General features: G+C 30.2%; 5 protein-coding genes across 5 annotated transcripts in view; all 5 read left to right on the top strand.

Moving 5' to 3' along the window:
• Nucleotides 1-6,439: 6,439 nt before the first annotated feature.
• LOC117175351 (glycine-rich protein 1-like) lies at nucleotides 6,440-8,265 on the top strand. Its single transcript, XM_033365058.1, has 2 exons — nucleotides 6,440-6,488; nucleotides 6,626-8,265. The coding sequence occupies exons 1-2, from the start codon at nucleotides 6,440-6,442 to the stop codon at nucleotides 8,263-8,265; spliced, it is 1,689 nt and encodes a 562-aa protein (XP_033220949.1).
• A 15,363-nt stretch (nucleotides 8,266-23,628) lies between these two features.
• On the top strand, nucleotides 23,629-38,684 carry LOC117175350 (axoneme-associated protein mst101(2)-like). The gene is made up of 7 exons (XM_033365057.1): nucleotides 23,629-24,091; nucleotides 24,244-24,393; nucleotides 28,584-28,653; nucleotides 28,871-30,628; nucleotides 34,391-35,673; nucleotides 35,735-35,759; nucleotides 38,482-38,684. The coding sequence occupies exons 1-7, from the start codon at nucleotides 23,711-23,713 to the stop codon at nucleotides 38,682-38,684; spliced, it is 3,870 nt and encodes a 1,289-aa protein (XP_033220948.1). The 5' UTR covers nucleotides 23,629-23,710.
• A 1,585-nt stretch (nucleotides 38,685-40,269) lies between these two features.
• LOC117175349 (caldesmon-like) lies at nucleotides 40,270-41,539 on the top strand. Its single transcript, XM_033365056.1, has 2 exons — nucleotides 40,270-40,318; nucleotides 40,707-41,539. Exons 1-2 carry the CDS (start codon nucleotides 40,270-40,272, stop codon nucleotides 41,537-41,539), a joined length of 882 nt encoding a protein of 293 aa, XP_033220947.1.
• Nucleotides 41,540-50,336: 8,797 nt separating this feature from the next.
• LOC117175348 (protein MNN4-like) lies at nucleotides 50,337-53,076 on the top strand. Its single transcript, XM_033365055.1, has 2 exons — nucleotides 50,337-52,050; nucleotides 52,480-53,076. The coding sequence occupies exons 1-2, from the start codon at nucleotides 51,721-51,723 to the stop codon at nucleotides 53,074-53,076; spliced, it is 927 nt and encodes a 308-aa protein (XP_033220946.1). The 5' UTR covers nucleotides 50,337-51,720.
• Nucleotides 53,077-56,135: 3,059 nt separating this feature from the next.
• Nucleotides 56,136-63,584, top strand: part of LOC117175347 (reticulocyte-binding protein 2 homolog a-like) — a gene marked incomplete at its 3' end in the record, with an annotated part of 21,624 nt that continues 14,175 nt past the window's right edge. The window contains exons 1-3 of the mRNA XM_033365054.1: nucleotides 56,136-56,184; nucleotides 61,088-61,365; nucleotides 61,680-62,111. Coding sequence (XP_033220945.1) covers nucleotides 56,136-56,184; nucleotides 61,088-61,365; nucleotides 61,680-62,111 — 759 coding nt within the window. The remainder of the gene's footprint in view (nucleotides 56,185-61,087; nucleotides 61,366-61,679; nucleotides 62,112-63,584) is intronic.

Raw genomic sequence — 63,584 nt, 5'->3', positions numbered from 1 at the left:
AGGGGATATATTTGTCAAGTATATTAATAAATTTAGTAAATGTTAAAAAAATAGTTTAAGCAAATTTAGAGATACATTGCATTTTCAACGAAATATTTGAATTTACATCATACAAAGTTGCTTTTTCAATCAAATATTTTAAATCAAAGTAGATAAATTTTTAAAAGGAAAAAATAATTTTTAGTCAAGAAAGTTAAATTTGTAAGAAAATAGTTAAATTCTCTATAAGAAAGTTGAATTTATGACTAAAAAGATTATTGTTCCATTGAATAAGTCGAAATTTTAACTTATGTAGCAAACAGGATAAAGTTTCAAACAGACAAGAAATAGTTAATTTTTCAAATTAACAACACTTTTTTTGTTATAAAATTAATTTTTAAAAAAGATATTAAATTTTCCACAAAAAAGAGACGTTTTCTACCATAAAAATTGATGTTCTACTAAAAAAGACGAATTTTGAACAAAATAAATGAATTTTCAACCAAATTATTTAATTTTCAAGTCAAAAAGAGGAATTCTCTAGAAGAAAGTTGAATTTCCAACTCAAAAGTATGATTTTTCTATCAAATTGGCAAATTTTCTACCAAGAAAGACTACTTAAAAAACAATTGTCATCAACATTTTTTCATTTTCAACCAAAAATATGAATTTTCGACCAAGAAGATTAATATTCTATTAAAAAATAGGAATTTCCAACTTATCCAATATACAGAATAAAGTTTTAACCAAACATGAAATAGTTAATTTTTCAAATAAAAAAGAATTTTAACAGAAAAAAAAATTTTCCAAGAATTTTTGAAATTTTTAAGCTAAAAGATAAATTTTCGAACAAAAAAATTAATATTTTACTGAAAAACCCAAAAGTATGATTTCTCTAATTGTCGAATTATCAACCAAGAAAGATGAATTTCCTACAAGCAGTAGAATTTTAAACATAAAAGTTAATTTAAAATCAAAAATATGGATTTTTAACTATAAATATGAATCCTCAATAAAAAATTAATTTTCGTATAAATTCGTATAATTTTAAGTTAAATAGTCAAATTTTTAACCAAAATGATTCAATGATGAAGATTAAATTTGTAACAAGAAAAACAAAATTTCAATAAAATACATGAATTTTTAACTAAAAAGCTGAAATTAAAAAAAAAAAAAGTAATTTCTCAACCAAGTAGCTAAATTTTTACCAGATGAACATAAATTTCTCAGATTTTAAGGAATTTTTAATACTTCTAAGGTATTTTCATGAGCTTTCAATTTTTAATCTTGTAGGAAATTTTTAACGAATTTCAGGACTTTTTAAACATAATTTCACTTTGAAGGGATTTCAAAACGTTTGAAATATTTTAGGATAGAGAATTTTTTAGACTTTAAAAAGAACTGAAAGAACTTAATTCAATGTATTGTAATTTATTTTGTTAAAGTTTTGATTGAGTTGATCTTAAGGATCAATTCATAAAATGATCAAAGTATTTAAAACATTTTAAAGTATTTTCACAAATTTCTCAGCATTTTTCAGAGTATTAAAAAATTTGAAAACATTTCAAAGGATTTAAAATATTTGAGGTTATTTTAAAAGTTTACAAAAAATGAAAAGATTCTCTGAAATTTTGAATAGTTCTAAGAAGTTTTGAGGGAATTTACAGATTTCAAATGAACTTGAAATATTTTAGGAAATTTTAAACGATTCGCAAATTTTTCTTTTTCGTTACAATAGTTTGAAAGGATTGAAAGGGTACTTTAAAAGATTAAATGGGATTTTTAAGAGATTCAAAGACTTTTAAGCGTTTTTCAAGGGTCTTGATAATCTTAAGGGATTTTAATATTTTTATGGATTTTAAAGAATGTAGTCAAAAGAGGTGAAAAATTTCGTAGGATTCCAAATATTTTTTGCAATTTATTTGGAATTCCCCTCAAATTCTTATTGATTTTTCCTAAATTCTTTCTAAATTTTTTGAATTTTTCTAGATTCACTCAATTTTATGCAATTCAAAGAATTTTTTCATATTTTTGACTTGTTTTCAATTCACTTGATTCATTTTTTTTAATTTAGTTTAATTTTATATGAATTTCATCTAATTCTTTTAATTTTTCTAAAGTTTGTTTTAATTGACTTAAGTTTTTATTTTAAACAATGGAATTTCTTTGATTAATAAAAAAAATTTCGATTCATTTGAATGCTTTTGAATTTCAGTATACTTTTTTTTCTCATTATTAGTGCCTTCTTTGGTTAAAAATTAATAGAGCTGCCAAGATTCGAGGAGGTTTGACAAATTTTTGTTTGTTACCCTAAATTTTAAAAAATTTTCGAAATTCTCTCGATTTTTTTCTTTATTCGGCTTCTAAATTCACTCAATTTTATTCAATTTAATGGATTTGGATTTTTTTTAAGTTTTCATTTAATTGATCATAAATTCATTCAATCTCGCCTCGACTTTTGGTTATTTCGTCAAATTATTCGAAACTCCCTTGAATTTTTTCAACTCATTTCAAATTTACTAATTTCAATCAAGTTTTTTTATATTTTTCAATTTTTTCAATATAATTGCATTTTTTTGTAATTTACATTGATTTTTTAAATATCATTGGATTCTTCTTGGTTGTCTTAAATTCCTCTAAATGCATTCTAATTTCACGGAAATCCATGGAATTTTCTTGATTTTAAAATTATTTCTAATTTATTTAAATTCTTTTGAATTTAACTTGAATTGTTTTAAAGTCGTATGAATTTATCCTGAACTTGTTACCCTTTGATTCAATTTGAAAATTTAAAAAACCAAAATGTTTGAAAGGTTTTAAATTTGAATGACGACTTAAACATATACTAATTTGGGTAAAATATTTATTAAACAATGCTACGGGCATTTTCAATCCTAATTCTAAAGGTTTCGACATAAATGAATTATGAAATAATAGATCAATAAGTCTGTAAATAATTGTAGTTTCTCAATTGGTATGCAATAAATTATTATAGGTTTTTTTTCACGGGGGTGACGTAGTTTATTTACAAAAATCTTATTGACTTAATAAATATCGCGTTCACGATAATCTCGAAAGCACTCTTGTCGCTTTTCCTCAATGCCGATTGAGTAATTTGAAAAGCTCGGAGGAAAAAATATTGCCATATTCACACACATAATCAGGAATTAACTTTGAGTTGAAGGACAGTGTAAAATAATGTCAAATTTCGAAATTAATTTACCTATAATCTTTAATCTAAACCTCATTTTTTTAGTTAAAATAAATAATTTTCAAACAGAAAAAGAAAATTCGCGAAAAAATAACGAACTTTTTAACCATGTTGATGAATTGTTTATGATAATATTAATTTTCAACAAAAATTACATTATTTAATATTTCCACTAAAAACTGCAATAATGTTCAATAATAGACTGATTAGTTAAACCAAAAAATACGAATTTTTACCAAAGACTTGAATTTCTAATTAAGCAAGATTTTTCAATCACTAAAGAAAAAAGTCTTTTTCAAAATGTTGAGTTTTTAAATCAAAAGACGAATTTTTAAGACGAAGTGTTTGATTTACATTTTAAAAATATTAATTTTTACTGAAATATTTGAATTTTCGATTAAAAAATAGGTGTTTCGACAAAATAAGTGAATTGTGAACGAAAAAGGATCAATTTTTTAGGAAAAATGAAAGAGCTTCTTTTCCATTAAAAAAAACTAATCATCAATCAAATTCGTTGAATTTTCAACGAAATGAATAAATTTTAACAAAAATTGAGCATACTGAAAATCAAAACTTTACATTTTTAACCCAAGTATTGAATTTTTAACTCAGAAGACAAATTTCCTACAAAAAATAAGACAAATTTTCAACTATGAAATATAATTCTTCAACAAAAAATTGAATAGCTTGATTTGTGTTAGAAAAATAATTTTGTAATAAGATAAAATAAATTTTCACGGAAATAGTTGAATTTTTAATCAAACAAGTGATCAACCAAAAAAACTAAATTGACCGAGAAAATTTTTCGACAAAAAATCAACTAGTTAAAGTTTTGGTTAAAAAATTAATTTTTAATTCCTAAAAATAAAAATTTTAATTTTCTATCAAAACAGAATAATTTTTAATAAATAACATGAATTTTAAACCAATTATTTAAATTTTCAATAGAAGTTCCACAAGAAGATTGATTTGCTACAAAAAACACAAATTTTCTACAAATTAGGTGAATTTTTACATAGAAGAAAAATTTAAACAAAAAAGAGAATAGCTTCATTTTCAGTTAAAGAAACATGTTTTTAATCAAACTAAATGCATTTTGTACTAAAGAGATCAAAGTTCTGCAAAAAAATGAGAATAATTTGGAACAAAGTACATTCATTTTGAACCAAATATTTTAACATTTAATGCAATTTTTAACCCAATCGTTAAATTTTTAACCAAAAAGGTAAATTAGACAACAAGAAGGTTCTCATGTCACCAGAAAAGATATTTCAACAATTTATAGAAATTTTAAAACAAACAGTTGAATTTTATAGCAAAGAAGATTGATTTTAAAACAAACAGAATTTAAATAAATTTCCAGTTAAAAAATATATTTTCAGAAACTAATTTTGCAGCTAATGAAATTAATTTTAAACCAAAAAGTTTAATTTTCGAGATAAATTTTCAATGAAAAAAGTAATTAATCACCAAGAAGATCAATTTTTTTTCACAAAAGAGAAGCGAAATTTTCAACCAAAATTTTAATATTTTAGTGAAGAAGATCAAAGCATTTTTGCGTTAAAAAAATGTTTTCAAACAAAAAACGAATTGTAAATCAGATTTGGATAACTTTTAAACACAGAATTAAAATGCAAACTAAAATGATGTTTTCCAAAAAAGACAAAAATTTAAACAAAACAGATTAATTTTGAAATGAAAAGAAATTATTTTTAATGAAACCTAGAATGGTTTTATTTTCATTGAGAGGTATAGGATTCTTTTAAAATAAAATACGTTTTAAACGAAATAGTTCAATTTTAAAGCAAAGAAATGAATTTTCAAACCAAAAAATTATTTTTCTACGAAAGAATAATAATTTTTAACAAAGAGCATACATTTCGAAACAAATATCTTCATGTTTATTAGAATTTGTAACACAATAGTTAAATTTTAAAACCATAAAAGTTCATTTTTCACACAAAAAATACCATTTTTAAATCAAATAAGCAATTTCTGAACTAAAGAAGATAAATTTTTGAGACCAACAAATAAAATCCTTCAACTTTCAGTTAGAGGAATAATTTTGCAATAAAAGAAATTAAATGTTGAAAGTAATAATTTAATTTTCAAAATCAAAAAAATGACTATGTAACCAATTTTGGATATTTTGTAACCAACAAATTAAAATTTTAACTGTAATGATACATGAAATGATCAATAGAAAAACATGCCAACTAAATAATCAGTTTTCCCCAAGAAGGTGAATTTTCTAGCAAAAAAAGTAAATATTCCAACAAAATAGATGACATTTCAACTGAAAAGGATCAATTTTTAAACAAAAAATACAATTATTTGATTTTAACTTAAAATAAATAAGTTTCTAATGAAATGAAATGTATTTTTAAACAAAAAGATTAATTTTCTACCAAAGAAGAGTAATTTTAACACAATTTACGAATTTTTAAATAAATATTCTTACTTCGATTAGAACTATCAGTCACTAAACAACAAATTTTTAACATTTTTATGGAATTTAAGCAAATAAAATAAATTTTTAAATAAATAGATTTACAAAGAAACGAAAAAATGAATTCCTAGCTAAATTTGCATAATTTCTAACGAAAGAATTTAAGTTTAAAATAAAATGATACATTTTCATTAAAAAGAAGTTAACTTAATAGTTCAATTTTCCACGCAGATGATGAATTTTCAACAAAAAAAATAATAAAATTTTCCAAAAAAATAGATGAATTTTCAAGTTGAAAAGATAATTTTCTGACAAAAGGTATAATATTTTAATTTCAAATTAGAGAAACAAGTTTACGAATTTACAATTTTTTAACTAAATAGTCAAATTTTCAACGACAAAATTAATTTATACCAATGAGAGATTGATTTCTTGCCAGAAAAAGCTTAAACTTTTACTTTTTGAAAGTAGACTTTTACTAGCAATAAGGGAAATTCCAAATAATTTAGATTTGGGCAGATATGCCTGTAATAATGATCATTATGCGATACACTTATTGATGAGGCAATAAGTTATGGTTGCACGTGTTCTTTTTAAAATCCATGATTAAGTGACTTTCACCTTGATCTTGTGTGTTTGCATATATTTAAATGACATAACATCTCACATCTGCGTGTACTGCTTCCCTATTCTTTTTCTAATGGATATTGGGTGGTATATATATTGGCTGGATTTTTTCTAAAAAATCATCAGTTCCAACCCGAGCTTAGGCGAATCGGTATCTTGCATACAACAAGAAAATGAAGTTCATTTTTGCGGCTCTGCTTGCAACCTCTGCAGTCTCAATTCGTAAGTATAATAATATTAACGAGAATAATAATATTATTAGTATTTTTTTCTGTTAATTGAACAAAACAAGGGGTCAATCCTTTTATTATTAATTTCTATCCTTCAAAGTTTATTAAATTTCTATTTGTTTGTTACAGAATTATGTTCTGCCTTTCCGGCTTCCGGTTCACCACCATGTGCAGATGGACAGAAAAATGTACAAGCTCAAGCTAATGCTCAAGCTGAAGCTCAAGCTCAAGCTCAAGCTCAAGCTCAAGCTCAAGCTCAAGGCCAAGATCAAGCTCAAGCTTATGCTCAAGCTGAAGCTCAAGCTCAAGCTGACGCCCAAGCGCAGTCTCTAGGCGCATCTTATTCATCGTCAGTTGGACAGAGTCAATCTGCATCTCAGGAAGTAAATGCTCTATTTTCTCAGGGACGCTATCAAGGAGCGGAAGGAGGAGATTCCAAACAGAAAGGAAAGGCGGAGAAAGGAGCTGCAAAATCAACTCAGGCTAAAGCTCAGCCGCAAGCCGGAGGTAATGCATCACTAGTTGGACAGAATTCTGAAGATGCTGCAGCAGGAGGTGATAAGAGCGATGCAGGAAATGCTCAATCATCTAAATCTGAATATTCTCAAGGAGTAGATGCTGAAGTAGCACAAGGAGGAAATGCTCAACAAAAAGGAAAGGAGCAGAAAGGAGCAGTAAAATCATCTCAGGCTCAAGCTCAGCCTCAAGCTGGAGCTAATGGATCATCAGCTGGACAGAATCAAGCTAAAGATGCTGCAGCAGGAGGTGATACAAAAGATGCAGGAAATTCTCAAACATCTAAATCTGACTCTTCTCAGGGAGTAGATGTTGAAGTATCACAAGGAGGAAACGCTCAACAGAAAGGAAAAGAGCAGAAAGGAGCTGCAAAATCATCTCAGGCTCAAGCTCAGCCGCAAGCCGGAGGTAATGCATCACCAGTTGGACAGAATCAAGCTAAAGATGCTGCAGCAGGGGGTGCTAAACAAGATGCAGGAAATTCCCAAACATTCGAGTCTGACTCTTCTCAGGGAGTAGATGTTGAAGTATCACAAGGAGTAAATGTCCAACAGAAAGGAAAGAAGCAGAAAGGAGCTGCAAAATCATCTCAGGCTCAAGCTCAGCCTCAAGCTGGAGCTAATGGATCATCAGCTGGACAGAATCAAGCTAAAGATGCTGCAGCAGGAGGTGATAAACAAGATGCAGGAAATTCCCAAACATCCGAGTCTGACTCTTCTCAGGGAGTAGATGCTGAAGTATCACAAGAAGTAAATGTCCAACAGAAAGGAAAGAAGCAGAAAGGAGCTGCAAAGTCATCTCAGGCTCAAGTTGATTCTCAAGCTGTAGCTAATGCGTCGGCAGTTGGACAGACTCAAAATAAGGACGCTGGAGCAGGAGTTGATAACAAAGTTGGAGGAAATACTCAAACATCTCAGGAAGTTTCTCAGGAAACAGCGGAAGGAGCAGATGCTCAATCATATCAGGAAAATGCGCGAGGAGATGTATCAAATGCTCAAGCTGCAGAGTGTGAAAAGCATGCAAAATGTAAAATTGCTAAAAAATTGAAACATGATAAAAAAATCCAGGAGGCTAAACAAAAGAAAGCTGAAAAACAGAAAAGAAAGATTGAGCAAGACAAACAGAAGGAAGAGGAAAAGGAGAAGAAAAAAGCCGCGCATGACAAGAAAAAGAACGCCGAACAAGAGAAAAAAATGGAAGCCGAACAGAAAAAGAAAGAAAAGAATGCCAAAAAAAATGAAAAGTGCGAATAAGCTTATCAATTTGGACATGCTCGACTATCTGCAAAAAAACACCTTTAAAACCATGACAATTTGAAAAGTCTGGCATACACCAATGTAAAGAACGTTTTGAATTCAGTTTTTCACTATAAATTTTGATCTTGTTTCCTATTTGAATCTGTTAAACATGTAATATTGCGAAAATAAAAACATTATTTACAGATAATTTCTAATGGATTTTCTTATCTGAAAACATCGTCCTTTCACCTATGAAATATTTTTTTGAATAATTGTTAAAATATTATAATACACCATCAGAAAATCTATTCGCTGCAAATTAATGTACAAAGAATCGACAACCTTAATTTAGAGATTGTGAATTCTCTTTGGATAAAGCTTCTTCTTTTTCGTCCTTCTTATTCTTATCATGCTCGGCTTTTTTCTTCTTCTTTTCCTATTTTTCCTTTTTATCATCAAAAGATTGTTCTTTTTGCGTTTTTCCCTGCTGAACTTTTGCATCATCTTCCGATTTTTTATCCGCTTTAGACTTTTTATTTTTCCCACATTTGACAGCTTAAATAGATGAATGAAATGTATTTATGTAGCCCAATCTGGGACTGATCATTCAGATTTTGCAAAATAAAGTACAAATCGAATTTTTTAAATTAATTTAATTGTTGTTCCTTATTATGCATTAATTTTTACTGTCAGGTATCCTAAAAAATGTAAAATTTAGCAAATGTATATTATTTCAATACATCACATGTACTGAAAATATGTACTACTTATATGCTTTGTTTTTATAATTTAACAGAATGCAGATGAGATAAAAATAACATTCTGATATTAGAGATTTTATTGCATCTTGTTTCGTTCTTCTATAAGCTTAATTAGTTAATTTTCCATATTGTTCCTTAAGATGGGAACAAAAAATACGCCTCCTATAAAAAAAATTTTTAAAAATTTTGTCGTAATTTTTTTTTCTATTCAAGAAACAATGATGTATCCTATCAAGAAATAATGAATTGCAGATTTTTGAACATTTTTTCTATATTCAACTGTTGTTCGTTAATTTTTTTCGTATCTTGTGTCGTTTCTCAAAAATATAATTTTTAGATTTTTAATTGGATTTTTTCCCACTAGAGCAAAAACGACGTTTGTTAAACAAAATTATGTATAAAAAATACTTAGGTCTTTTTAGGGTCAACAGTTATTGTTATTATTTAGGTACACGTACACTTTCGTTAAGTGGTGTAATACAAAATAATGTGTGAGTCATTCTTCGTCTCGAAAATTCAATTGTATTGAATTGGAATGAATTGGATTCGAATAAATTAAATTGGAGTGGATCAGAATGGAATGGATTGAATTGGATTGGGATAAATCAGATTGGATTGGAATGAATTGGATTAGAGTGGATGGAAACGGAGTAAAGTGGATTTAATTGGATTGGATTGAAATAGATTGGATTGGATTGAAATGGATTGGATTGTATTGGATTGGAATGAATTGGATTATAGATTTGAATAAAATATATTGGAGTAGATTGGAGTGGATTGGGGATTATTGGATTGGATTGGAATAGTATGGATTAGATTGGATGTAAGTGGTTCGAAATGGAGTGAGTTGAATTGGAATGAATTTTATTGAATTGAAATGAAGTGGATTGGATTGCATGCGATTGGAATGAATTCGATTGGACTTGAGTGAATTGGAATGGATTGAATTTAATTGAATTTTATTGTTTTGAAGGTAATTGGAGTGAAATAAATTGTAATGGATTGGATTGACTTAGAATGGATTGGAATGGATTGTAATGCATTGAAATACATTTTTAATGAATTATATAGAATCTAATTAAACTTCATTGTTTTGTAGTGGATTGGAGTGAATTTTAATGGATATAAGTGAATTTTAATTAATTGGTTTGGAATGAATTGGAATGAATTTGAATTGATTGAAATGGATTGGAATGGATTGTAGTGGATTGTAATGGATTGGATTGACTGTATGTATTGGATGGATTGAACGGACTTTAATGGATTTGCGTGGATTCAATTGGATTGGAATGGGTTGTAATGCATTCGATTGGATTTAAGTGAATTAAACTGCAGTGAAGTTGATTGTATTAGAATAATACTTTCTAATTATAATGAGAGTAATACAAACAAAAAATTATAAAATTACGAAATTCCGGAGAAAGGCCCATTGAAGCACTAAATATTACTATTTAAGTCTGGTGACATGTTCAATTGTTCACATGGCAAATGTGAAATATAATATTCAAAACACCATATTTGAAAAAAGAACATGAGCAGAGTTTTTTTTTATAAACTGCTTGCAACATCGTTTATTTATCTTTTTTACCTTTTTTGCCAGTTTGTATCATCAGCTACTAATTTTCTTGTTCGATATATGGCACATTAAAAATTTTACTTTCACACTGAAGAATTAACATAGCAGGCAAAGAAAGGAAATAAAATTTTTTAATTAATTTCTTAATTTATTTTTTGCTTCTATTACTCTCATTTTAATGAGAGCGTATTAATCGAATCAACTCCACTCCAGTCCAATCCATTCCAATTCAATGCATAACAATATAGTTCAAATCCAATACAATTCTTGTCAATCCAATCCATTCCAACCCATTTTAATCCATTATAATCCTTTCCAATCCATTTTAACCAAATAAAATTAATTACAATGAATCCATTTCAATCCGAACCACTCCACTTATATGCAATCTAATTCATTACAATGCAATCCAATTAATACCAATCTACTCTAATTCACTTCAATGCAATATATTCGTATCCAATACAATTAATTCAGATTTAATCCACTCCACTCAGGTCAAATACACTCTAATACAATTTATTCCAATCCTCTCCAATCCAATAAAATCGAATTCATTCAAATTCAATCCAGTCCACACTGATCCACTCCACTATAATCAATTCCAATCCCTTCCAATCTATTAAAATTCATAACAGAATAATTCAGTTTAATTGAATTTAATCTAATCCATTACAATTTATTTCAATCTATTTTATTGCAATTCATCCCAATCCACTCCAATCCAATTCATTCAAGTCCAATACAATTCATTCCTATCTGATGCAACCCAATCCACTCTATTTCAATCCAATAAAATCAATTACAATTCAATCCATTCCAATCCGAACCAGTCCACTCCACTAAAATCCAATCCAATTCATTATAATGCAATTCAATTAATCACGATCTAATCGAATCCCCTCCAATCTAATCTATTCATATTAAATACAATTCATACCAATCCAATCCACTCCATTTCAATCCAATACAATCGATTCCAATTTAATCCACTCCACTCCGATCCCAGCCACGCCAAACCAACTTATTCGAATACAATACAATACAATTCATTCCAATCCAATGTATTCCAATTAAATCCAGTCCACACTTATCCACTACACTCCACATCACTCCAATACAATCCATTCTAATCGAATTCAATTTAATCCAGTTCAATTCAATTTTCGAGACGTAATTTTGTGTAATACACGTCGTTTTTGCTCTAATAGGGAAAAATTAAATTAAAAACCTAAAAATTATATTTTGGAGAAAAGAAACAACATACGACAAAAAATTAATTAACAATTCTCGATTATAGAAAAAATGTTTAAAAATCTGCACTTAATTATTTTTCTAAAAGGATAGATAGTTTTTGCTTTAATAGAAAAAAAATTACAACAAAATTTTTTTGGAAAAGTCCACACATTTTTTATTATCATTTTTATATAGGACGCGTAGTTTTTGTCTTAATCTGAGGAAATAATATTGAAAATAATTTAATTAAATTTGAAGACGAAAGAAAAACGATGCAATAAAATTTCTAATATCAGAATTGTATTTTTATGGGATGTGCACTTGAAAAATTATTTAAACAAGGAAATAAAAATACGGCTCTTTCAATATCAGTACATATGATGCATTGAAATAATATACATTTGCTGAATCTTACATTTTTCAGTGTACCTGACAATAAAAATTAATGCAGAATAAAAAATCTAATGCTAATAAAAAATCGGAACATTTGTGCCTGTGCTGCGGATAGATTAAAAAAAATTTAATAATTTATTATAATATTACAACTGTTATTCAAAATAATATATCATAGGTGAAATAACTATGTTTTTAGATAAAAAAATACAAAATAAATTGCCTGCAGATAATGTTTTTATTTTTGCAATATTACATGATTAACAGATTCAAATAGGAAACATGATCAAAATTTTTAGTGAAAAACTGAATTCTGGACGTTCTGATCATTGGGGTCTTCAAGACTTTTTATATTCCAATTGCTGTCTAAGTTTTTTGATTATCGGATAGTTTAGTATGTGCAAATTGTTGAGCTTATTCGAACTTCTAATTTTTTTTGCATTTTCTCCTTTTTTTCTGTTCAACTTTAATTTTTTTTCTTGTTCGGCGTTCATTGTCTTGTCATGCTCGGCTTTTTTCTTTACCTTTTTCTTCTTTCTGTTATGATCAGATTTTTTTCCTGTTGTTCTGATTTCTTTTGTTTAGCCTCATCGACTTTTTTATCGTGTTCCAATTCTTGAGAAATTTTACATTTCACATGCTTTTCATACAATGCAGGTTGAGAATTTGATAAATCTTCTTGCGCATGTACTGGCATCCTTATTTTGAGCCTGTTTAACTGTCGATGCATTTCTTCCAGCTTGAGACTAAGCTTGAGCCTGAGATAAGTTTGCGGCTCCTTTCTGCTCCTTTTCTTTCGTTTTGAATCTCCTTCTCCTGCTCCTTCCGCATCTACTCCCTGAGGCTATTCAGATTCAGATGTTTAAGCATTTCCTGCATCTTTTTTATCACATTCTGCTACAGTATCTTTAGGCTAATTCGATCCAACTGATGATGTATTAGATCCGGCTTGAGACTGCGCTTGGGCGTCCGCTTGAGCTCGATCTTGAGCTTAAGTTTGGCTTTGAGCTTGCGCGCGAGCTCAAGCTTGAGCTTGCGCTTATACATTTCCCTCTGCGTATGCACACGGTGGTGAACCGGTAGCCGGAACATTAGAACAAAATTCTCTAACAAAATACAGTAATTAATATACTTTGAAGGATTGAAATTCATATTGAAACTATTGAATCCTTGATTTGTTCAATTTACAGAGAAAACTGATATTAAAATTATTAATAATATTATTATACTTACAAATTGATGCTGCAGAGGTTAGGCGCAGAGCTGCAAAAACGAACTTCATTTTCTTCATGCATACAAGATACTGATTCGTCTAAGATTGCGTCGCAACTGATGAATTTTTATAATAATTCTAGCCGATATATATACTGCCTAATATTCGTTAAAAAAGAATATTTAAGTAATACACGCAGATGTGAGATGTAATCTCATTAAAATGTATGCAAACAAGCAAGATCAAGGTGAATGTCACCTAATCATGTATTTTAAAAAGAACGCGTGCAAGCACAACTTATTGCACCATCAATAAGCTTATCACATGATGATAATAATTGCAGGCATATCTGCATACATCTAAATTTAAGTGAAACTCTTCTAAATTGATCTTTTGTAGTTAGAATATAACTTATTTTATGGAAAATTGTCTTTTTTTGCTAAGAAAATTAATCCCTCTGATTGAAAATTCAACTATTAGGTTGAAAATTGCACTAAAAATGAAAAAGTGTTATGCAAAATTCGTAGCCTCAGTTAAAAATTATTTCTCTTGGGTATAAAATAAATCTTTTTTGATAAAAAATAATCTGTTTGGTTCAAAATTTAACTATTTCTTTGAAAATGTATTTCATTACATTATAAACTTATTTCTTTACAGTAAAATTAAAATAGATTATTATTATATAATAGATATAATATATAATTCATATTTTATGGTTGGAAATTCGTTTTTTTGTTAACTATGTACTTTTAAAAAAATTATTCTTCTTTGGTAAAAAATTTATCTGTTTGATTCAAAACTTAACTATTTCGTTAAAAATGTGTTTGATTAAATTATAAACTTATGTTCGTGAGTTGAAATTAAACCATTCTAGTTCTTGTTAAAATTTTTTTTATTTGAAAAGTTATCTATTTTATTACCAAATTATATATTTTTGAGAAGATTCATCTTCTGATTGGAAAACTAAAACTATTTGGTTGAAATTTTTTTCTATTGCATATATATCATTTCAGTTTGAATTTCAATTCTTTGGTTAGAAATCATCCAAATTTAGTTGAAAAAGTCATTTTTGGTCGAAAATGTAACTATTTCGTTTAAATTTTAATTTTTTGCCTAAAAATTGCTTTTTTAACTTAAAAAAAGCTATTTTATTTTTGGTTGCAAATTGATATTTTTCGGGTAATAATAATTTATTTGATTAAACAGTGGTCTTTCTTATGGCAAATTAACCTTCCTGGTAAAAATTCAACTATTATGTTGAAAAACGAATAAAAATTTAAATGTTTGGTTGAAAGTTCATGTACTTTGTTAAAAATAATTGTTCTTTCATAGAAAATTAATCTTTTTGGTCAAAAATTCACCTTTTGGGTTCGAAATTTCACTGTTTAGTTAAAAACGTACCTAGTTTCATCAGAAACTTATTATTAAACTTAAATATAAACCATTCAACTTTTTGTTAATAATTAGTATTTTTTAGTTGAAAATTGATCTATTTTGTTAGAAAATTTTCTTTTTTCGGTAGAAAATTTATCTACGGGGTGAAAAATGCAACTATTTAGTTTAAAACTAAAAAAGAACTTTTATTGAAGATGTATCATTTACGTTTAAATATTAATTTCGTGGTTAAAAGTTCTCCAAATTTTATTAACAATTCGTTTTATTTTTGAAAATAGTTTTTTTTACGAAAAATGCTTTTTCTTGTTTTATCCAGATAGACGGATACGACCGAATTTCAATATATATTTGACATGAGCACACGTTATTTTAAAAATTAAATAACAGAGAAAATTGTATTTTCATAATAAATAAAAAATAAACATTTTTTCTATATTTTTATTGTATTTCAAATGTATCTTCTTTAATTGAAAGTTAAATTAATAATCTCTTTAAAACGTCTTAAATTCTTGAAAATATTTTTTACTGGCTCGAATTTTTCTAAAAAATTTCAAATATCATATAAAATTTTGTTAAATTAACTTATAATCTTCTGAATGTTCCCAATAATTTTGAGGCAATTTTGGTATTCTCTTGAAAACTTATGAAATCCTTTAAAATTTAAAATAAACTTTTCATCTCTTTAATTCTTTTAAGCATTTCTTGGATTTATTCGATTTTTTATTTGTTTTTATTTTCTAAACTTACCAATTGAAAAAATTTCGCTTTAAAATCTTCTAATCTCTTTTTAGAAATTTCAGGAAACCATTCGATATGTTTAAAACCCTTTTTAAATTTTTTTAAAGATAATTTTTGAAAATAAAAAATTATTTAAAATTTTTACACGAATATAAGGACTGCCCTAACATCTTTCAGATTATTTTTTGACAATGGTTTTTAATTATTAAACATTTTTCTAAATAATCTCTTGAAATTATTTTTTCAAAATAAAATATTATTTTAATTTTTCCTAGAAACTTGAAAAAAACATGTTAAATTTTCGTGAAGGTTCACGAAATTCTGAAAAGCCTTTACAAGTTTTAAGTACTTTCGAATCGTTTTAAAACTTCTGAGTATCTCTTAAACTTACTCAAATTTTTTCTTAAATTGCGTGATATATCAAAATTTTAAAATTTTGCTTCAAAATCTGTAATGCGCTTTTAAAAAATTTTAGGGAATAACTCAAAGTATTTTGTGATCTTTTTTTAATTTTCTCTAAAAATTCCTTGAAGAAGAATCATTAAAAATTTACCATGAATCTTAAGAACTTTTTTCATTTTCTTGACACCCTGACAAAAAATATAAAAAATTTGTAAATCCTGAAAACTTAAAAATATTGTCTCGAAGTCTTCCATATTTTCTTATCCCACATTTTGAAATCCTTAATAGCTAAAATTATCCCTTCATCCTCAAATCTTTCATAATTATTAAAAAGCTGCTAACTTTTTAATTCGGAATCTTCCGGTTTTCTGAGTTCACTTTTATAACCTGATTTGCACCCCGGAACGATACACATCGGTATAATTAATGAAATTAATTTAAAAAAAAAGAAAAACTATTGGATTCATCCACCGTGTAATTTTCACAATTATTGCATAAATAAATGGCCTGTTCTATTAAATGAGTTGAATACTTTTTGAGAATAGAAGAGCATTACATTCTTAACAACGTGCAAACCGATATTTTTAATTCTTTAAAATCTATACCTATTTATTTTTAACACAGCTAAAAAAAGTTTTTCAGAAGAAAATTTTTTTTCTTAGCTTTGAAATTCTTATAACAATTCAAAGATTCATCAATTTTAGGAGAATAGTTCGCAAACAAAGCAAGATGAAATGAAATAAATTTGTCAAGAATTCTAGTTTTCCATATTGAATCAATAAATTTGTAAATATGTTATGTTTGTGAAGCTTATATAATCTATTTACAAATTTCACAATATTGCCTGTTTACTGTTTCAATAAAGTTTGAAATATGACAGGATCAATTTCTCTTATTAAAGTTTTTTATTTTGACCGGTTTTTATTTCTATAATCTTCTGTTAATCATTATATACAGACTTAAATAAAATCATGTATTTTCACTAAACCATTATTATTTTTTTGTTATATAATTAGCAGAAAAAAGTGATTGAAAATTAAATTTAATATTTTCAACCTAAAGTTTATCTTAAATTTTATTTATTAAAATGTAATACGCAGACGTATTTGGGACGACGAAAAAATCCCGAAAAATAAAATCCCCGAATGATAAAATTAGCGAATAATAAAATTTACGAAAAATAAAAATACCGAATTGGAAAATTACCGAATAATAAAATTCTCTGATAATAACTTTCGCGAATTATAAAATTCCCGAATTGAAAAATTCCCAAAGTATAAAATTCACGACAGTTTATAATATTATGGAATTGAAAAATTCCCGAATAATAAAATTCCCGGCAGTTAATAACATTAACGAATTGAAAAATTCCCGAATAATTAAATTTCCGACCGAAAATTGACGAATTATAAAATATTCGAATTGGAAAATTCCCGAATTTAAACAATTACTTTTTTTTATAAATATCTTTTATTGATTATAAATACAATAATTATTTTTTAACATTATTTTATTTAAAATTATTGTTATTTTATATTCAAGCAATTTTCTTTTTATTTTAGGCATTACAAATAATTAAAAAAAATAATTATTATATTTATAATCAATAAAACATATTCATGAAAAATTGTAATTTTTTAAATATTCGGGAATTACAATTCTAATATTTTATAATTTGTCAATTTTCCGCCAGGGATTTAATTATTCGGAGAATTTTCCAGTTCGTTAATATTGTTAACTGCCGGGAATTTTATTATTCCGGAATTTTCCAATTCGGGAATTTTATTATTCTGGAATTTTCCAATTCGGGAATTTTATAATTTTATAATTATGGAGAATTTTCCAGTTCGTTAATATTGTTAACTGCCGGGAATTTTATTATTCCGGAATTTTCCAATTCGAGAATTTTATAATTATGGAATTTTTATTATTCGGGAACTTTTCAAATCCGTACCATTATTTTTCGGCAATTTTATTGGTCGCGAATTTTAAATTTTGGGAATTTTCCAATTAATTAATGAAAACAGGCCATATTGAAGTTTTAATGAATAATATTATAAGTATTAAAGTTAAAAAAAGAAATGCACTTGAAAAAAGTGAGAATCGTGGTCAGAAAAAGTTTATAGGTGCTGTAGTCAGTCCAGTAGCAATTGGTCTCATTTTTCAAATTAATTCTTGAAATCGTTTTTTCAGCATATTGAAGACAATATTTTTATTTTTTGACACTGTAAAGCTGCAAAAAATTCACTCGTGATTAAATTTCGCTAATTTAGATTTAGAGATATGTCCCTAATAAAAATCATGAAGCCTTAAACTTATCGGTGTCGTATTATTTTATCGCTTTCACGTTTTTCTTTTAAAACGGTGCTTAGGTGTTATTCACCTTGTTCTTGTGTATTTTGATAAATTTGATTGACGCTACAGGTGATATAATAATCTCGTAATGAGTACAGTGGAAATTTTTCCGACTCATGAAAGTCTTGATATTAGAATATTTTGTAAAAATATTTTCCTTTCTTCGGATTAAATTTAGTATAGATATCGGCAAGGATTCTTCCAAAAAATTCATCACTTCAAGCGCAAACTTAGAAGATTCAGTTTTTTTTATACGTCAAAAAAACGAAGTACTTTTTTGCTTCTCTGTATTCTACATCAGGAGTTTTTGTTGGTAATTATCAGTAACATCCATTTTTCCTGCTTTTTATTAAGGCCATGTGACGAGAGGGTCACGTGACCAAACCTGGTCTTCAATTTTTCTTTCCCAAATTACGTCTAAACGAAATGAGGTATCGTTCTGAAAGTTTGGGAAATGAAAGAGGAGGTAATAAAGTCCATGTCCCTGCTTTGTTCCGGTGGAAATTTTGAGAAATTTTTTTTTTTTAAAGAAAATACCAGTGGAAGTTTTCTTTCTCAGCTTACGTCCACACGGAATGAGATATCGTGTTAAAAATTTGGCACGATAAATAGAAGGCATGTAAGAATGTGTCTAGTCCTAAATAATTAGAATAGTGAAAAAAGTTTTTTTTAATTACTATTTTGGAAAAATGCCGACCGTGCCGTCGTCAAACCCTGCAAGCAATTTGCAATGTTGTCAATGGGCTATTTATGAGGTTTACATTTATCGAAGTAGGGCAAAACAGCAAAAATCGCTCCCGAACACTATGCACAAATAATGCAAAAACTAAAGTTTGCACTTCAAATGCAATTAAACATATTTGGTCTGATATACGTATCAGTCTGGTATCAGCTGTGTCAAAGCAGCACTAGCGCAGCAAGTAGACAACTTCGAACTTCTAGGGGTTTGTAGGTAAAACAGATTACATGATTACCGTCAGAGAAAATTAAGTCAAACTTCTGCTGTAAAACCTAAATGTCTCCGTCGATAGTCATTATTTTCATAAATAAACTTTGTTCTCACTCCAACTCTTTGCAAGGCCACAAACGATCCTTTAATATTTATTAACATTTCCCGAAAAAACTTTCCGCGTTATTTAAACTTTTATTTTTCAATATGGGTGAAAAAATGTTGATCTTAGGGCTGACTTGATTAGCTGTTATGCTCATCACATGGCCTTAAGTAAAAAAAAGCTTCAAACTTACCGGTTTCCAGGACTGCACCTAGTGTAGACGCAGACACCTGCAAGTGTTGTTCCTCCAGTAGATGGACAAATATCACCAACTGAATAGACTAAACCAGATTCTAGTTCTTAATTCAACCTCCAGACGGAGCTGATACGCCACCAGCTGAACAAAAAAAAAGCCAGTTGCCAGTCCCACAGTTCAATCTCAATACAGAGTACCAAATAAACAAGCTAAACGATCAAAATTATCTCAAGAACATGAAAATCTTGAAATTCCTGAAACTCCGGTTCTCCATCCTCAAGTCTAACTACCAGTTGGAGCTAATATACCACCTGCTGAACAGCCTAAATCAGATTCCAGTTCTTCAATTCAATCTCTAGCCAGAGCTGATGCGCCACCAGCTGAACAGTCTAAACAAGTTTCCAGCCCTACAGTTCAAACTCCAGGTGGAGCTGATTCATCACCAGCTGAACAGACTAAATCAGTTTCAATCAATCCTCAATACTAAGTGCCAACTGAACAACCTGAACCATCAGAAAAATCTCATGAACATGAAAAACCTGAAAAGCCTGAAAAACCGGTTTTCAGTATTCAAGTTGAGCCACCAGCCGGAGCTAATGCCCACCATCTGAATAATCTAAACCGTATTCTAGTCCAACAGTTCAACCTAAATACGAGTGCCAACCAATCAACCTAAACTATTAGAAAAATCACAAGCACATGAAAAACCTGAAAAGGATGAGGAACCAGTTTCCGGTGCTCAATCTCAACTTGAAAATGAATCGAAAACAAAATGAATTAAACAGCCTAAGTCATCAGGAAGGTCTGAAGAACCTAAAAGACATAAAATATCTTAAAAATCTGGTTTCCAGTCCTAAGTCTCAATCAACTGGGTTTATTTGGTCCCGATCATATGGAATGTCTGAAGAACTTGAAAACCCAAAAGAACCAATTTCAAGTCCTAAAATGCTGAAGACGAACTTAATACACCACCAGCTGGACAGGAAATAAAAGGAAAAGCTGAACAAGTGAAAAACTAAAAGATGAACAAGAAAAAAAACCTAAAGGCCGAGCAGGTGAAAGAAAAGAAAGCCGAGCAAGACAATAGACGAAAAGTCGAAAAGAATAAAAAACTAAAATCTCAACAGGTAAAGGAAGAAAAAGCCGAATAAAAGAGAACAGGAAAAGCTGGACAGGAAAGAAAAAAGAAAGCCGAACAGAAGAAAAAAAAAACAGGAAAAAAATCAAAAAGCTGAGCTGGTGAGAAAACAAAAAAACTGAACAAGAGAAAAAGCAAAAATGTGAACAGGAGAAAAAAAATGAAGGTGACAAGAAAGGAAACAAAAAGTCTAACTGAAGAAAAAATCTTAAAGTAATAACAAGGCTTGGACGACCAGGACAATTCAGCATGTATGATTCGGAATCTATTTTATAATATGTAATATTGTGGACAATTAAAAAATCATCTTCTAAAAAATTTCTTTTGCATATATTATTTTAGAAATAATTTTTATTTTACTTAGAATATGCGGGTCAAAATTGACCCAAAGTAGTGGAAGGGCAGTTTCAAATAATGTTAAAAGTTCAAGATTTCTTAATCTGAAAATTATTTTTTCAGTTAAAATAATTAATTTTTAAACAAGAAAAAAAGATTTGCGAAAAAATAGTGAAATGTTCAACCATTCTAATAAATTAAAAAGGAAAATAATGTTTAACAAAAAGTGGAATATTTGATATGCTTATTCACAAATATATTGATTCGCAATAAAAAACTGGTCAATCAGGTTAAAAAAAAATTGTCAACAAAACAGTGGAATTTTTAACCAACAAAGATTCTTCAATCAACAAAGAAAAAAAATTGTATCCAAAATGTTGGGTTTTGAAGTCATAAAGACTCATTTTTGAAGAAAAAAAGTTAAATTTACATCACAAAAATATGCATTTTTAACCGAAATAACTTAATTTTCGAGTAACAAATTCGAGTTCTTAACAAAATAAGTCCATTTTCAACTTAAAAGGATCAATTTTCTAGTAAAAAAAGCCGATACTTTTTCTGTTGAAAACTTCATTTTCAACTAAATTTGTTGAAGTTTTAACCAATTACATAAAATTTGAACCAAATTACGCATCTTTAAAATCCAAAAAATTACATTTTAAAATCAATTATTACATTTCCATACCAAGAGATCAACTTTACACAAAAAGAGAAATTTTTAACAAAAAAACATAATTTCTTTTTCAAAAAATGGAATAGTTTAATTTATGTTAGAGAAATAAATTTTCAACCAAATAAAATAAACTTTTAATTCAATAGTTACATTTCCAATCAAACAGACGAATTTTCAGCGAAAAACATAAAATGTCAAGAAAAAAAAATTCTACCAAAAATAAACAAGTAATATGTTGGTTGAAAAAATGTCTTTTTAATTTAAAAAACTAGAAGATTGATTTTCTACTTAATAAATGAATTTTTCAACCGACAAGGTGACTTAGTCACCAAGAAGATTATTATTCCACCGCAAAAGACAACGTTCTCACAATTTGCAAAAATTTCCAATCAATTAGTTGAATTTTTAACTGAAGAAGATTGATTTTCAAACAAACATGGTATGAATAAATTTTCAGTGGAAAAATGAACTTTCAGGCACTAATTTTTAAGCTAATAAAGTGATTTCTAAACCCAAAAGATTAGTTTTGAAAATAAATTCTTAACGAAGAAGTGCATTTGTCACCAAAAAGATTAATTTTCGCCCAGAATAGAAAAACCTTCAAAAAAAAAAAAAATTTTCAAACAAATAGTTGAATTTAAAAAAAAAAGTTCAATTTTTAACCAAACAGAGGAATTTTAACTAGAAAGATTAAATTTGTACGAAATAAGAGTAATTTTTAACAAAGTACATGAATTTTAAACTATAATTTTAATCTTTAGTGGAATTTTCAACTAAAAAGATTCATTTTTTTAACAAAAAAACACCATTTTGAATCGAATAAATGAATTTTAAACGAAAAAATATTAATTCTTGAAAAATAGAATAGCTTAATTTTCAATTAGCGAATTAAGTTGTTAAGTAGGCAAAATCAATTTCCAAACAAAAAAGAATAATTTTTAACAAAATACATGAATTCTGAATAGTTTAATTTTCAACTGAAGAAGTTTGATTTTTGAAGAAACCTTATATATAGAAATAAATATGTCTAGAAAACGCGGTTAATGCAGAGTTGCAGAAAATTTGAATAAAATTTTAATGTTTGAATGCAGTTCTACCTTGATGCCATATTTTATAAATCAAAAAAGAATCTGCTCATTTTTAATAATTATAACTAAGGGGAAGAAATGAATATTTTTTGTAAAATCCATAACAACATTTTGGAAAAGAAATTGATTTTTTTTTAAATAAATGATAATTATCCTTATATATAGGTGCATATGTTTTAAATATATTTTTTATTATTTATATTTAAGCAGATGTGCCTGCTATAATTATTTTCATGCAATATACTTATTAATGAGGGAATAATTTATTGCTTACAGATGTTCTTTTTAAAATCCATGATCAAGTGACAGACGCTTCGATCTTGTGTGTTTACATAAACTTTATTGACATTAGATCTCACATCTGCGTGCACTGCGTAACTATTCTTTTTCTAACGGATATTGGGCAGTATATATATCGGCTAGATTTATTCTTAAAATTTATCAGTCACAACGCAATCTTAGAAGAATCAGTATCTTGTATTAATCAAGAAAATGAAGTTCGTTTTTGCGGCTCTACTTGTAACCTCTGCCATCTCCATTCGTAAGTATAATAATTTTAATAATAATAATAATAATAATAATACTATTATTAGTACTTTCTCTTTAAATTGAACAAAACGAGTTATCAAAATTTTTAATATGAAATTCTATCCCTCAAACTTTATTGAATTTATATTTGTTTGCTACAGAATTATGTTCCGCCTTTCCGTCCTCCGGTATACCAGCATATGGAGACGCACAGAAGAATGTACAAGCTCAAGCTCAAGCTCAGGCTCAAGCTCAAGATCAGTCTCAAGATGGAGCTAATTCATCGCCAGTTGGACAGAATCAAGCTAAGGATGCTGCGGTAGGAGGTGATAACAAAGTCGGAGGAAATACTGAAACATCTGAATCTTCTCAGGGAGTAGATGCTGAAGCAGCAGAAGGAGGAGATTCAAAACAGAAAGGAAAGGAGCAGAAGGGAGCTGCAAAATCAACTCAGGGTCAAGCTCAGTCTCAAGCCGGATCTAATGCATCATCAGTTGGACAGACTCAAGCTAAGGATGCTGCAGCAGGAGGTGATAAAAAAAATGGAGGTTATGCTCAAACATCTGAATCTGCATCTTCCCAGGGAGTTGATGCCGACGGAGCAGAAGACGGAGATTCTAAACAGAAAGGAAAGAAGCAGAAAAGAGCTTCAAAATCAAATCAGGGTCAAGATCAATCGCAAGACGGAGACAATGCATCACCAGTTGGACAGACTCAAGCTAAGGATGTTGCAGCAGAAGCTGATAAAAGAGTGGCAGGAAGTACCAAAACATCTCAGGAATCTTTTCAGGAAGGACCAGAAGGAGATACTCAACCAAATCAGGGAGATTCGCAAGGAGATTCACCTAATGCATCTGGTAAAGCTACAGAGTGTGAAAAGAATAAAAAAAGTGAAATTGCTAAAAAATTGAAGCGTGATAAAAAAGTCGAGCAGGCTAAACAAAAGAAAGTTGAAAAAGCGGAAAAGAAAGCCAAGCATGACAAAAAAAAAGAAGAGGAAAAGGAGAAGAAAAAATCCGAGCATGATCAGAAAAAGAAAGCCGAACAAGAGAAAAAAAGAAAAGCCGAACAAGAGAAGAAAATAAAAGCCGAAGAGAAAAAGAAAGAAAAGGATAATAAAAAAAATGAGAAGTGTGAATAAGCTTAATAATTTGGATATCCTGGACTATCCGAAAAAACACCATGGACAGCTATTACAATTTGGAAATTCTTTGTCAGAGCATCCAGAATTCAGTTTCTCAGTATAAATTTTGATCTTGCTTCCTATTTGTATATGTTGCAAATGTGATTTTACAAAAATAAAAACATTATCTACTGCCAACTCCTTTTGGATTTTTTAATTCAACAACTTTGTTGTTTAACCTAAAGTAGGTTATTATCAATAATATATATATAATATTATAATACATCATTAAAAATTATTTTTAAAAATCTGTCCGCTACGTGGACATATTATCATCGCGCAATGTGCGAGCAGCGATCTTCGCTGGCAGGATTGCGAATTCTCTTTTGTTAAAACTCCTTATTGTTCGGCCTTCTTGTCCTTATCATGCTCGGCTTTTTTCTTCTTTTCCTATTTTTTTCCTTTTATCATTCTAGGGGCTTTTTTTCTCTTTTCAAGATTTATTTCCTCTAGGCTGCTCGAATTTTTTATTAGCTTTACATTTTTTATTTTTTCTATATTCTGAACCTTAACCAGATGTTTTAGATACATCTCCTTGAGGCAGTTTTACATCTCTATTTGCATCACGTATCTCGCGTTTCGCACTCAATTTTTTCAAAATGAGAAATTTTCTACATTAAGTTCAACTCTGTTGTAGCAATTATATTCTTTGCTTTACCCCAGTCTGGAACTGCTCATTCACGTATTGTTACATAAATAACAAATCTTATTTTCCGTAATTACTTTAATATTATTTTCTTCTTTTGCATTAATTTTCATCCTCAGATACCCTGAAAAATGTACTGTTAATAAAAACACAGATTTTTTTTCGGTGAAAAACTTTTGTTTATAAATTTATTGTACTTCCTGTAGTTTTACCAATTTTTTTCTTCTTTTTTTCTGTCAAATCAAAAACTACGGGTTCTATCAAAAAATAATTAATCACAGATGTTTGCCGCTTCCATTATTATTTTTTCATTAATTTTTTTTCGTTTAAAGCAAAAACAAAGTTTGCTATACAAAATTATTTATAACAAACATGTACATCTTTTACGGGTCAAAAGTTATAGTGGGCATTTTATTTTTTTATTTTTTGCATAAGTGGCTCGCAAAATAGAATTTTTATTTTTTAACAATTTCAAAAACAAGAACAACAACAATATAAGCTAGAAACTACCGCAAATCCAGTTTTTCTTTTGTATTTTGGCTCTTCAAACATGAAAATTTGAGAAAATCCATGGCAGTCAGTTTTTACATAAAACCAATATCTTCTTATTATAATTAGAATGAGAAAAACATAGTATCTTTATTCTTCCACAAATCGCAGCAAGTATCAGTTTTTTGTCTAAATTAATTATTTAATTATTATTAAACTATATCCTCTGTATATATAATACGATAAAACGAAACAAAAATAAAATTAGTAACGTCCGAAAAAGAGAACAAACTGGTATTTTTCCTGAAATGTCTGGGTAAAATATAATAATATTTCAGATTTTTTAAATCTTTTGAATTAAAAATAATTTGCGAAAATATAATATATAATATTTTTCACTCATTAACTTAAATTCATTTCGGATTTTCAAATATTTTAATAAATAAATTATGTTTTTTAATTTTCCCTAATATTCCTTAAAAATAGGGAAAATATGCTAGTGTTAATCATAAGTAATTTTATAAAAGGACTCAAAGTGAAATTTTGGAAAAAAAGTATTTCGGGTTTTCTTTATTTGATAATAACTATTGAGAGTTCAATGTCTTTCTTTTTTCTTTAGGTAAAAGTTGCAATTTTCATTTATTTTTAATACTCTAATGCTGTAATATTGCAACTTTTACAAAAATAAAGAGAGAGAAATATTATACCCTAAAAACTATTGCTAAATTAACAATGAAAATTGTGAAATATTTATTTGAAAAGTTCATCTCGAGTTCTTTACCAAAGCTAGTTATAATTCACAATAAAATATTTTTCTTGATTTTAGAAATCATTTTTAATAACTTCTATTTTTTAGCTTGAAATAACTTTAGATTGATTCTCGCAAAACTTTTCCAAATTTAAAAAAGCTTCTTTTTTACAAAATTGTAAAAAATGTACATTTTTCTCAACATTTTTGTAATTTTCAAATTAATAACTTTTTTGGAATCCTTTTATGACGTCTAAAACATTCTAAATGTCTTTAAAATTTTTTCAAATTTGTTTTAAAATTCGTTAAAGATAAGAAAATTGGTCTCAAAGACTTCCAGATTCTTTTTTCAATTTTTTTTTTAAATACATTGAAATGTTCTGGAACATTATCCTAAGGTTAATTATTCAAAAAAAAAATCATGAAATATTTATTAGTCATGATAGAATTTTTTTAAAATTTTGTAATTCTAATTTAATTTTCTTGTAGAATCCCTTTTTCAAAATAAAGAAATTATTTGAAATTTCAACTGAATCTTCAGACAATTTTATTATTCTCTTAAAACCCTTACAAATTCTTAAAAGTCTTTTCATTTTTTGTTTAAAAAATGTATCTTTCATTTTAAATTATTCTGAATCTTCTCAAGAATTCAATTATTTTCGATTCTTTTCAAACTACTGGAAGTTCTACAAATAAAAAAAAAATATTTTATACTTAGTCATTGTTTTACTATCTTTTAGATTCTTTTTTGAAATATTTTAAAATCTTCAAAACATAAAATTAACAGTTTAAAATAAAATCTGAATAATTCTGAATTTGAAAAAAAATCTTATTTTCCGTGTGGTAGCAAAATTCAATCATTAAAAAAATTAAAAATTAAAAATGACTTTAAAAAAAGTAAATTTACAACAAATATTGCCAAAAGAGCCCTTTCTCTTTTAGGTAAGGATTTGTAGAAATCCTGAGGAAATCCTTAGGGGTCACCTTGTCCGGTCTTTGGGTACAAATTTTTTTGATTGGTTCTATAAACTGATTTTAATACTTTTTTTATCTTTCAAAACGATATTTCTTTTCCTTTGAACTTATTTCTTCAAAATACAGTTTACAAGAAAAAATTTTGTTTAGAATAAGATTTTCGCTGAGCTGTCAAATTCTAATTACAATTTAAACAATGCAATTTCAGGAAAGCAGTTCGCAAACAATGCTATGAGCATTGTTAGAAGCATAAAAGTTGTGACATGTATAATGCAAGACAATATCAAATAAATGTGTAATTAATTCTAGTTTTTCCATGTTGAATCAATATGTAATAAATATGAAGTGTCTGTAGGCTTACCTAACTTGTTTGGAAATTTCGCAATATTGCCATTTTATTGTTTCAATCAAGTTTGAAATGACAGGATCATAAATTTTATTTAAGAAAATATAATTTACGCACGTATTTTTAAAAAATTAATTAATGAAAACAGGTAGTATTAAAGTTTTAATAAAACCTCTGATTTTGTATGGAATAAGCCAGGCTTATGAGGCAATATGAAATTATGTCAAAAAAGATTTTTTATAAATTTTTGAGCTCCTTCGAGTGAAATTTTTGAAAATAAATATGCAGACTAAAAAGAAAATTATGGTTAAAAAACTCACAGTCGTGCTTAGAAAAGTCTATAGGTCCTACTGTCAATTCGAGTACCAGCACAGTCGCAATTTGTCTCATTTAAAAAATTTTTTCTTAAGCTGTTTTTTTAGAATATTGAAGACCATATTCTGATTTTTTCAACTCTGCGAAGTAACCGAAAGCTTTTCAAATTGATATCTCATTGTTTCAACTAGCCTATGGAGCAGAAATTTAATCGTAATTAAATTTCGCTAATTAAGATTTAGAGACATGCCTACAATAAAAATCGTCATGCAATAAACTTAGTGTTGTCATATTATTTTATTACTTAGACGTTTTTTTTAAACGGTGCTTAGGTGGTATTTAACTTGTTCTTGTGTATTTTGATAAATTTGATTTACGCTATAGGTAATTTAATACTATCGCGATGCGTACAATGGAAAATTTTCAAACTTATGAATGATTGATATTAGAATGTATTGCAAAACTAGTCTCCCTCCTCCGTTTGGTGGTTAGTATATATCGGCCAGGATTCTTCTAATTCCTCAGTTACAACGCAAACTTAGAAGACTTAGTTTCTTGTATACTTCAAGAAAATGAAGTTCGTCTTTGCTGCTCTGCTTTTTATATCTGCAGTTTTCTTAGGTAATTATTATTACCACACATTTTTGACTTATGATTTAAAAATAATTTGTGCCTCATGTGTTTAAAAATTTGGTTTAGTTGTTGAATTATTTTTCATTATTTGTTCATTTTGTCTTCCTTTTTATTGAGTAAAAACTAAACTAGGTACAGATTCATTTAAAATACATTTCTAACCTTCCTAATTAACTAAATTTATATTTTCTTGTTGCAAAATTAGGTTCAACCTTACCGGTTCCCAGTGCTACACCTGCTGTAGATGTAAAGACACCTCCAAATGTTGCTCCTCCAGTAGATGGACAAGCATCACCAACTGAAGAGCTGAAATCAGATTCTAGTTCTTCAACTAAACCTTCAGGCGGAGCTGATGCTTCTCCATCTGAACAGTCTAAGTCAGGTTCCAGCCCCGCAGTTCAACCTCAATACGGAATTCCAACCGAACAACCTAAAGCATCAGAAAAATCTGAAGAACCTGAAAAACCTAAAGACTCCGAAAAGTCGGTTTCTATTCCTCAAGTTAAGCCGCCAGCCGGAGCTAATTCATCACCGGCTGAACAGCCCAATCCAGATTCCAGTCCAATTAAAACTCCAGGCGGAGCTGATGCGCCACCAGCTGAACAATCTAAGCCAGTTTCCAGTCGTACAGTTCAAACTCCAGGCAAAGCTGATGCTTCATCAGCTGAACAGTCTAAACCAGTTTCTAGTCCCACAGTTCAACCTCAATACGGAGTGCCAACCGAACAACCTAAGCCATCCGATAAATCTCAAGAACCTGAAAACCTCGAAAAGTCTAAAAAACCGGATTCCAGTCCTCAAGTTCAACCACCAGCGGAAACTAATACACCAGCAACTAGACAGTCTAAAGCAGTTACCAATCCTTCAATTCAACCGTCAGGCGGAGCTGATGCGCCACCAGCTGAACAGTCTAAACCAGTTCCTAGTCCTGAAGTTCAAACTCCAGGCGGAGCTGATTCACCACCAACTGAACAGTCTAAACCAGTTTCCAGTCCCATAGTTCAACCTCAGGACCGTGTGCCAACCATACAACCTAAACCATCAGAAGAATCTGAAGATCCTGAAAAACCTAAAGTGCCTAAAGAACCGGTTTCCAGTCCTCAATCTCAACCACAAAATGGGTCGAATACAAAATCAACTGAAGAGCCTAAACCATCAGGATTGTCTGAAGAACCTGAAAACCCTAAAGTGCCAGTCTCCAGTCCTCAATCTCAACCTCAAGCTGGAGTTAATACACCAGCAACTGGACAGGAAATAAAAGAGAAATCTGAACAAGTGAAAAAACAAAAAGCAGAACAGGAGAAAAAGGAACAAGCCGAGCAGGAGAAAAAACAGAAAGCTGAACAAGTGAAGAAACAAAATGCCGAACAAGAGAGAAAACAAAAAGCCGAACAGGAGAAAATAAAGCAAGCCGAACAGCAGAAAGAACAAAAACTCGAACAGGAGAAAAAACAAAAGGCTGAACAAGTGAAGAAACAAAAAGCCGAACAAGAGAGAAAACGAAAAGCCGAACAGGAGAAAAAACAAAAACTCGAACAGGAGAGAAAACAAAAAGCTGAACAGGTGAAGAAACAAAAAGCCGAACAAGAGAGAAAACGAAAAGCCGAACAGGAGAAGGAAAAGCAAGCCGGACAACAGAAAAGACAAAAACTCGAACAGGAGAAAAAACAAAACGCTGAACAGGCGAAGAAGCAACAAGCTGAACAAGAGAGAAAACAAAAGGCCGAACAGGAGAAGAAAAAGCAAGCCGAACAGCAGAAAAAACAAAAACTCGAACAGGAGAAAAAACAAAAAGCTGAACAGGCGAAGAAACAAAAAACTGAACAAGAGAGAAAACAAAAAGCCGAACAGGAGAAGAAAAAGCAAGCCGAACAGCAGAAAAAACAAAAACTCGAACAGGAGAAAAAACTAAAAGCTGAACAGGAAAGAAAACAAAAAGTTGAGCAGGAGAAAAAATCTAAAAGTGTTAGACGGTCTTGGTAAATCATAACAATTTAAAAAGTCACTGGACTATTTGTGATGCCGAAACCAGTTAAAAAATTATGCTATGGATAACTTCAATAGGCGTCTCTTCATTACAATTATAATCATCAGAGCATTCAGGACTCAGTTACGCGCTATAAATTTTGATCTTTTTTCTTATTTGAATCTGTTATGTTACATGTAATATTATGGATAATTAAAATATATTCTGGCAATTTCATTTGCATATATTACTTTAAAAACCTTTGTCATTCTACTTATAATATGTTGGCGTCTGCCTGAAAAGGGCCCTTATTATCGATTCTGGTTTAAGAATACCTACGTTTTTCTAAGTCAAGGTCAAAGTGATTATTTTCGGGTTTGAGTGGGAGATGATACTGGGACCTTTGCTAAACTTATTGGCACAATACTCATATGTTTTATTGCTATTACAATTTTATCCTTTGTATTTAAACAAAATATTGACCTACAGTAATAATAATAAAAAATAAACAAATAAATCGTAAAATCAAAAAAAAACAGCATGTTCCCATGACAAGTGCAGAATTTAATGTTCAAAAAGCTTAACAGCATTTATTTATATAATAATTAGACTTTAATTTTTAGTATTAGGCCTTTTCTAAATACAGTTTTTACAAAATTTAATTTTTCAGAAGAAAGTTTCTTTCTTATCTCTAAGATTTGTATTACACCTCAAACATACAATAATTTTAATACCTAGAATATTTATAAACCTATCAATGTGACACAGTCACGTCCTCTTACTAAAAGTTGCGATTTGTCACGTTTCTTAGTTGGAGAAAATTCTATTGATTATATACACATGCCTAAATAAATGCAAATATTTTCACAAATCAGTTATTATTTTTCACTATCTAATTAGTATAAAGCAATCATTGAAAGTTACAGAGAATATTAGCAAAGTTCATAATTTATAATTTCAATATTTTTTAAACAATTGTTTTTAAATGAAACTGTATTTCAACTAATCAAGTTAGTAGCAGTTTTCTAATAATGAGTATGATATCACTAATATAAATTAGAGAGATGTATCTGCAATGATAATTATCATACACCAAACTTTCTGGTTACGCATTATCTAATTTCTTGCATTTGGTGTTTTTTAAAATCAGTCCCTAGGTGACAACCACGTTGTTTCTGTATATTTTGATCAGGTTTGTTGACACAATAAGTGATATTTTACCGGCGTGCTGCCGGTACATTCGTAGAAACATTCTTTTGTCTTTCTTAAAATATCGTCCGTGTTGCGAGATTTACATTATGGCATCAACCTATAATAATTTCCTAACTAATATAATAATTTCCTAATTAATAACCTATAATAATTTATTATAATAAAAAAAATTTATAATAATTAAAAATAATAATTTCTTAGAAATAATTTCCTAACTTTAAAAAAAGTTATTGACACCATCACAATCACTGTGTTTTTTATTGATCAGCTTTATAACAAGTAAATTGAGTACATAGATCTTATTGCCATTATGTGAAGAAAACTTTGAAATTTTTTATGTTTTAGAATCATTGTTTGGACACTATAACGCAATTTTTTAACACCTTCATTAGACAGGAAAGTTTATTTCTCTCCCATCCAGGCAATGTACTGCTTGTGCGAAGTCCTCCTTCCTTTTCAGAAGCTCTGCAATTATGATTTCTTCTCTGCGAGTGATTCTAGAATTCTGGTAACTTTTTCCGCACAACCTTGCACGTACACAGATCGTACCCAACTAGAGTCTTGCGTGTACAGATAGTATACCATATTTTGGGAGAGTGAATTCTCCCAACTGTGCACGCTTCAATCAATGCGACCAGATTTTTTACTTGAAAGTACATATGCACATATGGCACCCTTCCAACTGTGCACGCCTCGATTAAAGCGATCAGATGTTTACCTTAAAAGTCTATATGTACACATAGAAGACTTCTGTCCGTGCACGTCTCAATTAATACAATCAGACTTTTTAATTAAAATTTCACATGAGTCTCCTTTACGTGTACGCGGACTTCTATGTTAAATATCTGATCCTAATAATTAAGACGTGCACAGTTGGGAGGTTACCATTTGTGGACGGGAAATATTCTGGTTCAGGATATTATACTGAAAAATAATGTTATAATAATAATACAATAATAATAATAATTTGACCCTTGCTGGCTAAGGTAGCTAGACGCTCGGACTCCGCTTTAGAAGTCGGGTGTGCGATCTTTGAGCTCTATCCCTGAACATTTTTCTATGTACTTTTATAAGATTCTAGTGGTGCAATTTTTTGAGCTTCCGCAAAATTAAGTACCATTTGATTTTTTGCTCTAAGAATTTTCTTTTGTGGCATTACTGAAACAAGGTTTCTGCAAAAAACGGATCACTTAAAATTTACCTGCAAATAGAGTTCGAAATTATTATTTTTTCACATGGCGTTTAGAATCTAAACTACATAGAAACAAAAACCGTGCAATTTTTTGTAGAATGTCGCAAAAAATCGGGCTTTTAAAAGGCCGTTATTCTTAGACTATTTTTGATACACTTTCCTTTTTTAATTTTTGTGCTGTATTTTACCTAATTTAATTTTCATTAGTATACGTTAAGCTCCAGGATGCACAGGAAAGAAGCAATCCACTGGTATATGATATTTGACAACCTTAACAAACAAAAATGTCCGTGCTTTGAGACAAAATCCTTCACAGTGAAAACTCTGAAATAAATTTTGTTGCAATTAATTTAAAGATAGGGTTCCATCTGGCTTGGAGTTGGGATACGAAACTGCTGTCAATTATTTTTGTCTCAAAACTGTAAAAGAATTAACAGCAGATGACCTTAAGTACCCCAAGTAAAGATGACCTTCAAACATCATATTGATTTAATTCGTTAAATATGTTACTCAGTAAGGAGTTAAATTGTTTCTTGTCTGATAACGAAAAAACCAACTCAACAATCCGATACAAAGTATAAATAAAAAAGTTTTTAGGCTTAAATAGTGGCGACGTAGCCTACTTATACACTTTATAATACTTTGCTTTTGCACTTGTTGTCTTTAATTTTTATGCTTCTAATTAGTCTTTCAAGTTTTTAACTGATCTAATTTTATAAAAATTTGCAAGTAATTTGTACTATCTTATTAAGTAAGATCTAAATAGATATGTCTGCACTAAAAGTAATAAAGCGGTATACTCACTGATAACAAAATATTCTATTTGTTGCACGTGTTGTTTTAAAAAACGTTTCCTAGTTGGCCGTCACCTTGTTGATGGATCTTCTGATACATTTTATTAGGGTCACATTACTGACAAAATGTATTGTGATACCAGCTTGATGTATGTGGTTAAAATTTTCCAGGCATATTCAGAGCTAATATTAGAATGCAATGCGTAAATATTTTCATTCCACTTGATTGTGAGTAGTGGTATATATCGGCCAGTATTCTTATGAAAATGCATTAGTTACATCCCAATCTTCGAAGAATCATTTTTTTTATATACCGAGAAAATGAAGTTCGTTGCTGCTGCACTTCTTTTTACCTCAGCTTTCTACTACCGTAAGTAAAATAACATTATTTTCAATAATACGCTTTTTATTCTTTCTTAATTTATGGACCACAAGTGGTTATTCATATCATGGCATCATTTTATTCAAATATGCTGGCTTTCTCATCATTTCAGGGGTTAGTGATTTTCAAATCAATTGCCAAACTCCCAAATTTATAAAGTTTATGTTCTTCTGTTACAGAATTATGTTTAGCCTTTCCGGATTCTATTTCAAACCTAGATGGTCCTCCTCCAGATGATGGATCAGCCACCGATCCAGCTCAAGTCGGAGCTGGTAAACCACCATCTAAAAGTACTAAACCAGGTTCCAGTACAGATCCAGATGCTGTTCCTTCAGATGACGGATCGACCACAGATCCATCTCAAACCGGAGCTAAGAAAACATCAGCTAAAAACAGTAAATCAGGATTCAGTTCAGATCCAGATGCTGATCCTCCAGACGATTTATCGGCCACAGATCCATCTCAAGTCGGAGCTAGTAAAACACCAGCTAAAAAAGGCAAACCAGGTTCCAGTTCAGATCCAGATGCTATTCCTTCAGATGACGGATCGACCATAGATCCATCTCAAACTGGAGCTAAGAAAACATCAGCAAAAAAGAGTAAATCAGGTTCCAGTTCAGATCCAGATGCTGATCCTCCAGATGATTTATCGGCCACAGATCCATCTCAAGTCGGAGCTAGTAAAATACCAGCTAAAAAGGATAAACCAGGTTCCAGCTCAGATCCAGATGCTGCTCCTCCAGATGCCTTATCGGCCACAGATCCATCTCAAACTGGAGCTAAGAAAACATCAGCAAAAAAGAGTAAATCAGGTTCCAGTTCAGATCCAGATGTTGATCCTCCAGATGATTTGTCGGCCACAGATCCATCTCAAGTCGGAGCTAATAAGACACCAGCTAAAAAGAGTAAATCAGTTTCCAGTTCAGATCCAGATGCTGCTCCTCCAGAAGACTTATCGGCCGCAGATCCATCTCAATTCGGAGCTAGTAAAATATCAGTGAAAAAGAGTAAATCAGGTTCCAGTTCAATTCCAGGTGCTGCTCCTGCAGATGATTTATCGGCTACAGATCTATCTCAAGCCAAGCCTGTTAGTTTAACAAATAAAGAAAATACATTAGATACTGGCTTAGGTGCAGATACTAGTACTTCAGATAGTTTAGGGGCACAAAAAAATGCTATCGGAGGTAAATCAAGTCTTAAAGGAAAAGCAGCTAAGAAATCTGGTAAAGGTAAAAAGTCTCATAAGCATAAAAAATCCAAAAAAGGTAAAAAAGGAAAACATGGTAAGAACAAAAAGAAATCTGGAAGAAATAAAAACAAGGAAGCCGCACGAAAGAAAAAAAAGCAGGCTGAACATAAGAAAAGGAAAGCTCAGCACGAGAAAAGGAAAGCTCAACACGAGAAAAGAAGGAAAGCCCGACTAGCGAAAAAAAAGAAAGCGGAAGAGAAGAAAAAAAAAAAAGCGCAACAAAATAATAATAATCAAAAAGCTGATCAGAATCAAAACACAAATGCTGTTTCAGGTGATGTTTAGAATAAGTCATACAAGTAAGCTTGATCATTGTTATATCCTGCAATCATTTGAAAATTTCTGAGCATTTGAAAAAAGACACGTAGGACCACCAGGATAATTTATCAAAGTTGTAGACAATGTAGGATGCCTAAGCTATTCATATATCCTGAAAAGTTGTACTGAAACCTGGACAAATCGGAATAACTGAACCAGTTGAACAATTTGGATATATAGGACTGAAGCAAAAATTTCTCCATCACAATTCTAATAGGCATAAGGTCTAAGATTGAGATTACTATTCTACTTCACATCATACTTATTATTCAAACCTGTTGCAAATCATATAATATTTAAGAAAATAAAACTAATACACAGGCAATTTTTCTTTAGTTATTTTTCTTTAAAAAAACTTGGTTAGTAAGGTGGTTTAAAAAGTGGCAATCTTCGAGTTTCATTTAAGAGAATATCCCATCTTGGTTGGTTACAAAAAAGTGAAAGCGTTTTTTTTCTCTATCAGACTGTACTTAATTGTGCCACCCGGCCCCTTTATTTTTCTATAAAAATAACTTTGAGAAAACTTCTATATCTACAAATATAAGACTGGTAGGCGTAGTTCTCAATAAAATTAGATCATAAGAATAAGTCAGAATTTTTGTGCACCTTTACTTTTTTCATTCCTTCGGCTTGCGGGTTCGATTCCCGCCTCGCACTCTGGAAGAGTCTCGGTGGCCCATGAGGTGAACACTAGCCTAGCAAGGGAGTTGTTCATCTCCGGAGAGTCGTAGGACCGGTACCTCTAGAGAAAAAGGTTTTCTATAAGAACTTAAGGCTGTTGCTCTTGGTGGATCGGAACCCACCTTAAACTCTAGGTCCCCCTTCCACCACCAAGTAATTGTGTGGAGGGTGTGTAAAGGAATAGAGAAGCTGTAAGAAAAATGTAAACCCTTAGGGGACACATTAAAAGCTTATAACTAACTACTTTTTTCATCCAATACATTTTCTTGTGGAGGTGCTTGCTTTCATTAATTTAGCATACCCACCCCCTAAGGTCACAACATAATAATAATTCAATTGTACTAGAATTTTAGGCTTTTTTAGGCTCTTTAAATGCGCAAAAAATTTTCTTAATGTCGTATTTTTAGCTTTTTTGGACTCCTCGAAAATAGCCTTTCTGATATTTCAGCTCCAATCTTAATCGTTAAAAAAAAACAACCACTATGTATCATTTAGATCTGACAAAGTCGATACGTAGATATGTCATATGCACGTGCTGCAAAGGGATATGCTATACGCTGGTTCACGTTTAACAATGAGGGATGGACGATAATAATCGGATTGGGTATTTTCGAGGAACCGAAAGAAGTTTGAATTGGGTTGATTTTAGAACTTAAGGGTTGTTTGGGGAAAATTTTTTAGGGGATTTTAGGAGCCCAAGAAAACCTAAAACTGTGCTTGAATTAAATTTGTTCTGCTGTGGGGTGCTGGATTAATTTATGATTACATCTCCGCAAGAGAATGAATTTTTTGATTCAAATATGAAGGTGCTAGCTCAATGGATCTTATTTTATCGCATAGTATCCATACTTATACAACGATATAAACTAATTGTTATAATTTTTTATTATTTAACTTAAACTTGAGACTAGAATAAAATAGAAAAATGTACATTTTTCGCAATTCAGCAACAAACTTGACAGAATTTTGCTCAATGTCGTATTTCTACCATGTATTCATAATTTCTGAAACAATTTCCATTTATTTTTGTATAAATTTTTTTCAACAACAGGTCCAAAAGTACTGCATGTAACATGAAATCATTAATTTGAATAAATGATTAACATGATCGATTCAATTAATTGTAAACAAAAAAGAAGAACTTCGAAGACGCTCCATCGCACCACCAATAGCAAGCACTGCACCACTGTGTTAAGGGACTTAGCAGCGAAGCAAAGTTTCGTCAAAAATGAACTTTTAAGTATTAATTTTCCCTCACTTTTTCAGTTCCGAATGCACTTCACTGCCCCACAATAATACATTTTTAATTAATTCACTAATTGATTGATGAAGATACAAATTGGTCTGATGTCCAATATAATTCCGATCAATGTCTCCAAGATGCCTTATGTCCCAAAGATGCCCTAAAGACAATTTTCGTACTGACATTAAACATCTTTAGAGCATCCCTAGGATTTCCAAAAGATATATTCCAAAAGACGTCTTAGGGGTGCCCCGAAGACGTTTATAGGACATCCCTTATTTTTTGCCCACTGGGATGCTATACTTTACTATACCTATACGCTTGAAATTTCTCCAGAGATCTTGACAATATTTTTGTACACTCTTAACACATTACGGAATTCTAAAAAATTTTTTTTTTAAATCTTTAGAAATTTACATTTTGTTTCAAATTTATTGAAACCTGCTCAAGCTTAAATTATTTTTCTGAGAAGTAGAAAAATCTCCGAGTGGAGCCTTAAGTTTTCATAACTTTCATAAATTTAATATGAATTCTCCAGATATTCACACTTGATAGAAACCAAATGGTCTGGCAACCTCTTGTTAAAACTTATTTATTGATGCGTAATTAAGTCCTGAACTAACACAAGGTCGAGTTTCATTCATTCATACTCAGGCTTTTGACAAAAATGTATGCGTGATTTCGTGATTACGATTTATCAATAAAAAAAGGTTTTCTTGGTCAAGCTATAATAGTATAATAATAATGTATTTAAAATAAATTGAGTCTCACTGTCTTAGGTATTCAGACGTTGGGACTCCGAGTAAGAAGTCTGGCGTTCAATCCCTTAGCCGGTACCTCTGGAAATTTATGCTATCTACTTTTACTAGGTTCTAGTGGTCAAAGTCCCACTTTAGGTTATAAGTCCCAACGTCTTGCCGTAGAGTCTGTAACTCAGTCAGTGGATGGTGGGGTTAAAACCCAGGCTTTGCCTAGCATGTGAAATTGGGCATACTACTCTTATCAGGTCACTTTAGTGCATTGAAAAAGTTTATCAGTGACTGATGATATATACCTGGACAACGCCGTCCAGACTATTCAAAAAATCGAACTTGAACCAAATTGCTTGGACATGTTAGGTTGTAACCGTCTTAAGTCTATGAAAAAATGAGCTTTTACATCTGTAGTAAATAACATGATAAATTAAATCATTCTCTTTTGCAAGTCTTCTAACGTTTGCGTGGCAGTAGGGCTTGTTCTTTCCTCTCATGGCTTTGGCAGCTAAGATAGAGCTAGCCTTACTATTTATAACGTTTTCCATACCAGCAATAAAGATTGAACGACGGCTTGATTTAGTAAGAAAAACGTCGGTAAAGCACATCAGCTACAGGAAGCTGCACCGCCAAACACAATGCATTGTTCTATTGATATTCCTGTGCAACCTCCTAATGAGCCAATACCACCACAGTTTCTAAAAGTAGGCATTCTGATTAAACCAGAGGCAAATTTTCGGAAACCAAGAAGGAGATTGTAATGGAAACATATGAGCAGATGCGCTTTTATTTTTGTCAAAAACAGTGGGCTAAGTTTGAAAGAAAATTCGTCCCTTCTTACTCAGATAACCTCAAGCTAGTCACAAGAATAAATGAATAGGATCTAGCGAACTAAAAACACCCATTAGTTAACAACAATTTGCTTTTGGTTTTTTAGCTAGCTATAAGAAAGAAGCCACGCAGCCTTCTGCCATGTAACAAAAAAGCAAACGATATTCCGGTTGTGAGTCCTGCTACATCCGGAAATGGTACCCTGAAATAAGCATCAAATTCAAACTTTATTTTTTTCTTTGTTATCACCGGATAAAAGTACCAGCTGATTGGACACATTACTTGTCCACTCAACCGGAATATTCAGAAAAGCTGTAAAACCAAGATCCATAAGTGTAGCAAGCTGAGACATGAAGTGAATACATTATGCAAGAATGTGAAACATTCATCTTAGCTGATTTAGCTCATAATTTTCTACCTACTGCAACATCTTATTAATTTAAATGATTAGAGTGTTAACTCGTAAGGTGCTTAAATTATTATGTGGCTGATAAAGAAGAAAACCGAGATAAGAACTCGAGAATAAGTATAAATGAAAAACATTTTCATTTAGTACATGTGTGCACAAAGCCTACTTACAAACTTCATAATTAATATCTAAAGTTTTCAACTGATCCAATTATTATAAAAATATACAAGTAATTAGAAATATTTTATTCATTGATATTTAACTTGATATTTCTGCACCAAAAGTAATAATGTGTAATACTTACTGATAACGTGCTATTTCATTTCTTGCAGGTGTTTTTATTAAAAATAGTTTTCTAAGTGGACGTCACCTTGTTCTTGAATATATTGATACATTTTATTTAGGTCACCTAACTCATAAAATTTATGTTAATACTATCGTGATGTATGAAATATGTAAATAGTCTGTTTCCACTTGATAGTAAGTAGTGGTATATATCGATCAGGATCCTTATAAAAACGCATCAGTCACAGCCCAATCTTCGAGGAATAATTTTTTTTTAATGTATCGATAAAATGAAGTTGGCTGTTGCTGCTTTGCTTTTTACCTCGGCAGTCTTCTTCCGTAAGTAAATTAACATTTATAAAAATAATACGATTTTTGTCTTTCTTAATTTATCGACCATGTTCGGTGATTCATATTATGGCACCATCTTATACAATTTTCCTAGCCTTTTCCTTACGTTACAAACATAGTCTTTCCAACGTGGAAGTACTGAGTACTTAATTTATCATGAATTAGAAGTTTGAACCAATAATAATAGTATTAATAATTTCCTAACATTTTTTTCAGTTTTTTTTTGGTACCTTTTGCTACATTAATGCGCGGCAAGCAAAGCTTCAATAAGGTTAACAAAAAAAATGTGTGTATTCTCAACAAAGCTAGGAATTATTTCTTTCAAATTGAATTTCCGAGTTAGAAAATTAATCAAATTTATATTTTTTTGTTATAGAATTATGTCTAGCTTTTCCGGATTCCAGTTCAGGTCTAGATGTTCCTTCTTCAGATGATGGAAAGGCCAAAGATCCAGCTCAAGATGGAGGTGATAAAACCAAAGCTAAAAAGACTAAATCAAGTTCCGGTTTAGATCCTGATGTTTCCACTCCTGATGATGGATCGACGACAGATCCAGCTCAAACTGGAGCTGATAAAAAAACAGCTGAAAAGAATAAACCTGGTTTCAGTCCAGATCCAGATGCATCTCCTTCAGACAATGGATCAGCCAAAGATCCAGCTCAAGAGGATGCTGATAAAACAAAAACTAAAGAAACTAAATCCAGTTCCGGTTCAGATCCAGATGCTTCTCCTTCTAACGATGGATCGGCCACAGATCCCTCTCAAGCCAAGACTAATACACTAAATACCAAAGACAATAAACAAGTTGCCAGTTCAGGTGAAGATCCTAGCACAAAATCCGCAGAAACGTTTAAAACAAATTCCAATGCTTCAGCTGATTTAGATGCACAAAAAAATGCTGTCGGAGCAAAATCAAATTCAAAAGAAAATGCAGCTAAGAAATCTGGTAAAGGTAAAAAGTCTCATAGGCATAAAAAATCCAAAAAAGGTAAAAAAGGCAAACGTGGTAAGAAAAGAAAGAAACACGGAAGTAATAAAAAAAATAAAGACGCACAAAAGAAAAAAAAGGAGGCCGAACATCAGAAAAGGAAAGCTGCACATGAGAAAAGGAAAGCCCAACATGAGAAAAGAAAAAAAGCCCGACTAGAGAAAAAAAAGAAAGCGGCAGAGAAGAAAAAACAACAAGCTGAAAAGAAGAAGACCCAATAAGTAAGATGAAGTAGGATGCCTGAACTGTTCAGATATCTTGAAAAGTTGGACTAAAACGTGGACAAATTGAAATTTCTGAATCAGACAAACAGTTCAGATATGAAGGACTGCAGCCAGCATTCCTCTATCACAATTTCAATAGTCATTAGGTCTAAGATTGAGCTTTATATTCTAATTCACATCGTATTTATTATTTGAACATATAGTAGATCATATAATATTGTAGAGAATAAAAGCATAATAAAACGGCTATTTTTTGGGTTATTTTTATTTCAAACAATTTGGTTATTAATGTGGTTTAGAAAATGGCAATATTCAGTTTTCTTGTGAAGATGCTTGCTTACATTAATCTAGCACCTCGAATTTCTAAAATTACAAGATATTAATAATTCGATTTCACAAGAGTTTACAGTTTTTTTTGGCCTTTTTTGGGCTCCTTCAAAATACCCATTCTAATTTTTAATCTCCAACTCTCAACGTTAAAAAGCTATAGTTAAAAAGCTATAGAGTTGGCTTTTTTCAAGGAGTCCAAAAATCGAATATTGAATACACACTTCTCAAAATGATTATATTGTGACAAAGTTATATCTACATATGTTCTGCACAGAGGTTGTTTTTTAACGTTAAGGGGTGGAGAACAATAATTGGAGTGGCTGTTTGAAAGGAGCGAAAATAAAACCAAAAATGCACCGGGATTATATTTGTGAAAAATTCAAATTTGTTAAATTGAGTTTATTTTGAAACTTAAGGGTTCTTTTGGGGAAATTTTGGGTTTTTAAATTGATATATAAAGAATGAAGCAACCCAAAAATTTTAATTAGTACCTAGAAGACCCTAGAAAAGCTTAATATTCTGACCTATGAAGAATCTTAAAATTCAATTATGGAGGTGCTGGCTTCATGGACCAAATTTTATCACATAATATCGGTACTCCCCACAAACAGGTACACTAATTATCATAATTTTTGATTGTTTAAGTGGAACTTGACACTGGATGCCAATCTCGTATTTTTAACACTTATTCATAATTTCTAAAACAATTTGAAATTGATTTTACTTCGGTGTTTTTATACAGGATAAGTTTAAAAGGAATTATCCCAATCAATTGCCCTTTGTTAAACATTTCGAAGGCCTGAAATTAAAGGACGAGTTCGTTGCACAGCCATTTTTAACTATCGATTCTGTGTCTACCCATCGAAAACTGCATACGTAGGTCCGCTGCAGTAGCCCTCCCCCCTCACCCAATTGTTAGTACAATTACCCAAACCCCTTCAATTCCACCCCGTGTAAAAAAAATTCCAACGCAAAGTAAAAATTTTGCGCCACACAACTGTAGGAGTTATTGAAATTACTTGAGTGGATGGGGAGGGCTGATGACACGATAGCCCGTTAAATGGATCTTCATTCCCAATTAATATTTTTTAATTTTCCTCGACTCATTCCGAAGAAATTCAAATGCACTCCATTGATTCACCAAAAAAGTTTGAAGAAGGATAAGCATGATCCGGGTGCCCTTGCTCGGATGTGATCCATATTGCGAGGGCAAGTGACTACCCCTATGAGATAAATTTACTCCAAATATCAAATAAAAAAATGTTGTTACGAAAGTTACAAACAAATTTTGTAAAATCAAATTTGTTTGAAAATTGCTTTACTGATCATTATGGTTAAAATGTCCGTTATAGAGGGTACTAGGAAGGATCCGAGAAAATTCAAGAACGAATTCTGCTTATAATAAAGAGATGAATAAAAAAATAATACTTTTAAATAACTTTTTACAGGAAAATTTCTGGAACACCAAACATTTTCTTCTATATGGTGCTCACATTCAAGGCTGCAAAATATATATTTTCTGAAATGATCACAGCATTACTTTCAGTTTAAAAAAATAAAAACGACTTGTTGGCGCCTCACATATATGCAATTCTATGATAATAAGGGGCAAACTTAATTTTTAGTTCTTTCCGTTTACTGCTGACATTCGACCAACTAATTTTATATTTGCCCAGGACTCACCACATGGAGGCTGTCAGTCAGATTAGCATCTCTTACTTTATTTACACTATATAAAACTATATACATCCTGTATTGATAACTTAACAATACACTCATCCTTAGCTTTAAGATAATACCCATGTCCTGTGCATATAAAGTGTATACATGTAAAATGTTGGTATTCTATAACTACTTCCTTTAAAAGAAATAATTTTAAAATGATTATTTTTTATGCATCTCCTCACTATTAACAGTATTGGTTGGTTTTCTCCGGAAACCCCTTTGTGCCCTCTATAACTTGAGCTTGGGGTAGATTTATCTCATAGGGGTACAGCCACTTGTTCCGCAATACGGATGACATCCGAGCGGAGCCACGTAGACTATGCTTATCCTGCTACGGCCTTTAATTTCGCTAGATCGCAAGCACTGATAACGAGAGTGTGCAATGATTTGGGGTGCTGGAGACACAAATATATTTGCAAGATCTCGTGACTAAAAGTTTGTAAAAAAAAGAAGTATTCTTGTTCAAGCTATATAACTCAAACATAATGGTGAAATAATAATAATATATTTATAATCAATTAAGCCTCACTGGCTCAGGTAGTTAGGCGCTCGGACTGCACGTTAGGAGTCCGGTATCCGATCGTTGAGAAGGTACCCGTGAAAAAATTTTCACTAGGTTTTTCACTAGGTTCTAATGGTTCAGATTCCACTTTAAGCTATAGGTCCCTGCGCCTTGCACTTGTCTGTAACCCAGCCCATGAATGGTGGGGTAAAGAACGAAGTTTTGTCCAATTTGTCGAATTAAACTTACTGCTTTTATCAGATCCCTGATTGCATAACAAAATTCCGTTCGTGATTAATAATATACTCCAGGACAGCTCTGTGCAGACTATTCGAAAAATCTAACTCCAAATAATTCCTTCGGCATATAAAGCAACCATCTTAAGTCTTTGGAAAAATAAGCTTCTACTTCTTTGGTAAATACTACAATAAATTAAATAATTTTTTGCAACATTTTTCTCACTTTCGCGGGCTGGTAGGATTTGTGCTTTTCTCTCATAAATTTTACAGCTAAGTTAGAGTTAGCATTACTGCTGATAAGGTTTCCCATAAAAGCAATAGAGATGAAACGACAGGTAGATTTTGTGTGAAAAACGTTGGAAATGAACGTCAGCTACAGGAAGCTGCGACACTAAATACAATTCAATCATTCGATTAGTATTCCTGTGCAGCCGCATAACGAGGTAATACCACAAGAACTTCTAGAAACATGAAGAGGATCTACCAGACTAAAACCGCTTAATAGTTAACAACAATTTGCTTTTCGTTTTTAAACTAGCTGCAATCAAGATGCAAGTGGCACAGCAACCTTTTATCACAAAATTCTTCTAGAAAGTGCAGATAACTAAAATCTGATTAAATATGAAAGCACCGGTGTTATGGATAATGAAGATCAAGTACCATAGTGACTTGAACCACATCCGGAGATCCTTAGTCCCTTTGACGCAAATAGCAAAATACCAGAAAAATTGCAGCGCCATTAAAGAAATTTTAGTTGCGCTTGCTACAGTTCAATAATGTATAACGAACATAAAGGCGTTTTCTGACAAAAATAAACATTACGAACTATCTGCAAGCAGTGATATAATACCTTGACTACAATTTTTCTTATTTGCATCTGATCTCAACGCTAACTGCGTTAGAGGTGCAAACTCTTGTCAGGTGTTTCGTATAAAAACAATGAAATGCAACTTAGACGCTACGTAGTTTCTGCTAGAGAAAGAAAGAAAAATCCATATGCCTGTTATAGAGCCTACTCGATCAGTTAATGTTTGCTTACCATAAGTACGCAGCAAGCTAGGGTATGATATAAATACATTATAAAGGAATATGAAACATTTGTGTATTTACCCTTTAGTGATTTTGGCTATGGGGACCGGCAGCATTGTAACAAGCTTCCTAGACGACTGATTTCGCCTTCAATATTCTCGTCTGGTGTGTAAGGACAACAGTGTTCAAAGATGATCTTCAAACTACCCCATGCTTATAATTTTTTACCTACTGCAACATCACATTAATTTAATTCTTTAAAGTGTTAACTAAGGAGGTTCTAAAATTATTATATGGCTGCTGAAGAAAATACCAAGATATAAACCTAAAAAAAAGTAATAGAGTAATTAAAGCTTTCAAGTAATCCAATAAATATACAAATTCACAAGTAATTAGTACTATTTTATTAATTTAGATTTGAAGCGATATTTCTGCACCGTCACCCTGTTTTTGGATATATTGATACATTGTATTGAGGTCACATTACTGACAGAATGTCTTGAGTACTGGCGCAATGTAAATAATATGTAAATGTTCTGTTTCCACCAGATAGTGAGAAACGGTATATATCAGCCAGGATTCTTATAAAAATATATCAGTTACAACCCAATCTTCGAAGAATCACTTTTTTGTTTATGTATCTAGAAAATGAAGATTGTTGTTACTGCTCTACTTTTTACCTCGGCGGTATACTCTCGTAAGTAAAATAACATTTATAGCGATAATTCAGTTTTTCTTCTTTCGCAATTTACCGACCATATTCAGTAATTCATATTATGGCATCAATTTTATACCAAATTTTTCTTGCTCTTCTCTCGCGTTGGGAATACAGTTTGCCCAACGCAGAAGCATTGAATACTCAATTCATTATGAACTGAAAGTTTAAAAGAATGAAAATAATTTTCTCTAAATATATCCCTATGATATTTTAAAAACAGCTCGTGTATGAAGGATTTAGTCATTCTAATATTTGTTTCAGTTTCTTTTCTTTCTTCTTAATACATTGATGCGCAGCAAGTAACGTTTAGACAAAGTTATCACAATTTTTTTCTATAATCCGAAAAAAGCTAGGAGTTAAATCTTTTTAAATGAATTTCTAACCTGCGAAATTTCTAAAATTTATGTCGCTTTGTTACAGAATTATGCTTAGCCTTTCCGGATCCTAGTTCAAGTCCCAATGTTTCTCCTCCTGATGATAGATCGGCCACAAATTCCGCTCAAACCAAAGCTAATAAAATACAAACCGAAAAGACTAAGTTAGATTCCAGTTCAGATTCAGATGTTGTTCCTCCTGATTATGGACCCACCACAGATCTATCTCAAGCCAAGGCTAATACACCAATCACTAAAGATAATAAACTAGGTACCAGTTTAGGTGAAGATACTAGCACGCTAACCACAGAAATGATTAAACCAATTTCCAGTACTTCAGCTGAATTAGGGTCACAAATATATCTTGTTCGAGCTAAGCGAGATTTAAAAGGAAATGCAGCTAATAAATCCAAAAAAGCCAGACAAGATAAGAAAAAAAAGAAACGTGAAAAAAAGAAAAAAAAGAAAGCCGAACAAAAGAGGAAAAACGAGGCCGAACAAAAGAAGAAAAAGGAGGCTGAACAAAAGAAAAAAAAGGAGATCGAACAGAAGAAGAAAAAGGAGGCCGAACAGAAGAAGAAAAAGGAGACCGAACAGAAGAAGAAAAAGCAGGCCGAACAGAAGAAGGAAAAGGAGGCCGAACTGAAGAAGAAAAAGGAGGCCGAACAAAGGAAGAAAAATGAGGCCGAAAATCAGAAAAAGAAAGCCGAAAAAGAGAAAAGGAGAGCTGAACAGAGGAAGAAGAAAGCCGATCATGAGAAAAGAAAAGCTGAAATTAAGAGATGGAAAGCCGAACATGAGAAAAGGAAAGCCGAAATTGGGAAAAAAAAGAAAGCCCGACAGGAGAAAAAAAAGAAAGCGGCACAGAAGAAAAAACAAAATAAAAAATATAAATAAAAATAAGATCAGGAGAAAAAATCCAATACTAGAAAAGGTACTCATCAGAATAAAACATACAAATAAGCTTGATAATCTTGACACCCTGGATCATTCGAAAAGCTTTGAGTATTTAAAAAAGCACATAGGACAACTCGGATATGAAGAACTGCAGCAAGCGTGCCACCATCACAATTTCATTAGTCATAAGGTCCAGGATTGTGTTTTATATTATTAATTTGTTCATATTCATTATTTGAACCTATTGTAAATCATATGATATTGTAAAAAATAAAAACATAATACAGTGGAAATTTCTTTTCGCTCATTTTTCTATCAATCAACTTGGTCATAACGGTGGTTTAAAAGCGGCAATATTCGAATTCCGTTTTCAAAAATGTCTCATTTTGGTAGGTTAAAAAAATGGAAAATTTACAGGAAAACCCTAAAATTCATTGTCCAAATGTGCTACATGTATTTCATTTTTACTCCTGCACTTCCAGCCAGCATGCCCCAAAAACTGACAGTTTTAGTACTCAAATTGAAGTGCCGTCTCAAATAATTCTCAGGTTCCTAAAATCACAAAATAATAATAATTCAATTCTACCAGAATTTTGGCCTTCTTTGGGCTTTTGAGACCTGCAAAAAATTTTCACTTAAAACACCCCTCAAGTTCCAAAATCAATCCTCCTCCAAGAACTTAATTTTTTCGAAAATATAATCCCGGCGTACTGTTTGTCTTTTTTAGGCCCAGCCATTTTTTTCAATCGGTTCTCTTTCGATCCTTAAAAAATTGTATGAGTTATAAAAAAATTTAGGAATAAAAATTATTCATGATTTTGTTAGGAGGGTGGACATTTTTTCCTAATGGTTAAACATTTTATTAAAAATAAAGATAAATCCATTTAGGTATCAAACTTTGTTAAGTGCACAGAAAATAAACAGAAAAAATTGTTCATCCAAAAATAATCTACAAATTTTTTACCAATTATTTTTTTGGCACTTTGCGCAGTTTTCAGTTTAATCGTAAAAAATAACATTATAATTTTTAAAAAGACGTGTTTCGAAAGACGACACATGGTTCAAATAGAAAGAAACACAACATTTTAACCCAAAAAGGATCTATAAATTTGTCCTGACACTTTTTTGATAGCCCAAGTGTTTTTCGTTTTTATCCAAAAAAAAAACATTCATCATTTTTCTAATAAAATATGTGTATATAAACAAATTACATTTTTGCAAAACAATGCAAAAAAATTAGTTTTAATTTCAATCTTTCAAAATGAGATTCAAAATAAGCAACAACAACAAATTTGTTTAGCAACACAAGGTACCATAGAATATTTAATAACAAAAGTTTTCGACTAAACTAGATCTGAAACTTGCTCTTGACCTTCCTTTTATAGAACACACAATTTTTTTAACTATTATGAAAACAAGATATTGGAAATACATCTGTTGCAATATGAATGCACGTTACGTGCCGAGAATGTGTTCTTTAAAGCTGAATGAGCTTTATCAAAAGAGAATTCACTCTCAACAAAAGACATTCAACGATAGTGTGACCCTCAATTTTAAAACCTCGTTGCACAAACTTCCTGTGTAGATAATTATCCAGGAACCATTCAGGGCTAGGATAGATCGCCTGATCACTAATGTCGCGCTGTCAAGGAATTCTATTATGTTCATTTTTCATTTTCTATAAATTTGAACGCCCTGAAATTTTTTGTTTGAATATGCAAAAATAATTGGACTTAAAATTATAAAAACGGTTTGGGTCTGATGGGCTAGCTAGGATCTAATTAGGGCCATGTTAAAACTCCGTCGTTTGATCCCTGAGCTGGTATCCTACATATAAAATTAGGAATACTATTCTTATCAAATTTCTTGAGTGATTTATAAAAGTGTGTCCGCGACTGGCGATATATCCCAATACAACGCCGTGCAAACTATTCAAAAAATCTAAATCGAAAAATATTCTTTTGGAATAATAGGCTGTAACCATCTTGAATCTATGAAAAATGAGCTTCTCCATTTTTATTAAATAATATAATACAGTAAATGAATTTCTGGCTGAAAGTTTCATGAAGTTTGCGCGGCGGTAATGTTTGTGGTTACCTCTAATGAGTTTTACAGATAAGCTAGAGGTATCATTACTGTTGATAAGTTTTCCCATGACAGCAATAGAGATTTAATGACAAGTTGATTTATTGGGGAAACGTCTGTAATGAACATCAGTTAAAGTGAGCTGCAACACCAAATACAATGCATTCATGATTGTTGTTGCTGTGTAAGCGCATAACAATGAGCCAATACCACTACAGCTTCTACACGTAGGTGGCCTTATTAATCTAGCGGCAGAAGTAGAAATTCAGCAACGAAGAAAGAAAAGATGGGCTTCCCTTCTTACTTACATACCCGCATACTAGCGCGCAAAATAAATGAACAGAATCCAGCGGACTCAAAAGACCCAATAATGAACAACAATTTTATTTTGTTTTTAAACTAGCTTCATTCAAGATGGAAGTGAAACAGTAGTCTTTCATCAATAAAATCCTTCTAGAAGACGCGCATAACGAAAAGCTGGTTGAAGGTGAAAACATCGGCGTTTAGAATAATGAAGGTCAAGTACGGAACAACTTGAACTAGATCCGGATATTATTGGTGCCTTTGACGTAAATAAAAAAATTATAGAAAAATTGCAGCGCCATCAATGTGATTTTAGTTGTGCTTTACTATAGTTCAGTGATGTATAACGAAGACAATAGCACTCTACTAATCAGGTGATTGGCATAAAAAGAAGCGAAAGCCACTTAGGCGCTGCGTGCTTTAAAGTAAATACATTATGAAGAAATTTGAAACATTCATATATTTATCCTTCAGTGATATTAGCTTTGGAGACCTCTTGCATTGCAAGAAGATTTCTGGACGACTGATGTCACCTTCAATCTTCTCGTCTGCTGTGTAAGGACAACAGTTGTTAAAGATGATCTTAAACTACGCCATGCTTATAATTTTGTGCCTACTGCAACATCGTATTCATTTAATTTGTTAAATTGTTAACTCAAGAGGTTGTAAAATTATTACATGGCTAAAGAAGAAAACAGCGAGTCACATAGCTTACTAGCAAACTCTATTCTATTCCATTCTTATAGTTATTGTTTTAAATTTCTGCATATCCGATTAGGATTCGAAGCTTTTAACTGATTGAATTATTATACAAATTTGTAAGTAATTTGTACTATTTTATTAGTTTAGATTTAAAGCGATATTTCTGCACCGTCACCTTGTTTTCGGATGTTTGGATACATTTTATTGAGGTCTCATTACTGACAAAATGTCTTGTAATACTGGCGTGATGTAAATATTATTTCAATATTCTGTTTCCACCAGATAGTGAGTAGTGGCATATATCTTCTACGAATCCTATTCAAATTTATGAGTAACGGCCCAAGTTTCGAAGAATCATTTTGTTGTATATATATCGAGAAAATGAAGTTCGTTGTTGCTGCCCTGCTATTTACCTCGGCGGCATTCTTTCGTAAGTTAAATAAAATTTATAATAATAATTCAATTTTATTAGTTTCCTAATTTATCAACCCTTTTCTGTGATTCATATAGATGTAATCTACGAATATTGGTATATTTTTCTTTACCGTTGGAATAGCGTCTACCATCTCATTACAAATAAGCTTTGGTCTACCTTTCCGCTGAGGATAAGAATTGGGCTAACTTTATTTTCTAAGAAATTTTGTGAATACGAAGTGTTAAAAGAAATAACAATCTTTTGCAAAATTTCGGTTTTGAAAGTTATAGGAACCTCAATAACATTGCAAACTGTAATACAAAATACTGGAATTTTGAATTCGCAGGACATGTTCGGATAAATTATAGGTTACTTATTCCTCCTGAAAACTTAGCTAAATTAATTTAGGCTAGTTCTTATCCCTAGCGAAACGATAAACTAGTGCTTATTCGTAATGGGATGATAGTCGCTTTCTTAACGGTAACAGAACAACAGCCGAATATTCATATAACCCATAGTTATAATATTAATAACTATAATATTTTGAGAACATGCCTTTTGTGTGGGATTTAATCATCATCATATTTGTTTTTGTATTTTTCTTACCATTTAATACATTAATTCGCAACAAGCAACGTTTAGACAAGGATGTCAAAATTTATTTCTGTAATCTGAACATAGCTAGAAATTAATTCCTTTTAAATAAATTTCTAACCTTTTAAATTCAGAAACTTTATGTTGTATTGTTACAGAATTATCCTTAGGCTTTCCAATTTCTAGGTCAGGCCTGGATGTTCCTCCTTCAAATGAAAGAGTGGCCATAGATCCTGCTCAAATTAGAGCTGAGAAAATACCAACTATGAAGACTAAACCTGGTTCCAGTTTAGATAAAGATTTTTTTCCTTCTGATGATGGACGGACCACAGATCCATCTCAAACCAAGATTATTGAACCAAATACTGAAGAAAATAAACTAGCGACAACTTTTGATGAAAATACGTTCACACTAACCACAGAAATGATTAATCCGGTTTCCAGTACTTCATCTGATGTAGGAGCACAAAAATATCTTGTGCGAGCTAAACGAGATGTAGGGGAAGATGCAGCTGAGAAACCTGAAGCAGACAAAGAGGCTAAGAAAAAAGAAAAGCGTGAAAGAAGGAAAAAAGAGAAAGCCGAAAGAAAGAGAAAAAAGAAAGAGGAAAAAAATAAGAAAAAGGAGGCTAAAAAACGTAAAAAGGAGGAAAAAAAAAGAAAAAAGGAGGCCAAAAAACAGAAAAAGAGAGAACAAAAAGAGAAAAAGAAAGCCGCAAAAAACAAGAAAAAGGAAGCTGAAAAGGAGGAAAAAAGGAAAGCAGCAGAGAAGAAAATACAAGAAGCCGAAAAAAACAAGAACCCGGATAAAAACCAAGAAGCTGATCAAAGGAAAAAAGAAAAAGAGGACCCGGAGCAGAACCAAGAATCTGATCAAAAGAAAAAAGAAAAAGAGGACGCGGAGAAAAACCAAGAAGCTGCTCAAAATAATAAAGCAAAAGAGGATCCGGAGAAAAACCAAGAAGATAATAAAAAGAAAAAAGAAAAAGAGGACCCTGAGAAAAATCAAGAATCTGACCAAAAGAAAAAAGAAAAAGATGATCCGGATAAAAGCCAAGAAGCTGATCAAAAGAAAAAAGAAAAAGAGGATCCGGATGAAAACCAAGAAGCTAATAAAAAGAAACAAGAAAAAGAGGACCCCGTGAAAGACCAAGAAGCTGATATAAAGAATAAAGAAAAAGAGGACCCAGAGAAAAACCAAGAAGCTAATAAAAAGAAAAAAGAAGATGAGGACCCGGAGAAAAATCAAGAATCGGATAAAAAGAAAAAAGATGATCCGGGTAAAAGCCAAGAAGCTGATCAAAAGGAAAAAGAAAAAGCGGATCCAGATGAAAACCAAGAAGCTAATAAAACGAAAAAAGAAAAAGAGGACCCGGAGAAAAACCAAGAGGCTGATCAAAAGAAGAAAGAAAAAGATGACACGGAGAAGAACCAAGAAGCTAATAAAAAGAAAAAAGAAAAAGGGGACCCGGAGAAAAACCAAGAAGCTGATCAAAACAATAAAAAAAAAGAGGACCCGGAGAAAAACCAAGAATCTGAACCAAAGGAAAAAGGAAAAGAGAAACCGAATAAGAACCAAGAAGCAGATCAAACGAATGAATCCAATCCTGATACAGAATAATGTACTGATCAGAATAAGACATGCAAATAAGATTGATAATTTTCATATTCTGGATTATTCGATGATCTCTGAGTATTTGAAAAAAATCACTGTTGACAATTCGCATATAAAGGACTACAGCAAGCGTGCAGCCATCACTATTTCAATATCCATAAAGTTCAAGATTATAATTTATACTATAACTTTATTCATATTCATTATTTGAACCCATTGTACATTATACAATATTCTATAAAATAAAAACATAATAAAGTCGCAATTTCTTTTGGATTATTTTTTTTTGTCAAACAACATGGTCTATAGGATGGTTTAAAAAACGGAAATATTCAAACTTTGTTTTCGAGAATATTTCATTTGTTTGGTTCAAAAAACATTGCAATTTACAGAGAAAAAAGTTTGATTTATTTATTACTAATTGCTCAAACCATTTTCATTTGTTTAAACATTATTGGTTTCACATGTTATCACGTCGTATAAGTTGGCATCATCAACATGTGTATCTCTATTCTTAATCAATCTTTTTTTAGTTACCTTTGCTTATTCCCCAGGATTTCAGATGCACAATGAGTTGAGAAGCTGATGACACAAAAATGTTTGCCAGATCTCGTGATTACAAGTTTTAAAAAACAGCAGTATTATTTTTCAACTCATAATATTAAACATAATAGTATGATAATAATAATATGTTTATTATAAAGTGACCCTCGCTTTCTCAGGTATGTAACCCAGCCCGTGAATGGTAGGATCCACAATAAGGCTTTGACTAACATGTGAAATTAGGTATACTATTCTTATCAGAGCACTTAAGTGCATTGAAAAAATTCTTCCGTGCCAGCAATATATCCCAGGACAACGCCGTGCAGAACTTTAAAAACATCTCACTTTAAAAAAATTATTTTGGCATATTAGGCTACAACTATCTTCAGTTTGGGAAAAAATCAGCTTCTCCATCCCTAATAAATAAATCTAATAAGTAAATAAAGTAAAGCTTGTGGTTTTCTCTCATGAGTTTCATAGATAAAATAGAGGCAACATTGCTGTTGACAAGGTTGCCCATGCCAGCAATAGAGATTGAAAGACAATTTTATTTAATGAGGGAAACGTCTGTAATAAGATCAGCTTCATGAAGCTGCAACCCCAAAGAGCAATGCAATCATGATATTGCTGTTCCTGTGTAACCACATAAAAAGGCAATATCACCACCACTTTCAGAATTAGCTGGCCTCATTAGTCTAGAAACAGAAGCAGAAATTCGGGAACCAAAAACGAAAAGTTGGGATAAGTGCGAAGAGAGAACATCATCTTTCCTTCTTACTTGCATACCCACATGCTACCGAGAAGAATAAATGAACAGAATCCAGCAGACTAAAACCACTCTATAATTAACAACAATTTGATTTTGTTTTTATACTAGTTGCAATCAAGATGGAAGTGATTCAGCAGCCTTTCATTAATTAAATCCTTCCAGAAGGTGAGGATAACGAAAAGCTAATTGAAGATGAAAGTAGCGGATTCAACCGTGGAAATAATGTCTTTTGCGGTATCCAATTTGCTGCAACACGACTCAAACACAAATTATTAACTATAATATCTTGAACGGATCCATAAACAATGTTCGAGTCATCTGCTTGTTCTCTAATTGTTAATTTACGGTTTATAGCTAAACTTTGTTTCACTTTATCGATGTTCTATTCGGGTTTTGATGTCGACGGTCTGCCACTGCGTTCATCATCTTTGTCAGGCTTACGATCAAGTGTAAAGCGTTAATGCCACTGGTAAACGGCTATTGTTAGAGTAACATTGTCAAAACACTTTTCCCATTTTTCCAAGGTTTTTTCACCATTTAATGCGTTTTCTAACGCAAAATTAAATACACACTCGTCCTTCTCTGCCAAACATATACATCATACAGGATTTGCAAGCACTAATATCTTATCTTCAAATTTCTTCTATGCATTTAAGTTCAACACTAGCTGCATTAGAGGTGCAAACTGTACTGATCAGGTGTTTGATACAAAAATAGGAAAGAAACACTTAGGCACTGTGTGGTTCCCGCTAGAGAAAGAAAGAGCAAGCGATATGCCTGTTATAAAGCCTACTTCATCAGCAAATATATGCTTATCATAAGTACGCATTAAGCTAAGGCATAAATATATTATTAAGGTATTTAAAACATGCATCTATTCATCCTTCAGTGATTTTGACTATGGGGACCTTCCGCATTATAAGAAGCTTCCTAGGCGACTAACATCGCCTCCAATACTCTCGGCTGATGTGTGAGGGCAAAAGTAGTTAAACATGATCTTCAAACTGCACCTTTCTCATAATTTAGGAATCGACTGAAACATTGTATTACTTTATTTCGTTGAAGTGTTAACTCAGGAGGCGCTTAAATTATTTCGTGACTGATAAGGAAAAGACCGAGATAAAAACCCAAGAAAAAGATTAAATAATATGGTTTTGCAATTGGAGCGAGCGGTGAAATAGCTTACTTACCAACTTTATGAAATTCTATTATTGTAGTTATTGTATTAAATTTATTATACTCAGTGTTTAAGGCTTTAACTGGTTTGAATATTATAAGAAATTGACAAGTAATTAGTTCTATTTTATTTATTTAGGTTTAAAGCGATATATCTGCACCGTCACCTTGCTCTTGGACCTATTGATATATTTTATTCAGGTCATATTTCTGGAATAATGTCTGTAAATACTCACTTGATGTGTGCCATATGTAAATATTTATAATTAGTATTTAAATTTTTCAACTGGCCCAATTATTACACAGATTTATAAGTAAATTGTACTATTTTATCAATTTAGACTTAAATTGATATTTTTGCACCGTGACCTTGTTTTCGGATGTTTTGATACAATTTATTGAGGTTTAATTGCTGACAAAAAATATCTGGTATTGCTGGAGTAAATTAAATATTATGTAAATATTCTGTTTTCACCAGATAGTGAGTAGTGGCATATATCGGCTACGATTCCTACTCAAATTTATGAGTAACGGCCCGAGTATAGAAAAATCATTTTGTTGTATATATATCGAGAAAATGAAGTTGGTTGTTGCTGCTTTGCTGTTTACCTCGGCAGTAATCATTCGTAAGTAAAATGATATTTATAACAATCATTATTTTTTTTCTTCTTTTTCAAATTATTGACTATTTACCGGCATTCATTTTATGGAATCATTTTGTACAAATTTTCTTGCCTTTTTTCACGTACGGAACATAGTTTCCCCAACTCGGAAGCATTGAATACCTAATTTCTCATGAATTAAAAGTTTGGAAGAATAATAATAATTTTCTCTAAAGAATCCTTAATGTAATCCTATATATAAAACTCGCAACCTCCAGTAGTAGCGTATGAAGGCGAAATCTTGTATGATCAAGTTAATGACGTGGTCTATTCTATGGCGACATCTTTCTTTAATGCATAAAATTAATCGAAATAAAAAACTAGATTTCTAGTTTTATGAAGCACCGATAATTATTTGAGGTTTGTCTTTTTATTTTCACTTTCAATTACAGCTGTTATTTTTAATGCATTATTATCATGTATAATATTTAAATTTGTTTCTCATAATTCTTCAATCGTTACATTAAATTACTGAAGATACTTTTCACCAGAATGTGATTTATTCAATGTTACAGGAATAATAATTTGAAGTTTATGTTAAAATCTAATTTTTCTAATAATATAAAAGAATATGAAATTAATAGATATATTGTGGAATCATTAAGCTTAATAATATTATGATATAAATTATAATATAATATTTTTTGAACGTTTTAGTTAAAATATTTTATGTATTTTTATATTTTCAAATTATAAAGCTTAATAATATAATGTTATACATGCTATTAACTCTTTATAATAATATTATATTTATATTTTATACTTTCAAATTATGTACAAAATAAAAATGAAATATAATTTTAATAAATCTAAAATTGGTTTATTTAACGTTGCAGGAATAATTATTTAAAGCTAAATTACAATTGAATAAATTTATTATATTAATGTTTTAATTGTGATAATGATTTAATGTTAAAAAACTTGTTATTTATATATTAAAATAAATAACACCGTATTTTTATTTTAACGTTATCTAATCAAAATTTATTAACTATTTGAGATTGGATCTATATTAATTCTAAATTTTACATAATTGAGTCGATAACCAAATTTTTTTTCACGTTTTAGTTATAATAATAATATTTTCATGATTTATAAATTTTAAACTTATAAAGCTTAATAATATTACGTTATGCATGCTCATAATTTTTACGATAATATTATATTCATATTTTTTAATTATTTATAAATTTGAAATTGAATATAATCTCAATCAATTTTAAATTGATTTATTCAATGTTATAGGAATAAGTTTTCAAATTTTATCTTAAAATCTAATTTTGTTCAATAATATAAAAGATTAATAAATTAATAGATATATTGTTAAATCATTAAGTTTAATAATATTATAATATAAATTAAAATTTAATAATAAAAAATAAAATATCAAAGTACATAAAGATTGAATTTAAATTGTTTAATATTTAGTAATATAAATATGTTATTTCCTCTCAGATTACGCAATTAAATATTAGCTATTACTTTCGCAATAAAAGTTCCTTTTTTTAAATACTTCTATTACAATTATATAATTTTTTATGGTGCTTTAAATATTGTTAAATGAGTATTTAAATGCAATTTTCTAAATTATACGTAAACATATTTTAATTTTTTTAACTTAGAAAGCTTATTGATAAATTAAATGTAGAGAAATGCAGTTTCAAATTTGAATGAAAATATAATGTAAACATTATTTGAAAGTTTCCATAAAAATAATAGTGTAATACTTTTATGTTGGGAAATAATTAATTAATCATCATCTGATTTTACCAAAACTCACATTATCTGAAATTAGTTTTCGAGTTTATTAATTAAGAGAAATTTTAGAAATGAAATTTTAAATTTAAAAAAATTTATTAACTAAAAATTATTCAAAGGTTTTACTAGGAATTATAGTTTAGTGCTTTTTATTTTGTAAAATGATTAATTGATATAAGCTGAATAGTTTTTTAAAACATTAAATTGAATAAAGATCAAAATTTATTACCTCAAATTTAAGTAATATAAATAACAAATAATTTAATTATTTACTTGTAGGTTATATAATGGAACATTGAATATTATTTGCATAATATAAATAAATTTATTTTTAAAGTACCTCAATTTCAATTAAGTAATTTTTCGGAATTATGCTGGTGTTTTGAGATTAATATTTTCATTCAATTTTCAAAAATATATGTAAAAATGTTTTAATTTTTTCTCTCAAATTAATATTAAGTCACTAAAAAATGAAATTTTTGTAAATAAAATTTTAAATCAGTGAAAAAAATTATTTGGGACTTTTTTATGTGACATTTTCTGGAATTAGTTTAAAAGTTTAAGATTAAATAAAAATTTTACAAATAAAAGTTCTAATTAAAAAATATTTATAAAATTAAAATTATTTGAATGTTTTATAACAGAATTATATTTTAATAGGTTTTCTTTGGTAAAATGGCCAATTGATTATTAGCTAATTAACGTTTCTGATTATAATCAGAAAAATTTAATAATTATTACAGTAAATAAAGATTAAAACTTAGTTCCTGAAATTGAAGCAACATAATTGAATTATTAACTTAAAGGTTCTATAATGGAATATTGAATATAATTTGAGTATCAAAAGTTAATTTATATTTGCAATTATATTATTTCATTAGATAATTTTTTTAATGATTCTGATGCATGAAAATGATTGTTCAATGCTTTTTATTTTATCATTAATGAAAAAATAAATTACTTGTTGGATGACTACTTTTTTCACAACATCGAACTAGATAAAGATTCAATTATACCTTTTTTTTAAACTAAGTATTTTTTGTTGTGCAATAATTTTTTCCAAACTTTTTGCTACCATATTAAAATTCAAGGGTCTTTAAGAAGAAAAAAGTGTTTTCTTGGTTTACATCTGGGTAATTTTTTAATTTAAATTTTCAAGGAGATAGGTAAACTAAAATCATTGAAAACACTTATTTTAAGAATTAGAACAATAAAAGCGTCTTGATAATTTCGAAAGATTTTGAGATTACATTTTTTTAAACAGCTATAAGAAAATTTTAAGCAGCTAGTATTTCATTTTGAAATAATCATTTAAAATTTTAAAGATTTCAAAATTGTTAAAAAAAAGTATGGGAAATTTTAAAACAATTAATTCTATTTTCCAGGATTTAATTTAAATTTGGGTAAACTTAATTTTTTAGGGCGTCAAGAGAAGGAAAAATAAATAGTTTAGATTCATGGGAAAATTTCAAACCATTTTTTAATAATGAGTTCTAAGAGATCATTAAAAAAGATTACAAAACGTTTTAAATTATTACATAAAATTAAAAAAAAATGAACTTAAAAGTTTTTAACGCAACATCGTGCCATAATATATAATTTTAGAGCAAATTTTAGTAAATTTAAGAGATATGTGTGAGTTTTGAAACGATTGAAAAACAATGAAAATTTATAAGATATTTTAGGACTTTTAAAAAATTTAGGATACTGACATAAATTCTTTATGTTCCCAAAACAATTACTTTCGATGTTTTAATTTAAAAAATAAGCTTTAGGAGAAACTTCAAAAATATTTTATAACGTCAAATATTTCCTTAAATTTAAAAAAAGAGTAGAAGATTTTAATGCAAAATGTTTCAATTTGGTAACATTACAAAATAAGATATAAAATAAACCATAAAATTCTGTAAATATAGCGAAGATTAAAGGAGAATGAAGAAGATTTTTAAACTGCAGAAGATTTAAAAAAATGCAGATTTATGTGAAAGTTTTTAAACAAAAAAAGCCAGACGTTAGAAACGCAAACCTCGGGACACTAATGTTTTTTTCAAATTAAAAATTGTGAAAAAATGTGTGTTTTGAAGCAGCGTTTGAGATTTGAAATAACTTTTCAAAATTTCAAGAAAAATTCCAGTCAGATAAAAATATTTTTAAGAATTTGAAAGGCATTGTATATATATTTATTTAAAAAAGGCTCGAAATTTTTCCTATTATTTTGTAAAATCCCATAAAGTATTTTTTTTGTAATCTATATTTTTTGTTGGCGGATCTAAAATATTCAAAAATCTCTTATAATTTCCGAAACTTTATGAAATATTTATCATTTCTTCTGGCATTATAAATGCCCTAAATATATTTTGAAAAGGCTAAAACTTTTCTAATGATTTATAAAATCCTGTAAATTAAAACATATATTTTTTAAATATTTTACATTCTTTTTTTGACATATCTGAAATATTTTTAAATATTTACTAATTGTCTCATGAAAATTATAAAATTTATATCATTCTAAAAAAAACTGCTGATACCTTTTTCCTTGCAAATAATTTGAAAATGCGTAAAACTAAAAAAATATCAAAAAATCATTGTTGTGTTACGTCAAAATATTGTTTAATGTATTTCTATATCACACTTCATTCTCAAAATCTATTTTTATTTGCAAAACGTCTATTATGGTTTTTAAACTAATACAAAAAAAATGTTACGTAACTGCAGTAAGGATATGGGAAGATAAAAGGGTTTACAATAATGTTTTACAATAATGTTACGTAATATGTGACCAAGAATATAAGTGCCCGGAAAATTTTAACGAATAAATTGTTATAGAAAATTAAGTAAATAATAAAAATGAGTGTAAAAGTGAGCGCGCCCATGCGCACGTACATAATAGTCTGGTATTTATAAAAACAGCTCTTGTATGAGAGCTTTTGTGATACTAATTTTGTTTCAGTATTTTTTCTTGCCTTTTAATACATTAATGCGCGGTAAGCAACGTTTAGACAAGGATATAAAAATTTCCTTTTGTAATCTGACCATTGCTAAGAATTATTTCTTTTTAAATGAATTTCTAACTTCTTAAATTTATAAACTTTATATTGTCTTGTTACAGAATTATCATTAGCCTTTCCGGATTCTAGGTCAGGTCTAGATGATCCTTTTTCAGATAATCGACTGGCCATAGATCCTGCTCGAATCAGAGCTGATAAAACACCAACTATAAGGACTAAACCTGGTTCCAGTTTAGATCCAGATTTTGTTCCTTCTGATGATGGACGGGCCACAGATCCACCTCAAGCCAAGATTATTGCACCAAATACTGAAGAAAATGAACTAGCTACCACTTTTGATAAAGATACTAGCCCACTAACCAGAGAAATCATTAAACCGGTTTCCAGTACTTCATTTGATTTAGGGGCACAAAAATAACTTGTGCGAGTTAAACGAGATTTAGAAGAAGATGAAGCTAAAAAACCTTAAAAAAAACAAAGAGGCTAAGAAAAAAAAAGCGTAAAAGAAAGAAAAAACAGAAAGCTGAGCGAAAGAGAAAAAAGAAGGAGGAAAAGAAGAAGAAGAAGGAGGCTAAAAACAGAAAAAGAGAGAAAAAAGAGAAAAAGAAGGCCGTAGAAAAGAAGAAGAAGAAAGCTGAAAAGAAGAAAAAAAATAAAGCAGCACAGGAGAAAAACCAAGAATGTAATCAAAAGAAAACAGAAAAAGAGGACCCGGATAAGAACCAAGAAGGTGACCAAAAGAAAAAAGAAAAAGAGGACTCAGAGAAAAACCAAGAAGCTGATCAAAAGAATGAAGAAAAAAAGACCCGGAGAAAAGCCAAAAAGCTGATCAAAAGAAAAAAGAAAAATAGGACTCGGAGAAAAACCAAGAAGCTGAACCAAAGAAAGAAGGAAAAGAGAAACTGGATAAAAGCCAAGAAGCTAAACAAAATAACGAATCAAATCCTGATACAGAATAATGTACTGAGTAGAATAAGACCTGCTAATAAGCTTGATAATTTTCACGTCCTGCATCATTTGATGATCTCTGAGCATTTGGAACAAATCACTAGAAACAATTCGTATATAAAGGACTACAGCAAGGATACAGCCTTCATTATTCCAGTAGCCATAAGGTCCAAGATGGTATTTTATACTATAAATTTATTCATATTTATTATTTGAACATTTTGTAAATTATACAATATTCTACAAAATAAAAACATAATACAGTGGCAATTTCTTTTGGGTTATTCTTTTGTCAATCAGCATGGTCTTCATTGTGGATAAAAAAACGAAAATATTCAAATTTTGTTGCTTAAAATATTTCATTATGTTTGGTTGAAAAAGCTGTGCAATTTACAGAAAACCCCTAAAATTACATCTCAAAAGCTGATATATGCATTGCTTTTTTATTTTTACACTTTCACTCCCAGGCAGCAAGCCCCCCAAAAGAAATATTTTTAGTATTTAAATAGAAAGGTTTATTTGTTTATTACTAATTGCTCAAAAAAATTTTATTTGTTCAAACATCACTGGATTCACACATTATCAAGTCTAATAAGCTGGCACCGTCACAATCGAATTTTGGGATTCTTCATAGCTCAGAATTTTTTGTGTTTTTTTTTGGCTAAAAAATAGAATTTTTGAACTCCTTTACTTATTTCAGCTAATTAACTTTCATGCGAACGTGCCATCTTAGATCAATCTATTCCTTAGATCCTCAACTTCCTAAAATCACAAAATAATAATAGTAATTCTACCAGAACTTTTGGCCCTCTTTGTGCTTAGCCATTTTTTAACATTGGTTCTGGTTCAATCCTTCCAAAACTGTATGCGATTTGAAAAAAATTAAAGAATAGAAATTGTTCATTTTAAAAAGATAAACCGTTTGTTTTGTACAATTTTTTGATAGGAAATAAACAGAAGAAAAATTGTTAATACAAAAAGGATGTACACATTTTCTATCATTTTGATAGGGCAATCGTTTTTTGTTTTAGTCCTAAAAGAAAACGCACTAAGAATTTTTTAAATAAATTTTTGGAAAAATGACACAAGATTGAGAAAAAAAGTGGGTAAAAACTATAAGCCAGGAAAAGAACTAAAAATCCGTTATTAATAATTCTTTGATAGTCCGGCCTAGTTTTTGTTTTATTCGTGAAAAATGGCATTGAAAGAAACTAAATTTTTGCAAAAGATTTTAAAAAATTAGCTTTTGTTGCAATAGTTCAAAATGAGATGCAAAATAAGAAAAAAAATTGAAAAAACAACACAAGGTGCAATAAAATGTTTAATTATAAAAACTTTCAAGTAAAATAGATTTAGGAATTTGCTCTTAACCTTTCTTTTATAGCACACTCACTTTCTTGAACTATTATAAAAACAAGATAATGGAAAAACATCTTTTTTAATATGAATGCACTTTACGTAATAAGAATGTGTTTGTTAAAGCCAAAGGGGCATTTTCAAAAAAGAATGCGCTCTCAACAAAAAAAATTGGCGATGGTATGACCTTCTATTTTAAAAGTTCGATGCCCTCAAGGAAAGATTAGATTATGAGAAAAAAATGTAATGGAAGTTAACAATTTAATATAATTAAATTATTTTGAAATTAATTGC

Source organism: Belonocnema kinseyi, chromosome 6 (genome assembly GCF_010883055.1).
Source record: "Belonocnema kinseyi isolate 2016_QV_RU_SX_M_011 chromosome 6, B_treatae_v1, whole genome shotgun sequence".
NCBI lineage: Eukaryota > Metazoa > Arthropoda > Insecta > Hymenoptera > Cynipidae > Belonocnema > Belonocnema kinseyi.
This window is presented reverse-complemented; position numbering and strand designations above follow the sequence as displayed.

Excerpts from the sequence above, each read along its gene's own strand:
- LOC117175351 (XM_033365058.1), top strand. The coding sequence starts at position 6,440 with ATGAAGTTCATTTTTGCGGCTCTGCTTGCAACCTCTGCAGTCTCAATT. Across the intron at positions 6,489-6,625 it reads AACCTCTGCAGTCTCAATTC|AATTATGTTCTGCCTTTCCG; the intron begins GTAAGTATAATA and ends TGTTTGTTACAG.
- LOC117175348 (XM_033365055.1), top strand. The coding sequence starts at position 51,721 with ATGAAGACTAAACCTGGTTCCAGTTTAGATAAAGATTTTTTTCCTTCT. Across the intron at positions 52,051-52,479 it reads AGAAAGCCGAAAGAAAGAGA|AAAAAAGAAAAAGATGATCC; the intron begins AAAAAGAAAGAG and ends TCTGACCAAAAG.
- LOC117175350 (XM_033365057.1), top strand. The coding sequence starts at position 23,711 with ATGCTGAAGCAGCAGAAGGAGGAGATTCAAAACAGAAAGGAAAGGAGC. Across the intron at positions 30,629-34,390 it reads GCAGGAGAAAAAATCTAAAA|AATTATGTTTAGCCTTTCCG; the intron begins GTGTTAGACGGT and ends CTTCTGTTACAG. Across the intron at positions 35,674-35,734 it reads AAGAGAAGAAAAAAAAAAAA|GTGATGTTTAGAATAAGTCA; the intron begins GCGCAACAAAAT and ends ATGCTGTTTCAG.
- LOC117175349 (XM_033365056.1), top strand. The coding sequence starts at position 40,270 with ATGAAGTTGGCTGTTGCTGCTTTGCTTTTTACCTCGGCAGTCTTCTTC. Across the intron at positions 40,319-40,706 it reads TACCTCGGCAGTCTTCTTCC|AATTATGTCTAGCTTTTCCG; the intron begins GTAAGTAAATTA and ends TTTTTGTTATAG.